The sequence below is a fragment of the Thalia democratica genome, chromosome 1 (assembly GCF_965202585.1).
Source record: "Thalia democratica chromosome 1, ktThaDemo2.hap1.1, whole genome shotgun sequence".
In the NCBI taxonomy this organism is placed as follows: Eukaryota; Metazoa; Chordata; class Thaliacea; order Salpida; family Salpidae; genus Thalia; species Thalia democratica.
In genome coordinates, this window is record NC_139165.1 from 52499033 (window position 1) to 52571121 (window position 72089).

Here is a 72089-nt window from a genome sequence, read left to right on the forward strand (position 1 = left end):
TAGATCTAATGTTTTATACCTATCTTTTTTAGTTATTGCTAATTTTCCATAACTATTTTGAATTCAAATTAAATTGCTAGCTTATAAAGTTAATCTTTTACAGAAAAGCTGCGCAATGTTCAAGTAATGGGAGGTCACGTGATTCCAAGAACATCTGGATCTTTGAGACTCACGTGTTTTGCTGATGCGCGCCCTATGCCAAAATTCCAGTGGACAAAAGATGGCAAACTAATGAGTGAAGGCGGTGAGTTAATTATCAAGAGTAAACACAAAATAATAGTTTATTTTGTGTTAAAGTTTTTCGGTTTCGAAGTTAAGAAACTGTAACAAAATTAAAGAAATCAAAACAGGATTATTACTATTTTTAGCTTTAAGGCTATTAAACTTATAGGAGTAATATATTTATAACCTTACAGCTCAAATGGAAGTGAATGAGCCTGGTTCTTATCAGTGCGTCGCTTCTAACTCCTTTGGAATGATCTACAGTGCGAATCACGAGGTCAGAGACGTTTTACCACCGAGCGTTTGGGTGACCACGGAAAACGACAGGGTTGAAGAAGGTGATGACGTTGTCATGAACTGCTGGTTTAACTATGATGGTGGTAAGTTTAGTATATTTTTATTAATTCTTAGTTTTACTTTGTATAAGAAGTTTGTTTTCTATGTTAGTATGAGAAAAAATGTTATGTTGTACAGTTTCTTTAAAAGTATTTAAACAAAAGACAACTGACTATATAGTGTGTTTATTTTTATGCTAAAATCCAATTAAAAAAATCTATGGATGATCAATAACTTCGAATTAACTGAAATTTTAAATCATTTTTTAGATAAAAAATAGTGCAAAAGACTAGTTAAAAAATCTAAATTAGATAAAAAACTTTAACAAAAGCATAAACCAAGTATGTATATTAGAACTATACTATAGAGATTGTTTTAAAACGGTTAAAAATGTATATATAATGAACTTTAAAGAAAACAAATATCTATCATATTTATGGTGAATAAAAAAAACAGATGATCAAGACTACCATGTCAGATGGTTAGTAGTTAATGAAATATACGATGAACAGCAAATAATTTTTGATTTTGGTGTACGTGGAAACACTAGTTTGTATGAAAACGATTTCAATGGAAAATATTCAACTAATGACGGAAGAGATCTTAAGGTTAGTAAAGCTTAAAGTGTTAAAATGTATTTAAAAAAAGTTTTAATAGATAAGATGGTTATATATAATAATAAATGTCTGTTTTCCTAAAAATAATTGATAAATAAGTATCATTAATCCATAACTTATTTAGTAACTATCAATTAGAGTTGTATTTGCTAACATTTTATATAGAACTCTAACGTTAGTCCTGTTCATTATTTTAAAAACAAGTTATACTCACTAAATTTAACATTTTTTGTAAATATATTAATATTTTTAAGATTTTTAATTTGTTTAGCTGATAGTGCAAAATACTTTTTTTGTTTGCATTTTGAATTTATAAGTAACAAAACACTTGTAAAAGTCAAATGAAGTATAAAATCAAATTTTTGATATCAAACTCAATGATGTCCTTAAATAAATACAGTAGACTACCGCTTAAGTACGCAAATTGAACCAGACCAAAAAGTGCGTACTTAGCACGGGTAGTGCGTACTTTTTGACGACATAGTATAATATGAAATTTAGTTGTTTGTTTTCTTTTTTACAACTAGCCACCAAATAATTAAGCCAAATAAACAAGTCTTTTTATTTAAATAACATTTAATACATTATTTTAATCTGCAAAATTTTTAATTGTTTTTATGTGGTTTACTTTTTCTATAAAAAGTTTCTACATAATTGTTACATACATTTAATATAGAAAGTCAATGTCAGTCAATGATATAAAAAGCTCTATAACAAAATCTCTAGTGAAGCAGCACTTGGTATGGCTCCTGAGCTCTATCACAAGCTTAAAAGCACCCATGTAAAATATCAACGTTTGCTAAACAAAGCAGCCTAATCTGAGCAGGAAGAAAACCAAACAGCTCACACTTTTTGACATGATGAAGTAGAGCCAAGATTTTTTTTATTCTGAATAGATTGCTATTCAAGCTAATTTTAGTTTATTTATTACTTCAAACCATTTTTCTGGTATTTGCTAAATTGTTTCGGTTTAGAATAAACCAATTTTTTCATTTTCTATTAGTTTTTTTTTAATGCTTTTTTTTTGTCTTCTGGGTAAGTGCGTACTTAAGGCGAGGTGCGTACCAAAAAAAGTGCGTACTTAAGCGGTAGTCTACTGTAAAAGTAAACATAAGTTATTTACTGTGAAAAAAAAACTTCTAAACTATTCAAAAAAAGCTTCATTACAGATTCACAATGTTCAAAGAAGTTCAAATGAAACGTACTATTGCAATTTAATAACTTTAGATGGTATCGCTTACAACAGTACAGAATTTTATGTTTTCGGTTAGATTTTTTTCAAAGCATTAAATTTATAAATTGTATATCAATATTAATAGTAATAAAAATAATCAGAATCAAATGAAGAAGAAGCCTACGAAGAAGAGGATTTTAATAACGATAACAACCAAATGCAATATTTTACAACCCAAGAATCTTACACACAAAATAAAGAAAACGTGAACAATGATGATGAAGAAAACATGAACAATGATGATCAAGAAAACATGAATAATGAAGATGAAGAAAACAGAAATAATGATGATCAACAAAGCATGAACAACCAAGATCAAGGAAACAAAAACGACCAAGATCAAGAAAACATAAACAATGACGATAAAGAAAACATGAACGATGAAGATCAAGAAAAAATGAACAATGACAATGAAGAAAACATGAGCGACCAAGATCAAGAAGTCATGAACAATGAAAATCAAGAAGATATTTGTATCAAGAGCAATGAAAATGAAAAAAACACGAGCGACCAAGATCAGGAAGACATGAACAATGAAGATCAAGAAAGCATGAACAATGAAGATCAAGAAAACATGAACACTAGTACATTAGAAAATCAAACAACAGACAGCCAAGAAGACTACACTAACATGAATAAACAAAACGAAACTGTAGAAACAACAACCTCTTATATGTATACAGATAATCAGTTTACTACAAATGTAGACGACTATGAAACGACTTATTCTGACAACAGTAACATAAACATAGAAGAAAAAGAGTATATTGAATATGTATATGAAGAAGAAATGTACGATGAAGGACTTTATGACGAAGCTCCATATGACGGAGAAGTGTATGAAATGAATTATGAAGACATGTACGACAATGAAGATGAAAACAATAACGACAGTACCTTTTTTAATACACCAGAAGTCACTACTGACACAAGCGTATTAGAAGATGAGATCGTAATAGAATCAGAAAGCAAAACACCTTCTGAGGGATTTTTTAAAAATATGAAAGATCAAGTCATAGAAATAGCCTCGGAAATGTTTACGCCTAATGAAGACAACAACGATATAAATGAAAATGTTCAGACAACTTCTGCAGAATACTTAACAAGTACAGAAGAATTTAAAGAAATGCAGACGACAATGGAAACTACAACCGACAAAACGTCAAAAACTGAAATGCCAAAATTTAACAAAACAGATGGTAAGTAGAAAATAGTAACATTAAAAAATGTAAGGGACATTATTATTAACACAACTCATTGTTTTAGAATTTTCAAGCTGTTACTTTGATGTAAACGAAGATGATTTTTATTCAATGGGATCAAACAATCAAGATTTTGAAATTTACTTTATGAGAGAGAAAAATACCATTAAAGACTATTCATTCTACAACCCTGATGACGACTATTCAGGTATTTTTAGTACTAGATGTTAACTACGTTTGAAAACAACAAAGATGAAAATATAAGAAACGTTTGTTATAATTTAGTTAAATATAAAAACATTGTTTATTTTTTGTTTACTTTTAAAAATGTTACTTTTGTTTTAATCTAGCATTTACTTCTAACTATTAAAACGTTAAACGGTGAATAAATCAACAGTTTATTTGTTTTTATAAAAATCATATTAGTACTAAAAATTTCTTTGCAAACTAGTCTAAATAAAAAAAATGTAAACTAAAAGCTACAGTTTTACTAAAAGAGCTCAAATTTTTTTTAGTTATGGTCAAGTCTGTGTCATTGAACGGTAAAAAACCTATGAAAATGACAAAAGTCGAAGTTTTCACTTTTAACTTGTTCCAAGATGATTCGTGCTTTGTAACACAAGATCAAACAGATATTTCAAATTGTGAACATCAAGTAATCGAAGCAAACCGACCGAAGCGTCGTTTGAAAGGCTCTATCATAATTGAAAATGAGTTCAAACAATGTACCTTTGTTATGGGGTAAGTTTTTATAAATTTTTATGCGTATCAACTAGATTAAAAATATTGATATATATATTAAAGCATTTTTTAGGGAATGTTTTTGATTTTTAACATAAGAGTTGCTAGTACACATAACTTTAGCTAAAGACTTTTGACTTGGTTTAAAAAAATGTTTGCGTTTTATAATATACATTTTATTTTACAACTTTTTTTAAACTTTTGTACTTCTGTAATTATAAGACTTGTTTTTTAGATACTACCGAGTTAAGTTAAAGTTAAGTTTAAAACCATAACATTTTTCTTAGTGTATTTTCTTTAAGGGTAAAAGTATTCATGGAAGATGGAAACAACTTTTATCAAAAACTTCACCCGTATGATATGATAAACTCAGACGAAATTATGAACAAAAAAGCTTTTTTCATGATTAAACCAGCCGAAAATCACTAATACTGTATAAAATTCTTTTGTAGCTAAAATCTAGTTACTTTTATATATTTATATACCTCTTTTTTACTTATTCAAATTATCTAAGTAAACCTGTTTTGAATTTAGATAACGAGCATTGCTTTACATGAATAAAACTAATTTTACTGCTTCATATGTCTTTTTATTTTTAATAGTTGAATTTTTTTATAATAACTGACTAATTTTAATTTATTTTGTGTAATTTTTACTTAATGAACCACAATAAAAGGTCTCGACTTAATGATAAGGAGAATAATCAACTCAAGTTTTTGAATTTTATTAACAAAAGAATGTGTCGCTCGTTTGAAATAAATCAAACGAGGTCATCAGTTGAATAAAATCAATTTGTATTAACATATTATGTAAAGCTATAATTTTAAAAATCATTTAGTAACGTTATTTCAGAAATAACTATTTCTTTTGCAAACTAAAAAACGCTTATGTTTGTAAGACTACTAAATAAACATAAATTAAGAAAAGCTTAAATAGATTTTCAAGTAATAAGCTTAACCGATTAGATTGGAACCTATACTACTTTTCGGTTTTCTTTGTTATGTTAAATAAATAAACGATTGTTTTATTTTCGCAAATTTCCCTTAAGATTTTTTATAAAGTAAACAAAATTTTGTTTTACCACCATAAACTAGTCAAAAAGGTTTCATAAACAATTAAAACTAACTCTAAAAATTATGTAACAAATATTTAAAATGTTATGCAGCGGTTAAAGCTAAAAACAAATTGTTTGTAAAGTAAAGTTTATTAAATAAGTTAAATAAATTGAATAACGGAAGCAAAGTAAAAAGACCTGATTAAAAGAAAGACCTTTTGGGCATCGAGCTACACATAACTTATCTATTTTAGCTTTTTTGAGCAGTTTAAATGTTATTCTAATATTAGAAACTTAATTTTTACAAAACCAAGAAAAATGACAAAAACATACAAAAAAAAAGTCATGATACTTATATAATAAATTTAATTTAGTTAGTGGAAAAAGTTAAACGTATAAGTTAAAGCGTACTAATATGTTAAAACTTATAAATTTGTTAAAGTTAATCTCTATTTGATACCAATGGCGTCGCGTGGGATGGAACGCTGGAGCTGTTGCTCCACCCAGAAAAAAAATAAAAAGAAAGTGTATATAATGTTTCAGTTTTAGAGTTTAAGCTTTTAAAGACGCTGCTTTAAATGTGGCTCTGCTTGAACTGTACCGTCCTTAACTATATTAAAAGAACTATATTTGAAAACTGAAAAATTAAGCTTTAAATCAATATAATTTTTTTAAAGTTAGCTTTAAAAATAAGCAAGTTATTCAGTATTGAAGTTGTAGAAAAAATACTGCTAAATGCATACATGAAAGTAAGTCGTTAATTTCTCTACTAAATTAGTTTTTTTACAAAATTTTATATTTGATATTCGAAGTGTTCGTATAATTAGAGCTGCAAGCTAAATCTGTGTCAGTTGCATTTTAAACGTATACAAATTTCAATACAAAAATTTGTTGACTGGCTTAATACTGGAGCTGCATAAGCTTTCAGCTCCATAAAAATTGAAAATCATAGTCCTTGTTTAAAACTTGCTACAACGCGAGAATAAAAAGACAGGTAATGACAAATTGAGCTCGAGAAGGAGCAACTTGAGCAAAGACAACTAGAGCAGGAGCAACTCGAGCACGAGCTACTCTAGCAATGTCAACTTGAACAAAACCAAAATAGTTTTTATTTGATAAAAAGTAGTTGAAATTTTTAAGAAGTTTTAATTTTTTGAATTTAATACTTTTATTTGATAAGAATACAAGAAGTACTTTCAAGTAGTGATGTACCGGACCCGGATGGACTTTTTTTTCAAATTAGGGTCCGGCCGGAACCGGATCCGGACTTTTTTCAAATTAGAATCCGGCCGGAACCGGGTCCGGACTTTTTTTCAAATTAGAATCCGGCCGGAACCGGATCCGGACTTTTTTTCAAATTAGAATCCGGCCGGATCCGGATATCAAACAAAAATTGCAATATCCGGCCGGATCCGCACCCGGATAGTGAGTCCGGTACATTACTACCTTCAAGTAGTTTTAGCTAAACAAAACTTTAAAATTTAGTTTTTGAATGAGTATATACTCATAAATCCTGACAAAATGTAATAAATTAAAAACTTAAAGCTGAACGAAAATTACGATAAGAAGAATTTTAAACTTTTTCTGATATAAAATTTTTTAAGTAAATAAATATGCATTAGAAAAAATAATAAGTACATTTATATTTTAACAAATTTTGTAAATAATATTTTTATATTGTTAATAAGTTTGGTTTATCATATAAACAACTTTTTCTTTTAACTACAATGCATTTATAAGTTTTATCTCAATTTAGTTTTATTTTTGCTGTTGTACAGCTTTAAAGTGAATACAATTTTTTTTTAAACAAAATAATTTTAATTATAAGTCTTTTGTAATTCACCTTAAAAAACAAATTCAAAGCTTTTTAAATTGTTTGTTAATATTTAACTATAGAACAGTGGTCTTGTTTAGAAAAAAAGTTCAAAAGACTGTTTATAGTCTATCAATTCACCAAACTTGATAAGGTTTGTTAACTTTTAGCCAGAAACTGCACAAAAGACTTTTTTGTTAAGTTGATGAATACTAGTAAAAAGGAAGGAAAATTAAATAAACAAAACTTTTAGTTTTTTTTTAAACCAAGACATTTTTAATAAGCTTTTAAAATTAAGGTAACTTTTAGATTGTTTATAATTCAATGTTATAAAAATTTTCTTGAGCATAAATATCTTGAATCATCAATTTTAGTTGTAGTTGTATTTTCAAATACCGCTTAAAGCTAAAGTCTTTTTGACCAAAATATATTTACTTTTTTAATTTACAGTTGCAGATCTGCTGTGTAACTGCATAAGTCTTAATAGTTATTAAGTTAAGTATATTAACTCAAACCTTGTCAAACGCTTATTCAAAATTGAAAATGAATAAAATAGAAAACTGTTTGAATAGGAACTGATCAAATAAGAAACAACATGAGGTTTTATACTGATGTACTTCGGGATACAGTTCTAAAAGTAGTTAGCCTGTGAAAATACTCGGATGAAAACTGTTTTGTATAGGAAGTAAGTATGTGGGAATAGATTCAAGAAGTAAACAAACTTAAAATAGTGTGTTCATGTGGGATTTTTTTTTGACATGAATTAATTACACAAGAAATAATTTAGATAAAACTCAAACCAATTTTGTACTGGTAATATACTGGTAAAACAACTATAAATTTAAAAAAAGTTTAATCTGTAAAAAGTAATTTTCTAGAAGGTTATCTTCAAATTTATCAATGTTTACTTAATGATACATTACACCTATGGTCTTTAACTTTTTCAAAAGTTATGCACTATAAACTATTTATGAATCCTGTGCAGACCAAACTATAAAAGTAACTTTTTTTTAGAACTTTAGTATTGTATTTTTTGAGTTTCTTAACAAATATCGTGCTAACAATTATCAATGTATATTAACTTTTTTATTAAAAAAAGAAAAGCAAACGTTATCAAAGATATCGTTTTTTAATTTAATTATTTGTTTTACAAAGTAAAAGAAAAAACTTCTATGTACTGTGCACAGGTTTACTGCACACCGTGAAGAAGACCACTGCATACTAAATAAAGTATACTAAATCATTTTCTAAAAATTTATAGATGAAATCAATTTAGTTCCAATTTGTTTGTTTATGTTTAAAAAAATACTTTTTTACTTAATATAATTTATTTTTCAACCACTTATAACACTTTTTTTTCCATTCTTTAAAGGAAACATAATTAGCAGATAAAGCGAACTTAATATCTTTTTTTTTGTGCTAAGGTTTTTGTAAAATTTTATTTTTTAAGAAAATAAGCAAAGTTTACTTATTCTTGTTAAAACGTTAATAAAATGATTTAAAATGATTTTTAAAGTGTCTCGGATTTTTTTTATTCGTTTTAAAATAGACATTGTGCTTTTTTTAATGTACCTGAAAACACAAGTTATAAAAACAATTTTATTATTGATATTACCAAATATTTACTTCATTATGATTTTAATTACATTATAGAATAGTTTGTTTTTGTTGCTGTAAAATTTTCAGTACGAGAAACCAAATCTTTTGACTGGTTGCTTAATTTCTTCTTTACAGTTTTACACTTTACAAAAACACTAAAACTAAACTTTTCAAATGAAACAAAAAGAGATACTATGTTTACACATAGCCCGAGATCAAATATAATTCCTGTGAAATCTCGAGGTGTTGTATCAGGAAGTATGATTGAAGTAAGGGCGAGAGCACACAGGTCTGAAAAAGAACACAAAACTAAGCTTCCAGTCGCTAATTTTGTTGCTCTCTTTAAGCGGTTGTTAATTTTTAACGAGCTTTTGTCACTGCTTCTAGCTTTATTTTTGTAGTGGTTCAGGGGATAAACAAAAAGAGCAAAAATAATTACCTGTGACATTACCATTATGGATATCGCGATATATCGCATTATTTCGTTAGTGTTTTCCTCAGAGTTTCTTATACACCCATAATCAGACATCAAGTAACTTTTCGGAACGACCAATAATACAATAATTACTATTCCTACTATAACCAGCAGGAAAATTGCGAAAGTACTCAGAAATTTTACCAGCTTTGTGTTAAGTGGTTTTAAGGAAGATTGAGAGTAAAGAATTCGTTGTCTGGTCCATAAAAACAAATATATTGGTAAATTTGACATGTAATAAAGTACTACTGTCAAGTCTGTGACAACTTCGCAAACATATTGACCATTTTTTTCATCATCAGCTAATGTTCTTCCAACTATTATAATTGCCTGAGTGCACAAAACTTTTAAGCAAGTAACGCATGGAGTCAGGACAGACAAAAATACCAATAAAAAACTTTTAAAGTTTTTGTTTGAGTTTTTCCAGTTACTGTATCCGAACCTATACAATGCAACTGTAGACCAAACACAAAAAACAAAATTAACTATAGTTAAAGCTTCTGATGGTATCCACATATACATAAAAATTGAAAACTGAGTTGTATTAGAAGTGGTATTATTCAAACTACTTTTTGACATTTTTGCCAAATAATTATTCTGTAATATTTTGAAAATATTTATAAAACTTGTAACTTCTTATGTATTAGTTTATGTTTTATGCAAAAAACTGCTTAAACAAACTTTTTCACAAACTATAATAAAAACCTAATAAAATAAACTATAACTAAATACTAGAGTATAAAAGTATTTAATCTAATAAATTAATTACTTTCTAGTATTGTAGTAAACATTTCGTCTGTAAACAACTAAAAAAAAACCTTTAAAAATCGATTAACTAAAACTTTTTTCTTATTGATGACGATCTATTTGTTATAGTGACGTAGTTAAACTTTAGTTTAGTTGCTACTCGTTGCACAACTTCTTTTTTAAACTTCCGTTACTTTCTTTTTTATTTCGAAATATTCTCGAGTGATTTATTTTTAAAATACCGATAGAAGAGTATCATAAAAATTAAAAATATATTTTTTGTACACATTGTTACTATAATATGTTACTTTTTGTTTATCTTTATTTTCACATTGTTACTTTACTGTCCATCTGAATGTATATACATTTATTACCACCTGTTAATTTAAAATTTTTAAGCTAACTTATTTAGAAATTTAATATTACAGTAGTGAAAATTAAAATATTACGGATCGAAATACTTATTAAAGCTTTAAAACGTCAATCTGAAAAAATGTATTTGAGTTTGAAGAAGTATTTAGTATGATTGCGCTAAAATATAAAAATATATATTATAAATAAAATCATAAACATAAAACACTTGAGATTTTTTTAAATTTTTTGTACAATCTTAAGTAAACAATTAAATTACGATCTGAAGTTTTTTTTAAGTTTTTTAAGTTTGATTGTAGTAAACCCTACATTTTTTAATATATGTTTAGTTAATGTTGTTGTACTGATAGCCTAAAAAATTGTTTGTCTTGATGAGGGCAGGTCAACGATTATACTCAGGCGCTAGGTATGAAAAAACAATAATTCTTGGTGTGCAACATAATTTCAATTTCATTTAAGACAAAGAAACTATTTAATTATCTAATTCATTTCAAAAAAAAAAACTGGTTTTATGCATTTTTTCTAAGGAAATTTCAAATCTAAGAATACCTATTGTAAGTTTAAAAACAAAGTTTTGCAGGTCAGCTTTAGATGGTCACAGGCCGCAGTAATATCTATAGCGGGTTAGATTCCACTTACAATATTCATAATACATGGTTTAATTCTACTTATCACTTTTATAACAACTTTATGGTATTATATTTTATTTTAAACTGAATAATAAAAAGCTCTCAACTTATGTACATATAAAAATACAATTTAGACTTTATTTTGCTGATTATTTAAAACATTACAATGTTTTACCTCTATAATAATTTAAATGAAATAATCAGTTGTAAAACAGTTCTAAAAAAAGAGTTTAAATAGTTTAGATTTTTCTTTTGTAAAGCTTCGTAAGCATAGTAATATTATGAACAAAAATTAGTACACTAAACTATAAAAAGAGTTATTAAATAAACTTTTTTACTAGAGTTATAACAATATAAATCAAAAAATAACAATCAAATATTCGGTCTATGTTTTTTTTTCTGTTGTTTTTCTTAAGTAAACTACTTTATAATGAAAGCTGAGATAGTAATTGTTACAAAAATTTTTATATTAGTTTATATTAACAATTAAACAATTAAAAGCTATTTGTATTTTAAAAGTATACAACAGTCTAGTGCAAGTCCATATAAATTTAAAAAAGGAAAAAAATCAAGAAAGAATGAAATTAAATTTAAAGCCGTTAGCCCATTTGAGAAGAATAAACTAGGTACTAAGAGATTTAAGACATATTCTCTTAGCTAAACAAAGCATTCAAGCGCAAACGTTGCTATAACAATGCAGTTTAAATTAAAAATAAACTAACCTAAAAGTAAAACTAAAATAAATGAGTGCAAGTAAGCAAACTATTTATTTTATTTATGAAAGATAATAAATATAAATCGGAATTAACGGATATTTTATATAAAACTTTACAACTTTTAAGTTTTAAACAAACTCTACTATTTTTTTTTGACTACTTATAAATTCTTTTTTACTAAGTTATAGCTTTTGATTTTACATTTTTTATCTGTATCATTAACTTTGAAAATTACTATGCAACAGTATGTAATGTTTTATATTTTTAATTTAAATTTCTTGTTGCAGATGCCTTATTATTTTTTGTTGATCAATAAAGATAAATTTTAGCATGTAAACTAGTATATAATTATTTTAAACTACTAATTAAAATATATTTAAAAGTATTAACCAAAAACTCTTCAAATTTTTTTCTTATTAAAAAATTTAAACTAACACAGTTTAGTAAGTATGATGAATTATACTTATAGTAGCTGTAAAATAACTTTAATAACAGGTAGCGAAATAATCACTTTGCATGATGCAATTAAAGCTGATGACATTGAAAAAATAACAAAGTTCATTAAAGAAGGAGCTGATATAAATGAAAAAGAGAAAAAAAATAATCCAGCTGGATTTAACACTGTTCAACTAGCTTGCTTTCATAATTCCTTGGAGGTAAAGTTAGCTTGTATTATTTTCTATGATTTAAAATTTAACCATTGTAATTATTTCTAGAAAGAAAATATTTTAAAGTATTTACATTCTAATTCATAGTTCAAAAATTAATAATGAAACTTAAAGCGTTAATAGTTACACCTATATATATTTAGTTCTATTGAGGTTTTGAAGATTTGCATTAAAACAAACTTTTATTTTGTAAATTTACAGCTAATGTTTCTTAGGTAGTATCAGAAATTGTTTAAATTTCGATATCTCTCAACAAGTCCAAGTATTTTAGAACTTAAATGCTGTATAATTAAAACCATATAAAAACAAACCAGACTTTTTTTTTAAACTATAAGCATCTTATTACTATAGCTCAATAACTATTAGTTGTAGTTTAATAAACTTACTTGTTTGGTTTTATAAACATTGTTTTTTTAATAATGGTATTCTACAATTTTTATCTGAAATAGATACGTTTTGATAGTTCGTAATTAGAGTTGTACAATTTTTTTTGTAAGTAATAAGTATAAACTATAATATTAAACTAATTTTGTACTTGTTAAAATTCTCCACTCTATGTGTACAGTTAATCAATAATATAAGCATCTTCAATGGTACATGTTGAATTTAAAACATTTTTTTTAATAAGTATCGTTTATTGATGTCTCATTTTACTTATTTACTGATTAATTAAAGATGATTTTGAGCTTATTGTAGTTAAAATTTGTTTTTTCTGGTTACAAGCTTTAAAAATTTCTAAAAACAATTTTATACTTTTAAAAAATGATAACTTTTATATCAGAGTCTTCATTGGTTGTTATGGCATGGAGCAGAATTGAATGATGTTACAAATAAGGGTTGGAGTGCAGTACATATTTGTGCAGTTAAGGGAAATAATTCTTGCTTGCAGGTTTAATTATTAAATTGGTAAATAAAAACAAGTTTGTAATTTTTTATCACTAAATAAACATAAAAAGTTAATGACAACATAACAATAAAATTACTTAATTAATTATTTACTAATTACAACTAAATTTTAATAGACACTAACAAACTACTTCATAATTATTAAAAAATTAAATTCAAAGCTTTATATGATAATCTAATAAAAGTTTTAGGTTCTATAAATTAGTAGCACAGTCTTAGGTATTTAAAGAGTATTTATTTATAAACATTATATCCATCATTTTATTATTAAAATGCTTGAAATTAACGTAAAGGTTTAAAGTTTTTAGAGATAAAGCTTACTTAAGTTTTACTTATGCTAATACATTTAAAAAAAAGTTAACAAATAAGTTATGCTACACTTGTTTAAAATAACTTTAGAAAATAAACTTTATATTGTGATTTATATTTTAAGTATTTGACATGTTGTAGTTGTTAATCACTTTCACCTACAGGCACTTATATCAAATAATGCAAGCTTAAATACAAAAGACAAACAAGGAGTTTCTCCATTACATCTTGCAAGTTCGCATGGAAACTCATTTTCACTTCAACTTCTTTTAAGAAGTGGATGCGTAAGTTATTTAAAAACTATATGAGCAAAAAGTGGTTATCAGTAAAAGTTTTTCTCAAACTTTTATTCTCCGCATAACTAATGATCCAACTAAGTTTCAGAAATTAGTGTTTTTGTTTTTATTTTGTAGATTTGATCATTGCTAAACACATGGACATAAAACCTGATAATGCACTGTGCAACTCGCGATTGGAATTAGGAAAAAATTATTTAAAAAACTACTATTTAAAATTAGTGAGCATAAAGTGAAGACTTTAGTTAATTTACAACTTAAAACAAAATTTAAAGCATAATATCTACAACAGAAGTTATGCCTGTTGGCGCAAAGCTACTTCAAGACTTTTTGCTTAAATCAAATGTAGATACCTAAACATATGAAATCCAATTTGAAAGAAAAAATACTTTTACTTAAGATATTTGATTTTTTTTTTCAAATTTTATACGATATTAAAAAAACTGTTTAAAAAAAATTTAAAATCATGATTAAATATATATTTCATAATATTTTTCTGCAAAACGAAAAGAAACTATAGCTATACATTATTAGAATTTTTCGATCAGTAATCTTGTCAAGTTTTAAAAGTTGTGAAAAAAACGACACACTCGGAGGGTATACGTGTATGTATCAACAAAAACTATAAGTATACGGTAGGACTTTTTATGGGTAGTTTTAAATATTGGGTACTTTAAATTGCAGCAATTTTGCAATAAAAAGTACCCAATATTTTGATGATGTCATTAACTTTACTTTGGGTACTTTTGAAGCTTAAACTTTCTTAACAAAACCAAACTGCTGTCCAGGCCTATGATAAATTCACTTTTTTTTTTTTCTAAATATGAAAACAACTATATCTGAAATAAAACAATAGAAGGTAACTAAATATTTCCCTATGTTAACAAAGTTATAGAAATATAATTTTCAACCTTGATATTTTTTGTATAAGTTACAATTTTAAATTCAAGCACATATTAAGCTATTGACTTTTTAAATTTTTCATTTATAGTTTATTGATGAATTTCAGTCATAGAAAAATTTGAACTAGTTGTACATTAGTTATGTACTTCTATAAAAGCTACCTTATTTTAGTTTGAAATAAAGCTAACAGGGTGGCCACCAAACCTAGATGCTTATGGAAATCTTGGAACCGTGTATAAAATCCTAGAATGACTTGAAATTCTGATCATTTGTTTATTTTAGAAAAGTAATTAAGAAAATTTTAAGCATTTAAAAAAATATAGTAAATTTAGAAAAATTTAATAAAATTTCAAAAAAACTTTAGGAGTCACCTTGGGTACAGGAAGGGTGTAGATCAATTTTATTACAAGTTGATGTCACTTTATAAATTTTAATCTAAACTACAAGTAGCTTTATACAGATTTTTTATACTAAAACAAACTTTTGATATGTAACATTAAAATAGGAGAGTACAGTAGGTTTTAATTGTCATCTTTTTTACTTTTTTTTTTATTAATAAATATTGAAAGGAATACTTCCTTAAAATTTGAGCAGAGTTGCCAACACACCTGGAATCCAGGAACTTGACAGTTTAAACAAAAACTGGAAAAACCTTGAACTTGTGAAATTAAAAAATTGAAAAAATTTGGTATTTAAAACAAAAATCACCTAAAATCTGTAATTCTTAAACTACTTCTACATGTAAAATAATGAAAATTTGATAAAATATAATAACTTAAAGTCATCAATAAACTATAAAAGAAAAAATTGAAAGGCAATAGCTTAATTTGTGCTTGAATTTAAAATTGTAACTTACACAAAAAATATCAAGGTTGAAAATTATATTTCTATATTTTGTTAACATAGGGAAATATTTAGTTACCTTCTATTGTTTTATTTCAGATATAGTTATTTTCATATTTAGAAAAAAAAAAAGTGAATTTATCATAGGCCTGGACAGCAGTTTTGTTTTGTTAAGAAAGTTTAAGCTTCAAAAGTACCCAAAGTAAAGTTAATGACATCATCAAAATATTGGGTACTTTTTATTGCAAAATTGCTGCAATTAAAAGTACCCAATATTTAAAACTACCCATAAAAAGTCCTACCCATAAGTATATTATAATTTAATCAACTAATCAGATATCTCATACCGTAATTTTGGAATAAATTTCTTATGATACAATAATAAGCAAAAATACCTTATAAAAATTAAAGTTGAATATTTTGTAAAAAATTTACTTTTGAAAATAAAAACTTGATAAATCACACCTACTAAACATCCATAAACTGTTACAACTAAAATAAATTATAATCTTAGCCTACCTTAGATTGAGTATAATTTTTCACTAAATTATACTTAGTTTACTTAATGTTTATAATTAAGCGCGATTTTAGCCCACTGTGTACAAAAAGTGTAAGTAAGCCGTAAGCTCTAATTAGAATAATAAGCATGTACTTATTAAACTTCAAAAACTCTCATAATAGATTTTAAAGTTACTGAAATAGTTATACTAACAAATTTTTTTATAGTTATTAAGTGGCTATTAAGTAGTTAAGATTTATATAACTTAACTACATCTTTTTTTTACATACTTATAAAAGTATATAAATTTATAGAAGCTTAAAAAAACATTTTTTTATTTTGTTTAAGTTGTATAGTTTTCACACTGTGCTGCAAACTATTAAGATGTACACAAAATATTTTTGTTCGTAACTATTTATTTCAAACAGTAGTACTACATAAGTATAAACGAATATACTAAACTTAAACAAAAGTAGCATAAATGTTTTTTATTTTACTCTAGGGACTCTAGATTTTTTCATTTTACTCAGTAATTTCTCGTCGTTTTAATATACAGTAACCTCTCGCTTATTTACACACATTGTGTCCACAGAAAAAGTGCGTAAGGATATGAGAGATCGTAAAGAAACGAGAGGTACCAAATATATTCACTATAATGGCTGTTTTTTAATACTGCTTATAGTTAAAAGCAGACTGGGCACTTTCCCACTTTTAACTATTTGATTACTCCATTTATAAATATGAAAACAACAGATAAAACAATACATATATTAAAAAAAGGATTTGAATTTCTATAAAATGATAATAATACGAGTAGAAATAATTTTACTATTTTAATAATAAGTAGAAATTATCTTTATCTTTATTTATATGTGACATTTATATTCTATTCTACTTAGCTAATTCAACTTATAATCAAGCATTTCTTTACAATTATAAAATGCTGTTTATTAATATATAGGGCAAGACTGCTGTATTATTTCTTTGTGTTTTAAACTCTCATTATATCATTATACTTTCATTATTAAACACAGTCATGTTTATTTCAGAATTTTGATTTATTCTCTTATTGTTAACAAAATTTCTGATATACTGCAGTATAACTAAATGTTTATCAATTAGTCAAGGAACATAAATTTACAAAGTCTAAAGATATAGAGAGGTGTGTTAGCATTGAAAAACATATTTTAATTAGAAAATATACATTAAACCTAATTTGTGCAATATCAAAAAAAAAAATTTTTTTTTCTGAATTTTATAGAATTCTGAAATGCGTAACTAAACGAGAGTGCGTAAAGGTCCGAGAGGTTACTGTATACTTTTTTTATGTTGTACTTATGAATAATATTTTTTTGATTACCTTTGTTTCACTTTTGCTGCAAAAGAGACAAAAAAGTACCGAAAGTATAATATTTTTTATAATTTTGAAAGTTAAAATATCTTTTTTTTTTTTAATTTTGCGTCATTGAGTATAAAAGTTATAATAAGTAATTAGAACCATGTTTATGTTAAATACAGTTTGAAAAGCAACTGGTATTATACTGTATTTATCATTGCAACAATTTCAAATTAAAAATATCATTACAAACCTAGTATAAGTAGAGGTATTACAATGTAAACATAAACCATTTGAAAAAGTTGTACAAAATCTTAGCTTCTATAACTTCATGATTGGAAAATAGTGGTAAAATATTCTCCTTAATTCAATTGAATTTTTATAAAAGTTAATTTAACACATTGTGATAAGTAACTATCTAAAATAACCTAGTAGTTATATTAAAAGTATTTTTTGCAAAATTAAATGTAATCTGTTAACACTTTTATAATTAGTTTATTTGATGAATTGTTTACTAGACCGTAACGATATCCGACAACAACGGCTGGTTAGGAACACACTATGCAAGCTATCAGGGAAGGTTGGGTTGTTTACAGTTGCTGCATAAATGGGGTTGCCCCCTTACTGAAGTTGATAATAACGGTAAGTAAAGATCAACAACTAAGCTTTGATATGAAATAAAAGTTTTTAGACTGTGAAACTTGAAAACTTTGAAACCTACATTCTTGTTTGATAAACTTTTTATTTCAACTTTTTTTTACAAATCACTTTACATGCTTTCGTTTCAAACATTAATGTATTTAAGTAAAAGTAATATATGTGTTGTTCTATAGTTTTGGTCTAAAGTAAATAACAAAATCAAGCCTTTATAGTATTTTATATTAGAAATTTTCATTTGTCCAGTAACTAATAGCTTATAAAATGACACTCGTAATCGTTCTTATTTGTAACAATTTCGTATTTTTTCAGGCAACACTCCAGCTCATTTAGCTGCTCAAGAAGGCAACTTACCATGCTTAAAATACATTGTTTCTCAATTTAGTTTTCCTAAAGAACAAGTACTGAACTGTCGAAACGACGCAGGAGAAACTATTAAAGACGTCGCTACAAGGTTTTACAAAAATAACATTGTCGAGTTTTTGCAAAACTTTGACCAAAACAATCTTGAAAACTTTGTAGAAGACGACATTTATGGCGAAAGTTTTTAATTTTATACTACTATTTTTATAATCATTTAACTTTTATTTTATCCGTAAGTATTAAAAGAAAGCATAGTTGAAGTACGTTTTAAATGTTAAGGTTCATACTACTTTAATATTGTAAGACTACTATTGACGATTAGTTAGTTGTAAAGTTTGTTTTTATAAACTTTTATTATCATAGAAATTAAATTAGTTTCAATAAAAAATATTAATTTTTAGCTTTTTTAAACTCCAAAATTAAATAAAAATATATTTAGATTAAAAATTAAACTTTTATTATTTCTTAAAACTTAGTTGTAAACGTTTGATAAGTATAAACAGTAAAATGTTATTAAAAGTTTAGTAGTTTTTATAAAAACGTGTTGATACACATTTTTGTATATTAAATGAAAACATTTTTTAGACCATCAGTCAAATCAGCTTAAAATTGTAAATATTTTTATACAAAAGATGGCTTTAATCAAACTTTTAAAAAACAAATAGTTAAAACCGTTAATTAAACTATGTTTAATTCTTGTTAGAAACTACTACACTTTTGAAAGGTTTTGTATTTTTACTTTAAATAACTTTAATAAATTTAAATAATCAAAGGCATTAAGTTTATATGTATTTGATGAAAATTAAAGTTTTTAATAATACATTTTGTTTATACTAATACTTCATATTATGTGCGATTTTTATTTAATAATATTTTAGAGTAAAAGTTTTTTTTGTATAAAAATTATATTTCTAGTTTGAGTTTTGAGCTTTTAGTTTTTAGTTTGAGTTTTTACTTCAGTTTCAATTAATAGTGCAAACTCCATTTAGTATTGGAAAAATAGGTAAATAATCACAAATTTTAGAATTAAAAACAGGAAAGTAGTAAGTATAAGAATTATCTTTTTATAGATTTCAAACATTTTTTATGTTTACCTTGAAACTAAATTCACCTCTAATGTCTTTAAAATTTAATAACATTACATTGTTTCAGCCAGGTTACTTATTGTTTCAAATATCTTGTTTTTGTATAAGAACCGATATTAAATAAGAACTAGTATACAAATACAAACTGTTCTTAGTTCCTACATAATTTATATTGTTGCAATTTAAAAATAGATTTAGCTTTTCCTGCTCATGTTGCAGCATCCAAGGGTAATGTTAGCAGCTTGAAGTATCTGGTAGAACAAGGCATCATAGACATCAACGAGCGAGATGAAAAGGGTTCTACTCCTGCTCACAAGGCTGCTGGTAACAACCAAGCGGAAGTTTTACAGTATCTTATCCACACTGGGGCTGATAGTTAGTTTAACATTTTATTTAGATATAAAAACCATAAAAGAATTGTGTTTGTTAGTTTTATTCGAAAACATTAAAAAAAAACTATTAAAAAATAACAATTTAAAACAGTACAACTACTTTTAAAACTATTGGAAGTGAGACTGTGAATTTATCACTAAAGACTGATAAATTTTGATCAAAAGGAATTTTTACAATTAGTTTGAAAGAATACTTTTAATCTAAACATTTTAAGCTAACTAATCCTTATTTATATTTTATTGCAATTTAGACTCACTATGTAAAGTAGCCTTGTATTTAAGTACAGACTTTAGGGCAGTAAAAAATCAAATTAGCAATAAGGTGAAAACTTTACGAGTTCAGTATCACAAAAAAAATAAAATGCACGACTATCAAGTTTCTGAGACAATCTACGACCAGTTTTACCGTATAAGAACTAATTAGGTAGACACAATCGCAAGAGGCTGCTATCTGGGTCTAAATAAGTTGGTTTAAATACACCAGCACTGTGGTATTCCTAGTGTATACTTTAATGATAAATTAAGAGAAAACCGCTCGTAGAAATTCGAACACTGTTGTTTATGGTCATGCGGTCCAGTTTCGTTACGAAAGCATCTCAGCTTTGCTGAAGATAGCCAAAACATTGCTACCAGTCAAAGCAATAGTGTTTTGATAAAAAAAAATATTATTAAGTATACTTATTAATAATGTTCGTATAAAAAATCATAGAATGTTTAATAAATAAAAAATATAGTACAGTACATGAATTTACCACCACTTATTAAAAAACATTAAAGTTTAAAAATTATATAACACAAAAGTTTTTAAATTATTTTGTAACTTTAAATTTTACATTAGATTTGAATTTGAAAATTTTCATTGTTTACAAAAATGTTTTTAACTGCTTATTGCTTTTATTTTTTAGAAGTTGGATGAGACTGTTTTAATGTAAATTTTGTTTAAACTTTATAACTTTATAAATTCAAACTATTTTTAAACTTAAGCTTTAATTTTTTAGAAAAAAAAATTAGATATTTAAAGTTTAAATAAAAAAGAAAGCATTTCGATCTATATTAGCTTAAAAATTTCAAAACTTAACATTACTACTATTTTACATTATGTTAAGATCGGAAAAATACTACAAAAAAAACAATTTATTTTTAAACTTTACCAACAATACTTTTACTAAATGAAACTTTTTTGTAGTGGAAATTCGGAACTTGGCATTGGAAAGACCACTTGATGTCGCTGTTAGATTCGCACAGTTCACTGCAATCAAGCTTCTGGGTGGTTCAGTTGATGATGATGATGAAGACAAGTTGTCGTCTTCAAGCAAAAGTGACTGTGAATTTTCCATGATAAACAACAACTTTGGTACAAAAAAAGCGCAATCTTTAGGTTAATTTACTATTATTGTTGTTATAGCTGATTATTTATTGATGTTATTGTTATTTTTTATTTTTTATTTTCTTGTATTACTCAGTTTCTCTTTTATAAGTTGTTTGTAAAACTTTCAAACGTAAACGTTAGATGAACTTAGTGTTGTAAAGCTAGCTCACACTGGTTTTTAATTAGTAGTGTAACAAAAAGTTTTGATTTCATATAAGTTTAATTAAATCAGTAATTTTGAAATTAAAAAGAGATATTATACAAGAAAAAAACTTAAAAATCATAATAAACTTATTCAAATGGGGGCCACTAAGGTATTTTTTAGAAAATAATAAACTTTTGAATGGCAAAAAATAAAGTTATTTATTCATCGCTACATAAAATATTGAATACATTAATATTCCTGTTGAGCATCTACTTTTTACGTACTCACCTCGTGTTTGAAACGCACTTTTAAGGCAAAAATTTTGTGAACAAAATAAATTTTTACAACTAGTAGACTGATAAAATAAGCATTTTCTGTTGAGTATGCTTTTTTAGGCTGTGTTCAGAGTCCGTACTAATGAAGAACATTATTGTAAAATTTTGTAGAAGTGAAATTAAAAAAAAAAAAAATTTAAAATTGTAAAGGTAAATATGTTCTAAAAAGTATTTTGAATCTAACTACTATATATCGCGCTTAGTTTTAAAAGGTTTGTAGACACATAAAGAAATTTAAAAGTACTTATTTTAGAGTTTATTTGTTTATTTCAAACCCTTACTAAATGTTAAGTAAAAGTTTACTTAGTAATAGCTATATGACTAGTTAGTAAAAAAAAATTTAGTATGATTAATCTGATTTATTTATCTAAACAAACTATACTGGTAAATTTAAAAATAAAAACACTAATATTAAAATTAAAGATCTTAAGAATAACTAATATACATTATATGTATGTCTATATTTATATAAAATTTAAATTGTTTTGTACTAACTGTATGCATTGTACTTCAAATAAACTTCCGTTACATTAAGTTGTTTTGAAAAGTTTAGTTTTAAGTTTAGAAATGTTTATTAAACGATAAAAGAAAAGCGTTAAAAAAGTTTGGTTTAAGGACCTGGTGTATAAAAAAACTTTTTTACGAAAGGTCCAAGGTGTAATTATTTTTATGGTAGATTTTAAAGTTCAACAAGTATTGTTTAATTACTAATTACACCTAAAATTAACAGTATTCTTAAACAATGATAAAAATTTGCATACTTTTGTATGTTAAAGTTTAAAAACTTCATAAAAATTTTAATAATTACATTTCATTAAGTTTTAGTTTGTACTACCTTCCTTTTACTATTTTAAATGTATGTTTCAAGCTTAATATATAAATTATAAACCCTATTGGGTAAAGCATTGCTATAATAAATCCAATTTCAAAAGCAAGATTGAAGTACAGTTGTTTGGTATAACTAAAAGTAAAAACATAATATTATCCATTACACAGAACTATACATTTTATTTTTTTAGTTTTTAACTTTCTCAGTTTTTACAAAAGTGCTCTCAAGAAAAACAATTAAATTATCACTTTTGTTATAACTTCATTTTTGATATAAATTATGGTTATATTAATTTTAACTTGATAAATAACATGTGTTTCTTTGTCAGTGAAGTTTTTCTGGGAAAATTTATTACAGATTATCAAGTAAATTTAGAAAAAGTTGATCACTTAATCCTTTTACTTAAGTATTGTATCAAAATTAAGAGTCTTATGTAAATAAAACTTCTTTCATAATTTTTAAGTGTACTGATTCTACTTTATTTTGAACAACCAAAAACTATCAAACACTTTTATTAATCTTAGTACATTCGAAATCAATTTAGAAAACCTATATTTATGCGATTTAAAACATTTAGTTTATGTAAACAATGTTTTTTTAAGGTTAAATAATGCAATAAATATTAATTCAGTTAATATTTAATAAAAAATGGTATATTGTAAAATGTATAAGTTATAGTTTTTATATTTTATATTTTAGAAAGTAAAACTATTAGTTATCTTTATAGTATATAATAAATTTTATTGACTTTATTTTGTATAAACACAAGTATTACAATTAAACATTAAATCCAGAACAAGACAATAAACTTTATCTGTGGTGTACGACTCGATAACTGAAATTTTTGGGATACACCAACTTCTTAGACTAAAATTTTTAAGCGCTTTATTTGTTGTTCAACAATAAATAATAATAATTTTATTTTATAAGCTTTCTTATAGTATCATCAGCAGTAGACAAGTACATATTTGCTTCAATAACTTTAATTTTACAAAACAATAGTTCATTATCAACGAAATTTTGTAAAACGAAAGTTTTTCGTTGGTAAAGACTGCACACCTAAATTAGAAAAATTATAAATGAAAGTTACTACATTTGATTTTTTGACAGAGCGTGGTAGATTAAAAATTGAAGAATTTGAAGTGAAATTAGAAATAGCTAGAGAAAATTTTCGACAGCTAGGTGGTGTTCTTGACTCCGATTTAAAGAAAATGCATGAAATAAACGAAGATAGAAAGTTCGTTAAAAAATATCGAAGTTGTTACTACATTGTTTTAAAAAACTAGTTTTTAAACAATTTTATACTATGATAATTGAAAACTTAGTAGTTTTACATATTTTCCTCAACTATTTAATCGTTTTATTATTTTCAAATTATTGTGTGTTTGAAAATTTTTTATGATCTTTACAACTAGTTAAAAATTAGTAATGTTATATTGACCTAAACACAAAAACTATTTTTTTTAAATAATAGAACTTTAATATATCAAAAAGTTATAAAACTTTTTTAATATACTGTTTTTGCTTATAAAAACATTCTTTTTATTTTTTAATGTAATTTTGACATTTTAACGCATTAAATAGTTTGAAAATATTTATTGTCTAAATATTTTTAGTAACTTAGACTCCATTTTAGGTTGTATGTAGAGATAAGTTTACTAAAAATACTAAAAAGGCTGACTACTTTAAATATAATCACCCTTTCAGTTGTTTTTCGACTAAATTTTTTTGATACTTTTAAGAATGTACCACCATATTTTTCAGCTTACTGTGTATATATTAAATTTTTATCAAATTGAATAAAAGCACTATCAAATTCCTCATAAGTTAAAAAAAAAGTATTCGTAATGATACTGAACAAGTTTTATAAAAACAATTTAAAAATTTATACTTTAGATGACACAATTATATTGTAGCATATCTTGTAAGTGTTTAAATATTTTTTTAAACAGCTTTAACTGAAATATATATATTTTTTAAAATTTACCTAAAACATTATAATCAATTAAGATATTTTAAGAAGCGTACTTTATAGACTTATCGAAAATTTAAAAGCTGAATTAAGTTTTGAACGATTAAAAAAAGAGAACTTGGAAGTAAATCTAGACGAATTGAAGTCAGAAAATTTGGAGCTTAACTGCAAAATAGAAGAATTGTCTGATGAAGTAAATGAGAAAAATCAGGTGGTTATTTTAATCAATATATATAAAATATGAATTAAATTGAAACTCCCCTTCATTTCGATAACGTAATTCAAAACTTGCAATTAACAACTAAAAAAAATTAGAATTATTTATTTTTTATAACAAAAAGAACCAATATTTATCGATATTAAACAAAATTTGATGTAAAATATTTTCAAATTATGAGTACAGAATAGAGATTAAAGCATGTAAATTTTCGTGAAGTACAATATTTTTCAATGTTTTTTGAGAAAGTGTATGTATAACAATTTCTTGGCATGTTTTTAAATATAAGTAATAATAAGGGGCAGTATCATGTATTCAAAGAACGTAGTCTCTACTTTTTAACTAGCTAAGCCTATTTGGATTTTAGGGAAATTTTCTACAAAAAGTAGTTGTCTCTAAATTTATGTGTTAGTTAGTTCAAATTTATCAAAAAAAAAGTTAGATACGTGACTTTACTGATACAGAATACACAGTTAAAGCTATAATTTTAAAGAAATGAACAAAAATTCTCTTAAAGTAAATGTTTACTAATATAAGCATATGCTTTTATATTGGACTCGATGGAAAATTTCAAACAATGTTATATTTGACATATGCCAAATTGAAAGTTGAAGAAATTATCTTATGTAAATTTAAGTCATCTTTTTCTTAAATAAATAGTATATTTAAAATAGTAATATTGAAAAACTTTATTCACAGACATTTTAACTACAAAACCTTAAAAAAACTACTTAAACAAAACGTTGATTTTGTTTTTGTCGAAATGTTATGTCTTTTTCTTTAAGAAAACTTCATACTATAGTTAAAAACAATTATTGTAAAATAAACTATATATTAGCTATTCAGAAAAAACTAAAAAAAAAACAATAGTCAGTTTGTGATGAAAAAAATTAAAATGAAGTTTTGTTTTAATAGATTTTTATTGAAGACTTAGTTGTAAGAACACTTTTCAAAACTTTAATTTAAACGTAATTTAATCTGAAAAAGATTATTTGAAAATATATTTTATTAGTTTATTTTTAAAACTATTTTTAATTTGGATTTTAAAAGTAAATATTTAATTAAATGACTAAAGAAACTCAAATATTAAAGTTTAATATTAAAAACGTTTAAGTTCTAATTAATAAACAATTATTTTCTAAAATAGTTTTGAACAATTTTAAGAAATAGTAAATTTAGTTTTAAACTTTTTTTTAAGTATAATTACCCTAAAAACTGTCAAGTAACAAAAAAAAAAATTTTTTTAAATTAAAATTTTCAAAAATAGTTAGAATAGTTTATGATAAAATAATAATAAAACATTGATTAAATAATGATAAATTAAACAAAAATAGTTATGGTATGTAGTAGTATCAAATAAGTTTGAGATAAATTACTTTTTGATAAAAACTTGAAAAAATAAGAGGTTTACAAAAAAAAGACTTTTTTTTCCTCTAAATCTAAAAACATAATAGTTTCTAAGTACAAAAATACCTTTGTTACTTTAAGAACTTAAATTTAGTCATGATAAATCTTTATTTCGTCTAAGAATTAATCTTTCTCTAAAAATAACTAATTAACTTCTTTAAAAAACTTTTTGTACAAATATGAACATCAATATGAAAAGGCTATACGGTTATTTATTTTACTTTTTTTAATCGCTCAGTTATATATACAGTATTCTTTCATTTGAGTACGAAATTTTTAGGTAAGCAATAACTAACAACTTTGTTTTCAAAATTGAATTTACGACATAAAGTGGTATTTCTTAGGTACGCACTCTGTGTAAATAATACGTACTCAAGAGTAAATTTACTGTACATACAATATCAACACAGTTACAAAGTATGACAAAATTGTAATTTAATTTATGTTTTTACAAAATTGTAATGCTTTTAAGATTTTCTTTGTAGTTGTTACATCATTACATAATAACTAGAAAATTTTGTATTATACTACAAAATTTTGAAACATAATGAAAATTTATACTAAAATTATGCAATATTCATTTTATTAAATACGCTAAACAAAACAAAAGTTTTAAAGTATTTCTAACCGATTTGCTAAGGTAAGAGTATGATACAAATTCTACGAGAATTATATTAGTTAAAAGTATATTTACATGCAAAATATTATTTTATCGAGAGTAGAGATAATTATAAAAGTTTAAAACTCAAGAGTTTAAATAACAGTTAGAAACTAACTAAAGCATTGCAATTATTTGGTGTTCTTTATTAAAAATACTGTTATTTTCATAACTTAAAACTTTTTATAAGAAGAAAAAATAATTTATTATTCCTTAACAAGCTAAAATCTGTTAAACATAACAAGACATAGTCTAGTTAATTATTATTTTTTGAAACTTTTTCTACAAGTTACTCTTTAAAAGATTATTTTTTTATCTTTATGACATTGGTTTTCGTCTATGATGCACGTATAAACTTTTAACACAAAACTAACTTTTATAGGTAAAAAAAGTTGTTACTCGGTAACGTTTTACCTATAGTTGTAAGTAATCGATTTAATACTTACTTTAAACTATGATAGGAAGGTTAGAAGAACTTTTTCAAGTCTTTTGGGAAAACCTTAATTTTTTTACAATTAGCTGTAAATTTTTAGTTGTTTTCAATCTCACATTATAATTAACAGTAATAGATAGTTAATAACTAACTTTTAATAAACATTTATGTAAGTAAGATTACACTGTTTATTTTATTCTCTTAAAGCTTATAGAGCGTTTAAAACTTAATCTAGCTTTGATTTCTAAAGTATTTTCTTTAGTAGAAGCTTAGTTACACCTATAAAGTTACAATATGTTTTAATGCATAAACTGAACTTATTTATTAGTTTAAGATAATGCACAATTACAGTACTTAACATAAAAAGATACAATTTTTTTGCAAAAACTTTAAAACTTTTTCAAAAACTAAAAAGTTTGACTAGATTTTAGTGTAAAATCAAAGTGTTATAATTTTTAAAACTTTTGATTCATAAAAGTGAAAATTTCTAATCTATGTTATAGAATTCAAATCAAAAGGTTTCACTATATATGTAAATCTTGTTTTATGAACATTGTTAAATGCGTTTATGCACCACTATTGACCGAAAAATATTAAGATTAGCTCACCTTAGCTAACTTTTTGCTATAGCTTAGAGTAAATACTTTGTTTGACCCGTCCAATACAAAATCGATTTGTGTTGGGCACGTAACTAATAGTATGGCAAGAAACTATTAAAGTTTAAGAAGCTTGTCATCTTACGACTTGGTTAACTTAATCATAATTTTGTTATAATCTTGTTTTACTTAGAATTACAAATAAGATTTAGGGAAATGAGGAGTTTTCAGCTTTTTACAGAATACAACATAGCTGACTAGGCACTAAAGTAAAAAACTTGCAGTTAATTCTATAATTAAATTTTGCCAAAAAGTGTGAGTGGTATAAAATAATTTCAAAAAATACAAACTACAAACTTTATTTTTACTTTAATAAAATATATCAGTAAAATTTTTATTTAATTAAACCTATATAAATTTAATAAATAAAAAACTAAAAAACGTTATTAGAAGTTAAACTGTGCTTTAAAATTATCAAAGGTTTATTCTAAAATTGTAAAAACTTAAACTATTGTATAAAAAACACTCTTTTAAATTTATAGATCTTGTACGAAATCAGAATGACGCAGAAAAATAAAAGAAAAAACAAAAAGAAAACTAATAAAAGAGCGTCATCAGCTAGAGAACCTGGGGTTTTTATTAGAAGAACTTTTGATTAGAGAAAAAATAAATAAACAAAAAAAAAAAAATTGACCAAGCGAATATCTGTCAAACATGTTTTTAAAAAGGTAAAAAAGTTTGTAATATCTAAATCAAACTTGTGCAGTCCCACCGTTTTCCACTTGAGACTGGGGGCTCGAGAAACCCGTACTGAGTGCTTGGACAATATACGAGTCATTTTTCGAGCCTTCCCTGAACTCTTCTTTTGATAATTTCCCATCATTGTTCTAGTAAGTAATTTATAATAAGATTTTATGTGTAGTTTTAAACTATTTTTTTAAATAAGTGCATTAAAAACTTCAAAATCTCGTTACAAACAGCAAATATTTAAGTTCGGCAAAAAAGTTTTATTAAAGTTTTAAACTCATATTGCCTACTACAATTTACTTTTAAAGTAAAGTGGTTGGTATTGAACACTACTCAATGTTTTTTAAAGTAAAGAAAAATTTCAAAATTGTTTACAGCTGAGTTTATATTTTTACCATGTGTTTTTGTTGTTGTAATTTATTGTTACTATGTATGGATATGTTTGTGTGCATTTTAGTTATAAACGAGTTTTCTATATCTAAATATTTAAGCAATTATTTTCCATATATATTTAACCTTGTCCATCATTGTGAATATCTTTTTAACTCTTTTGTCGGGTGTGTTTTCATCTTCGGGAAGGTCTATTGAGTTTCCCTGTAAATTTTTTTTTAATAATGAAAAATTTTTTTTTGTGTTATGTAAATAACATTTGAAAACTTTTTATTTACAAAACAGTTTTTAAGTCTTTGATCAACCTTATTATTTATATTTTTTTAAACTTTTTGCAAAAACGCAAATTTTTAATGCTTTAGAAGTAGAGATGAAAATAACAACCAAAATTGTCAAGATTTTTTATTATAAAACATTCCAAGTAAGAGAAAATTATCGATTATAGTTTTCAACTACAAGAGTTTAGCAAATTTAGAAACTTATTTTTTAAGAATACTTTTGATATTTAATTGTTATATTTCATTTCAACGTTTTCATAGTTTTCAAAAATCTATTTTTTATTAAAACATTGAGTTAAATTTTAAAACTGTACATTTTTATTTTTCTACAAAAATAGACTTCTTTTTAGTCAATTTTCAAACATATTTTATCACCAATGTTATAAATCTGAGCTATTTTTTTTTACAAAAAAGAGTTTCATTTCTAAAACTTACCACCATATCATAAATTGCTTCTACAATATCTAACATTTCCGTTTGCGTAATATAACCATCGTTGTCCAAATCATATAAGTTAAAAGCCCCTGTTCAAATGTTGATAAAGGTATAAAACAGAGTACATCAAATAGTTGTTAAGTATTGTAAAGATATTTTAGCAAAAAAAATGTTTATAATCAATTAAAAATATTTGCAAAATTTTATTCTTATTGGTTTTTGATGTTTTTAAATAACTATATAGTTATGATCATTAAAAAAAGAGTATAAGTCTAATATTTAGTTTGTAAAAAAATTCTAAAAAAGTGTGTAAATTCATATGAAAGTTCTAAGATTAATCTTTATCTGAACGTAAGTAAACAAGTCAATCTGTGTTTTTATTGTTGGTAAAAACATATAAAGTTTATTGAAAGTTAAACGCATAAGTTGTAAATATTAGTGTTTACACATGATTTTAAAGGGTAAATGTCAGTACATTGACAAAAAAGGTCATTGGTGACGAATCAAATAACAACCTAAAAAACAAAATGTTTAGAAAATTTTTCCTGTACATTTAATTATGGATACAAATGTTGTTTTAAGTAAAAAGTATTTAGGTTATTTACTGTATAACACAGTCTATTTTAACAAGTACATTTGATTTTTATAGTTTTTGAACTTTTTTTTTTGGAGTAGCAAAATATTCTTTAGGATAATTTTACTATCAACTTACTAAAAACTGATATTTTTACAATTTACGAAATACTAAACTACAAAATAGATTTGTTTATTATCTTTTTATATAAAACTCAAAAAATTAGTGGTAAATCCATATTAAAATAAAGTTTAAAGTGATTGAAAGTTTGATTTATCACATAAATAAAATACAGTTGGACTCTAGATCGGAGTTGATTGGTAAGCTTTAGCTTTACGCTAATTACTAATAAAATATTTATTAAAAGTTATACCAAATGTGTATTTTTATTTTAACTCTTTGCTTTATTACTACTATTAATAATTTATTACTGTAGTATGCTCTTTTTGTTTATTTTTCATAACTTAGTTACTTAAAAGTAAAAACTATGTTACTTAAGTTAAACTTCTATAGTGTGTTATACTGATGAAAAAAAAGAACTACTACAAAGTAGTAAACATCTCTTCGTTTAATTGGAGTGTTTATAAAACTGTTGATAACAAATACTTTTTTTATAAAAAAATGATGTGAAATACTTTATAAAGTTATATTTTTAAGCGTAATATCTATCTAAAGGACTACAATAACAAAGTAGTTTGAATACTGCGTAATATGCTTTGTAAGATTAATATTTATCAAAAATATTGTTTATTTTGTTTCTAAGTTAAAAAAGCAAATCTTTTTAATATAAAATTTTTAAATATTATAAAGAAGTAGAGTTTTGCAAGCTGTGTTGTAACTAACTGTAAACTGTAAACTTTATGTACATATTCTTAATGTTTGTATATAAAAAAATTAATTTGAAAAAATCAAGTTATAATGTTTTTACTTATGACTATTTAAATTTACAGGAAACCTAATTTAAGTATATTTGATTAAATGAATTGTTTTTTAATAAACAAGCTAATATATTTTTGCTTTACGTATTATTTTTTAAAATTACTAAGTTTTTTACTAAACACTCATAACGACATCTAAAAATAGTTTTTTATGGTAGACAATTTTACACTAAGTATTTTTTTGGACTTTTGTATAACATTAAAATCTTTATAAACACAAATTGTCAATTTTAAAGTAAAGTATAATTTTTGTTACGCTAAACTAGCCAAAAAAGTTATAATCTATAATAATAAAGAAACGAATGATTAAAGTATTTAAAAGAATAAACTTTAGTTTTGACTTAATTATAAAAATAAGTATTTAGATGAAAAACAATTTTAATTTATCTTTAAGACATAATATTTATAATGAGTTTTAAACGTCTGAAAATGGCACAATAGAGTATTGACAAAGGAGACTGAAAAGACTAAAAACCATTTTTTAATGTAATGTGTAAAACACATTCAAACATAATTTCATTACTAATATTAAAAGAAATCAGTTACTGAGATTCGTTTTAAAACTCTACAACTAAATTTATATGATTGAATATTGATTAAAAAATTAAACAATAGTGTTCTGTTTTCTCATTAGATCTGAAAAGTCACAGAGAAATAAAATTTTAAAATTTAGTAATTTAAAAGTTATCACATAAAAATACAAGTTAAAAGAAATCTCTTAGTGCTGTATTTTTAGGGTTTTCGCAAAAATTACTGTAAATACTTCAGTTACATAACTATTAATTGTTAAACTTTCATATCTATAGGTAAAAGATTTAAACTTAAATTGAATAACAATTAAAAATAGATACTAATTGCTTAAGCTTAGATACATGCTTAACTTCGATAAATGTTTAGAGAACTAAAAAGTATTTTCAAGAATTTTTTATTGGGTTGTTTTCATTAAAGTATTTGTCAAACATATATAATTTTTACATTGTTTTACATTTATATGTTTTACTATTTATGAGATTTTAACAAAAAATTGTTTTATTATTTTTCAAGTTTTATTAGACTAAATTGAATTTAATCAATGACGTCAAGTTAAATTTTGAACAAATATCTTTTTATACCAAATGTAAGTCTTGACTACTTTATATATATGTATACCTTGATAAAAAACATTTTTTAGTTTATACTAAAAAATTAAAGATAAGTATGAGTTAATATTAAAAGCATGTTAAGTAGAATTTTGCTTATAAGTTTCATAAATTGTTTGTTGTAAGTTTTTCATGTTGTTTTTAGATCAAAAACAAAACTTTAAGAACTAAAAAGATTAATTGATGTCAATACCAACTTTGTTTGGTGTTTTTACTTTTTACAGAAGTATAAATAAAAGATGTTGTGCACAGTAATAAACATTTAAGAAGAACTAATAAAAGTATAGTTATTATCTCAATAAAGTTCTTGTTAAAAATAAACATAGTCTGTTCCGCTTAATCACCGTAAAGAAAAACATTGTCGTAAGGCTTTGTTGAAAAATTGTTAACAAAAACAGTTCGATACTGTAACTATACGTTTAAGATATTCAAACATGCAACACTAATAGCATATATCACAACTAGCTGAGATGCTATTTCAATTCAACACTCTCTATCTCTTCACTATAGTAAAAAAACTCGCACAGCAATATAACAGTGCGCGCTCGGATCAACAAAAAAGTATGCGGTGTTTATGGCACATGCCGTTGATGTTCGGCGCGTTGTTTTTGTGCGAGACGAAGCGAGGAGTCGCGAAATTTGAGCGATTTCAGCCTCTGCCGCGCATTACTGTGCTTTCAGTAGTCACCGTGCTGGAATGGAGCTGTGTGGTGCGGAAAAAGTGTCATGAATATTTAATGCGTCACCGAAACCCCTCTAAGGCCAAACATTTTCAATACCTTGCAACTGCCACGCCGACTTTAAACGTTTGTTATTTTACACGCGTTTTCAGTGACTATATAGCGACCTGCGCCTTTTGTTTTTGCTAATGAAAATTAACTAATTCATCAAATGTGCTTGTTGCCATTTAAATAATTTAAGAACATTTTCTTAATGATAGGTTTAAAATTAAACTAAAACCTTGAAAATTTTTAAGTAAACATTTATAAGTTGGTAACAGAAATATTTTTTTCGAGTTTGGAAGGCAATTAATTATTTATTGTTAAACAATAAACAATGAAAAACTGTCTTTTTTTCTCTTGAAACTAAAGTTTACAAATAAAAAGCTAAAATTGTAAACAAACATAAACAATGTCAGTCTTAAGAATAGCTCTAATTAAACAGTAAGTTTTAATGTTTAACAAACTCATATAGTATACCAAATTTGTAATTTTTATTTTAATGTAATCTGTAAAGTTAAATAGGCTAGAAAAACTAACAATCAAGTTTTTCTTCTATGTTTCCGCGAGATGTAACACTTAATGCAGCTATAAACTCCTTGAAAGTTATGTACCCATCCTAACAAAAAATATGTTAAAGAAAATATAGAGTTAGTTGAAACAAAATTTTATAAGTTTGTGTAGTTTTGTTTTGTTTATATAGTAAAAAAGTTGTATTTTAATATTTTCTTAACATTTACTTTTTAATTTATTTACATTTTACATTGCTTTAAAAAACGAAAAAGTATATTTTTTTAATAAAACTTTGTATTACTGCTGGAAATAACATAATAAGTTAGATACAAGTCTTAAATTTTGTTCAAGCCTTTTTAAACAATACAAACTATAAATTAAAATTTTCAAGTTTGTAACCTAAAGCAAACACCATTCCATGAAGCGATTTTTTTGTTTTTAATAACTTTTAGTTTTAGATCATTTTCTTATAAAACTTTTTTAGAATATACTGTTTTGTAAATAGTTTAGAAATTTTAGAACAACTTTTTCTAAAACGGGTGTTTGTTTATCACGGAATTTAAATGAAAAAATAGGTGCTATTATAGTAGTATTTAATGTTTTTAAATTTAATAATTAATAAAATAAAGAATGTTACGTTAAATAAAAAAATAGTGATATATATGATATTTAAAAAAAAAGCTAAGATAATTGCTAATAAAAACGCAAGAATTTTCATGAAAAATTTTTGGTCTAAAGTATTTTTGGTAATGAAATTACAAAAAACCTATTAACTTATTGAATAGTTTACTACTTTTTTATTTTTCTAACTAACCTTATCAGAGTCAAAAACATTAAAAACAAAAGTTGCAAATTTACTAGGATCTCCTTCAGGAAAGAACTGCTGGTATACTGTTTGAAACTCCTGTAATAAACATTAATGATCATTTACAAGTTTATTCATTTTTAATAAATTAAGTTGTACATTTGAATGAGACTTAAAGTTTATATACCATTTATGTTCACAATTAAATAACTCGTCTCGTAGTAATATAAAACATCAGACATGTTTAGCTTTTAGATTAAATAAAAACATATAAAGGTTACAGATAGTTATATAGGTTGTGAATGTTTAATAGATAGTTAAAAAGATTATAACTAGAAATTAATAAAAAATCTTTTAAAACTAATTTTATTGTTAAATTAAAGTCTTTTTATGATTTTTTTGTTAATTAACTAGTCGTTAGATTAAAGTGTGAGTGCATCAAAGGTTTAAAAGAATTATATTGCTGTTGTTTTGAAAGCGGTTTAAAAAGTTCAAAACTATGACTTTAATTTTTACAGCTTTAGTAAAAATTAAATACTTTGAATAATCTTAATATAGTTTAAGTCGCAAAAATTATAGTTGAATTATATTACTGTTTATTGTTGCCACTTTATTTTAATTATACCAAAGAGTAAATGATGATCAACTACAAACACTAAATATTGAGTATAGTTTTGCTTTAAAAAAGTAGAACAAATTTAATATTTGTTTTATTATTCAAAATTGTTTTTAAATGTCTGATATATCATAAAATGTGCTTATAATTATTATTTTTTCTCCAAGAACATTAATTTTGTACCTATAAGAATCATAACTCAAAAAAACCTGAAATAATTTATAAGTTTATAATGTTAATGAGTTTCTTCTGTACACAAAAACATCTAAAAAACGTATTATAGAATAAATCATAAAGCTGTGAGCTCTTGTAACTTTTAAATCGCATTAAGGCAGCGTAGAAACAAAAGCTGTTGAAAAATTCATAACAAAAAGGAGTTGTATAGGATGTTAGACTAAAACAAAAAGTAAGCTAAAATGTATGTCAGTTGTAACATTGGCCGGTTAAAAACAAAACTATTATTGCTGTTTAGAAAATTGTAAAAATTTTAATGCCCAGTTTTTCGTCGCAGAACTTGTTTTTTGTAATGCTTTTTACCAAAGATAAGCTATTATTAATTTTCACTTGATTTCTTACTTTGTACTATATTAATATTTGCAACTTACATTTTTTACCCTCAATTACAACAAAAAATAAACGTTTTAAGACTAAACATTTATTAGATTTAAATACTCATTAAAAATTATTTTACCTCTTTTTTTAATCTACCGTTAGGACAATCAACCATAAAATCTTTGTACCACTTCTGAATTTCTTTCTTCGTAACTAAAAACAGTTGTTGATGTAATTTAGGCTATTAAATCTTACTTAGAATGTTTAAAGTAATTAAGAGCAATTACTGATGTATTTAAATTAATATCTTCACTATAAGTTTTAGTTGGAATTGCTACTACTTATTACTTATTTCAATATTTAATATATAAAAGTTTATACTTCTAAAAAATTCGCCAGCCAGTAAACGTTTTAATAAATTGTGAATTAAGTGTTTTTTAACTTAATTTACTTAGCATTTTTAATTAACAATTTTAATATATTTCAAGTTTTTTCATAAAATTTCTACGTAAAATGGTTTGTTATCATACCCATAGTGTTGTTAAAAATGGAACTGTAAAACTTATGAGTAAAAAGACTTAAAATCAGTTGAAGGAAGTTTTTAAAAACTTTTAGTATTCTTTTTTTTTTCTTAAAAAAAACATATATACTTACAATGAGTATTGTCTTGGAGCTCCTTGAGTTCTTCTGGCTTTAGTCGATTATAACAATTACCCATTTTTTTTGATAAATTCTTTGTTAGCTTTAATACAGCTTCAAGTATTGTTATAAAAATCTCACAAGATCTTTTGGATATCTATTTTTACACGTAAAAATATTTTTCTGTTATGCGATAAAATATTCTGGTTTTCAAATTAAGTATTAAATTAAGTCATAACAAGCTTTTTTTTATGTATATAACTAGTCAAAATAAACTAAATCTGCTAGTCATTATATTTTAACAAAAAGTTGTGGAATCATTTTATAATTACATCAGCAAAAAGAACTAAAATAGTCAACTTTTTCAACGTTAAGGTTAAGGTTAAATTTACACTTTTTTCAGAACTTTCTAAACTTATCTAGTAAATTAAAACTCAAAATTTCTAAAAGTTATCATTTAAGTCACTTATTAGGAATAATAACTACTTTACTGTCAGTGCAGCCATTTAGTAATAATTTTCTTATACTTTTTTGAAAACATCATTTAAGACCCATGATTATTCAAACAAAAACTTTAAGTAAGTAAAAATCTGCGTTAGCAAAATTTTAAGACTGAAAAATAATAGATTGACTTTTATTTTAAATAAACTGGCATGCATGACAAAGTAATACTTTTAAAAAAAAAAAAAAATAAAAATTATTAAAATTAAGTATTTTTTTATTTAAATCTACCGTTAAAAAAACTTAACTGGGTTTAGTTAAATTACCGATATTACATTCTTAAATATGATTTTATTTATTTTAGGTACAACACTTGCGACAAAATCTGCTTTTTTCATCTTGAGCTTTTTCCTTTTTTCTGTCTCATTTGCTTTTGTCTTTACAAATATCCATAATATTTAGATTTTAGAGTTGTAGTTTAAGTTTTTCAATACATTAAATTTTACATGGATATTTTTCAAAAACAGTACTGAAAGCCTGTACAACATTAACTTTACATTAATTAACTTTTTTTGATAAGAAATCCATATTTTTTATAAACTATAGATTAGTTGTTGAGTGAACAACTAAGTATTAAAAAGTGTTTGACAATAAAAATATTGCAATAGACAATTTCTGTGAGATTTTCAAATTTCATTTATTGGTTTTAGTTGAAACAGGTAATTTTTCAAATATTATTTAAATATTTTTTTTTTACAAAAATAACTAATAATTTTACAAGTAAAAAAAGCTTTAAATAAACTTACTGTTAATATTATATAGATTTACACTATGCTATTACAAATCATTTTATGCAAAGCATTCTCTAATAAAAAGTCGTTTTTGTCGTTAATGAAGCTAAAAGTTATTGCGACTTTTAGTTTTCTGCAAACTAAAAAATATCAACAACAAAGGACAATATGAAAAATTAAACAAATTTATTTAAAATAAATGTAGATTGTATAAGATAAAACTAAATGTTACTAAATTTCTTTAAATATAAACCAGTTTGTATCATAAACTATCAAAAAAAAATTAAGTTTTTGTTATACAAAATATTCGTGAAAAGTGCTTGAAAATACATTTATTTAAATTTTTATAGTTTAGTTCATTTTTTAATTTTTATCAGGTTTTTAACTAGCTTTTTATAACAGTTATCGCATAATTTTTAAATGTATACATTTGACAGAAATAAGCTATGTTTAAATATAATACTTTTAAAAGTTTTGTCAGTTTTCAATTTCTTATCCAAATTATAAAAAAAAACTTTTTATGATGGTTTTAACTTTGACTAAAAACTATTTAAAGTCAATTATTTGTTTTCTGTAATTTGAATTTTTTATTGTAGATTAAGAAATAAATAGTTTTATAATTATATTAATTGTTTTTAATAAAAGTACAATTTACTTTAAATTTAAATTGTCTCAAGCCATAATTTAGAACTTTTTCTAGTTAGCTAAATTCTGCAGTTTTATTTGATTTTATACTTTTTGAAAGTTTTCTATTATAAGCTTGTGCTGTTTTTTAACCAGTAGTCAGCGTAATCGAGCTAACTACTGAACTTCGTAATTTGTTGATACAATATAATAAATAAATATTTTTCCATTCAGTAAGTCTTGTTTTAGAATAAAACAAGCTTTAAATTATTGAAACAAAATAACTCTGTTTTTTTTTCGGTTTAAATACTAATTTTGTTTAACTATTTTGTCATAATCATTCGTACACAAGTGAAAAATTGTAATAAAAGGTTTACACTGTTTGCTGAAAAATATAAATTTTTAGGTAGATTCTAAATTATATTTATTAATTTAGATTAGTTTTAAAAAACTAGTACGTTCCTTTCCCTTTTCTATAAAAAATAGGAAAGCATTTCAAAATTTGACAATTCAAGTTTTTTTATTAGTTAGTCAATACTTTATTAATAATTTTTAGTGATTGTAAGATATCTTTTTTTAAGTATCTATTTTTCAGGATTTTTACTTTAATAAATTTAACAGCTTGCACTTCTGGTATATAATATTCTTAAATTCCAATTTATAACCTTTCTACATTTTTACAAAAGTTGCTAATGTGATGTTACTAGTATAATCTATTTTATATCAATTGAAATTATTTATTAAGCCAGTAGTGTTTAACCAATTTCTTCAATGGATCTAAATCAGGGTGTCCCAAACTTCTTTTTGATAAGGCTCTCATTGAACAAACCATAAAAACGTTAGCCCCTCTCTAAAAAAACTAGTGTTAAATATGCCGAAGACCTTTTTTTGCTTTTCACCATTAACTCCAAAATATCTAGTGTAATTTTCAAATTATTGTCTAATGTCCCCTTTGCTACTCACGCCATTACCCCTTTGCAGCTTATGGCCTACTTTATGAAACCCTGATCTAAACCGTGCTGTGCAAGTATTAAGGGTAAACTGAAGTATTTAAAACATTAACGCTCTGAAATGTTTTCAAGAAAAAAATTATCAAGTACCTAAGATTTTATCAAATTTGGTTCTTAAACTTAATTAAAAAAAAACTCCTGTAACAAAAGTTGTAATAATTGAAATGATAGCTTTCTAAAAATATTTTTGTTACATTGTTTTTTGTGTTTTTTTTGTCGTTTATTAAAAAATTAATTTGATTTTATTAATATTTTTGTTACTTCTTTGTCTTAATAGCTTGTAGATTCTTACAACTTCTACAAGATAAATTTTTAAAATAAAAATACATTTTTCTATTGATAAAAAAAAATTATAATTCATTCTTTTTTACGAAAACAAAAATATAATTTTTACATTAATAACTAATTAAATAAATTTAAGTTAATTAAATCACCAACATTTTGTTATAATTTAGATTCTTAATAGATCTAAGAGTAAATAGATAAAACAAATTATAAATGTTATTTGTGTATTTTCTTTAAATGCAAACTTAAAAGTAATGTTTCAGGTTAACGGAATAGTCACCGAATTTTTGTAAGATATACATTTAAAAAAAATATTTTAAAGCATTGTAATTAAAAACTTATAATAAGGGCTACCTTCGTTTTAAATAAAAACATTTATTTCTAAAGTGTTTCTCTTAATTTAAGAAAAAAAAGACACACTATTCAATAAACTAGATATATTTTCGATCAATTTTAATCAGTAGTATACTAAGATAAAATAAGATAATACTTTTTAAACTTGCATAGCAACAAAGTAATCATAAAGTAATAAATATGTACAAAAAGACAAAAACAATTGACAGAAACTAGAATTCATTGCACTTACTTACAAATAATTAAGTATAACAAAACTGCACATTTACCATTGACAATAATACGACTTATAAAACATAAGGTAGTACAAAAAAAGTATTAAAACATGTTTTCTTAGAAAAATATAAATAGCTTCCAATTTGTTTAAATCGAAAACATTACTACAACTTTTACTTATTTTAAATATATCTAAACTGCAACCATTTGCACACTTTGGGTCATTTACATACATTGTTTATTCAACGACAAAAAAGAGCCCACATTTTGTCCAAAGACCTAGTGTACAAAGAAACCTTTCGGTTATCGAGTTTTACACTAGTTAGATACAGTTTGACGTCATTGTCCAGGACTTACTAAATGTCCAGAAATTACTAAATGTTCTGCGATAGACAAACGTTTTAGATCATTTACAACTTTAACAAGTACAATATCCTGCTTTTCTGAGTAGCAAAAGTTATCTACAAACTTTAAAACATGCTTTTATAACCTTTTTCTTAGTTGTTTTGTTGTCAACCCGATAAAGCTTGCTTTATAAAAGCAGCTGATATGGTAAACATTCATACCTTTATTAAAGTTGTAAACCAGATATTTACCACCTGATGTTATTATTGGTATCGACGTGAAAATTGTCTTTAGATTTGCTGCATAACAAGTTGTTCTAATCAGTTTTTACTTTCTTATACAGAAATTCTGAGTTTTTATTTATTATGGGAGTTTTAAATGACAATGCAATTCTTAGGTCCTAATGTTTTTTTTATCCAATTTTTTTTAATATAAATCAATTTAATTTTAACCATCTCTTGTGATTACCCAGCCTTGTTTAAGAACATTTTATTTTGATTTAGTTCACTTGAAACAATTCTGGAGGACAAATTTAACTTGGCACGTTGACACATATTTCTGACCAATTTTTTATTTTTTTTAAACTACAATTAGGTTAAAAATTCGAATAACAACGAGTAAAAGTTTTTTTTTCGTAAGAAAATAGTTTAGAAAAAAATTTTAACCACTTCATCAGCTATATTTTAGTAAAATAATTAGTTTAAAAATAGGTTCACCATTGTTAGATTATTTTTAATTTTTATTGGCTTACACAGTTACAAAATCACAGTTTAGAACTGTCAATGATATATTACGATGTTAGCAAACTTGTGTTTAAAAATAATAAGGAACGAATTACTCTTATGAATCAAAAAAAATTCTAAACATTTATATAAGGTCAATACTTACTGTACACGTAAACTTTTAGAAATTAAAGTAAAACACACGGGTGAAAATAAGTCTATTAAAACAAATATTTAGTGCGGTTACATGACTATTGAAATTCCGACACCTCAAACTTACAAATTATTTATAAGCAATTTTTTTGCATAGATTTATATAGTTTTTGAAATATTTAAAAACTACTATATTTTAAAAACTGTTTTAGCCATATCTCAAAAAGTATTAGATACTTTGCAAAAACAAAAAATTAGCTAAAAGATATTAATATACCTATAATATGTTTAATATATGTATATATATAACATATGGTAGGTCTTATTAATATCTTTTAGCTAATTTATACACATCGATTTACAGTAACACTTTAGCATACAGATAGTTAAAAATAAATAAAAGTAAAAATTGAAACTATAAAAATGTTAGTATATATATAAATTTATATGTATAGTATATACTTACGCATCATACTACCTCTTTCTCAAATTAAGGAAAGTAAAGTTTCATAATATTAAAACCTTGTAACTGACAGGTATCACTAAGTTTTAAAATTCCCTTGATCATCAAATTACAATATTTTTTAAATATTTTGCTTTTTTTAAATAAATGTAGCTTAAATAAAAACTTAATCATATCTCAGTCTATTCAATTTTATATCCTCATCATTTAAAACATTAAGTAAAAATATAAAATTAAAAAACTTTTAGTTTTGCTTAACAAAGTTGAAAAAAATCTAGTCGATATCCATATTTGAGTTTTGATAAGGTTTTATTACTGAACATTTTAGGTGTATTTAAAAAATAAAGTGCTGAAAAAAACTAACATAGATTTTTAATTGCCAACACATTTAGTAAACTTATTTAGTTTATGTTGTGTGACAGTAATAACAAAAAAAAAACTATTAAAGCTTTTTTTTTTTGAATACTAGATACAAGTAGTAGTATAAGGTAGTCAGTAAAAAAAATGTTATATTATTTTCTAGATCATAAAGATACTTTACTTATATAATCTTGTTTTTCATAAAATGAAAAGAACTACATTTTCAAAGGTGTGCGTTTATTTTAATAAGATTCATGTCTTTACTGATTATATTTTCTTAATTTTTACCAGTTAATGTTTTTAGTTTTATTTAAAATAAACTGTTTTTAAGAAGTTTAATATTTTAATAAATTTATCTATAATTTGCTAGCAATATAGAAATAAAGTTTAAACTTTATCATAATGTTTCAAGAAAAGTAAGACATAGATTGTATAAGACTTTTTTTGATTTGTTTCAAAACCTAATTGATTTTTTTCTTTAAAAATTCTTCTAAACTATAATTAAACTTAAGCTAGTTTTAATTACTTTAAGGCTCTAGTTCAAAAACAAAAACCTAAAAAGGTATAATTTAAGTAATAGTCAAAAAATGTTTTAATAAAATTAATTATTTTAAGTATATACAAAAACTAATCTTTGAAAAAACCTCATTCGCAAAAATAAAAAGTTTTTTTGTGACTTAATGTAAAATAAAGCGATTTAAATTTACATATTAATCTTATGCCTTTTTTTTTAATAAAACTAATACACTAATTTTAATTATGAAGTAAGCTAATAATTAAACACGAAACAGCTTTTCAATTGAAATGTTAAAAAAACTTTTCTTGCAAAAAATAAAAACCAGCTTATTATTAAAAGTTAAGTAATGAAGGCTCAATAAAAACATGTGATTACAAAACAGAAATTTATGTAACTAAAACTTTCCATCAAAAATATTATTATAAAACTAAATTTATCTTAATTCATGTTAGAATACTTTTAACTGTCCTAATTTTTTATTGTAAGTAAATTACACGTAAAGCATTAATTAATTAAAAAGCAAAAATAAATTAATGACGGTTGAAAAAGCGAATTTTTAACGATTTATTGATCTATAATTACAAATGTGTATGTCCAAATTTGTTTTAAGGAGTTAAAATAACAATGTTTCCATAAGGTATAATAAAGAACTATTAATTTAAATTTAAATTGTACACTTTTTTTAAAAGACTTTACGTAAATCAGGTTACTACTAATAAACATATATTTCTAACTAGTTTATCTTATCACCAAAAGAAAGAAGTAGAGTTAAGTTCAAGCTATAATATTCTTTTTTAAATAAAAAGACAATTTGTTAAGTCATTAAGTTACTTTTATTTAACTATTCTTTTAATCAGTAAATCAAGCTATCTATTTTTGATCTAAATTATTTATTAATACACCTTCAGCTAATGTTTTGTATAAAAGTTTTAAGAATTCAGGAGAAAAACGCAAAAATTTAAGTAATTATTATGCAGTACTTCAACTTGCGAATTTAAAAACTATAACTACTCAATTTTTAAAATTTACAATTACCAGTTACAATTGTTTAAGCTACTAAAATAAGTTTAAAAAGCTAAATTTATAAAAATCATAACTGAGAATTTCAGTGTTAACCTGTTTCTGACCAAACTTTAATTTTGATTTTAATGATTAACTTTAAACTCACTACGGATTTTCTAGTTTAAATTTTGAAACTTTTATATAACAATGACAAAAAAAAAGTTCTAATCACTCTATGAATACACAGGTATTGTTTTTTAAAGTTTGCTTATGTCCAACAAATCAAGTTTAAACTTTGTTAAGAAAAAATTAACAATAAAAATAATTTTTTCCTATTATAAACAGTTTTTTGTCGTTTTGTAGTATTATATTTAATATAGTGTATTATAAAAGTTTCTCATAAATGAACTTTAATTTTACGTTAAAAAAACTGTTTAAAACATAAATGAATAGAAACATCACCATAATGTAATTATATATTAGTGTTAGTTCAAACTATCGCATTTAGTTATTTAGTACTTTAAAGTTGTTTCAACTTTATTGAAAATGTTATAGTTTTTACTTAGAATTTTAATTACCGTAGTTTGAAAATAAAAAACTGTTAAAACTTTAGAGTTTGAACTTTCTTAGTTATCAATTTAAGAGGTCGTTTTTGAAATGTTAAAGCTTAATTTATCAATATCTAGGTTTTGGTTTTGAGGTGTAAAAATTAATGGAAATTTTACTTCTTCTGCAACCTTTAGTTAGGTACTTTAAAACTTAATCTCACTTTACGTTTCTGCAGTTATGTTTTGAAACACTTAAAATTGAAAAATATGTATTAATATATAGTTAGTTTAATTTTTTATTACCTTTACTTTAAAGTATATGTAACTACTTCATACATTTAAATTATATATACAGACTTATTGTTATTAAAAAACTTGAACATTACACTAATAAAGTTTTACAGTTGTATGGTTTAAAATTTTTAAGAGCAATAAAAATCTATCAAAAAAAAACAAATATTTTATAGCGCTTCAATTTCTTAACAAAATATTTTTAACTCGATACTGTTGGAAAAAAACTGAACAAAGGTACAAATAATTAAAAAATTGTCCGAAAATATAGTATTATTCTAAATTGTAATTTTAGATTTTATAAACTTTATAAATTTTTTTAAATCTCATTTGACCCATTAAATAATATCATTCAGCTAGTTTTTAAGTATTAGTAAAAAATATTAACACCTTTTAAACTCGTGGTAAAATTGTATGATTAAATAAATAATTAAACGTTATTTAGTATTCTGCTTCGTTTAGAAAAACGTTTATATCTTTCATTACTCTAACGAAAATGTGTTTGCATAAACAAAATTCAGCCCTTGAAAAGTTTTATTAATAGCTAAGTATTGAATGTTTTTAACTATCTAGTTTAATACTTTTTTTTCACTAAAGATAATTAATGAAGTTTTCTTATTGTTCCGCACGGTATGAAGTACACATTTAAAGTTTGAGTTGAAACTATCAAAAAACAAAAACAATAAAAAGTACTGCTTCTAAAGGCTAAACTTAAATTAATTAATACTTTTTGCTTTATAATAAGTGTCTAAGGTGTATGAGTTTTAGCAACTTTAACATTTGACCAAACAATGGTACAAGTTTAATTTATCATTTATTTTGTAGGTAGGAAGAACTAACTTTTAATTTTGGTCATTTGGTTACTTTTTAATATATATATTTTCAAGTAGTAAGTTGAGTTACTATTTACAGAAAATTAAAAAATTAAAAAGTAAAAAGTTAATTTTTACAAGTGCTCTCTTCTCTTTTATGTATATATCGCACTATTCTAAAAATTTCAAAGCTTAAGCAAACAAAATGAACAAGCTGTTAGTTTTTACGACTTGCTATTTAGTATATCTTGTTTTTGGGGCAGCAATATTTTATTTTATCGAAACTGAATCAAACGACAGTTTGTGTGAAGAAGCTAAGCAGTTTTACGAAAGCAATAAAAATCTAACTATAAATATTAACAGTATACATGACGTTCCGGAAGTAATAAAGGTTAGTTATACAGAGCTTTAAAAAACAAATTATATAGTATTTTTTTAACTTGTTTTTATTTATACATTTATTTTTTTTTAACTTTAAAAAGTTATTTTACTGATAATTTTTATAGATTTTAATTTTAATAAATACTAAACTAAAAATAAACAATCGTTTTTTTATACAAAAAGTTAACTAAAAACACAAAAAATCAAAGTTAGTACGTTTAAATGCTTATTAACTTATAAAAAATAAACTTTATTCTTTTAAAAAATGACGAAGCTGAAGAAAATTCTAGTAAAATTAAAATAAACAATGATTACTTTAACCAACTTAACTTTCTTATAGTATTTTTCTAACGTTCTTGACAGCTTTAGTGTTACAATAATGAAAACTTCTTTGTAAGTTATAAACTTATAAGAAAAAGGTTATACATATATAATAAAACTGTTAAAAAGTTTTAATCTTGCATTTTTTAATCGCGTTTAATATTAGATCAACTATTAGATTTAGGTAGTATGTAGTCAACTAAATAATTATTCAATGGGACTTAAAGAGTCCATTAAACACTTTATTACGTAGTTTAGGAAAAAATTACAAACTAAAAAAGTTATTTTTTATTTTTTATCTATTACTTAACTATTTCAAGTAAGATAGATATTTTTTTTAAATTAAGTGCAATCATAACACTGATGAACCTTATTGGCTACATCAATAAAATATTTAAATCACATAACGCTATTATAATTATAACAAATGTAAATATGATTTAAAAACAATAAAAACACACTTTTTTTAAAGAAAAATACAACTATGTTAATTTGTTTAGAATAGTTAAGAAAATATAATTAAAATGAATTTAATCTATATACTAAGGAAAAACTGTTCAAAATATAGATTTAAGTGTTTGCTAACAAAAGATCCTAGTGAAACAAGTTCACTGGAGTATAAATAAAAACAAATTATACAGTAATCTTCCTTTATTGTACTAGCATATGTTTCTGTGTGTTAACGAATCAACACACTTAAACTGGGTTCTGTAAAAAAATAAATACTGTAATGAAAGAGTCGAAGCTAAAGTAGGTGTGTACATGAATTCATTAAAATTAAAATGAAACAATTTATACATATTTTTAGAGGTTAATAGGTAAGATACTTAATGTTAAATCCGACTGTTATAAAACTATATAATATTTGTAATTAAGTCTAAATTAAGTAAAGTAAACTAAAATACACAAACAACAAATCATAATATAAACAAACCACTTACTTTAATGGAAAGAACAACTAATTCAAGTTTATTTAACCGTTGGCAATTTATATATTTTTAGAATTTGTTTATATACTAAGGAAATTAATATATAACTTACAAAATAGATTATTGTTTGATGTTACGAATTAAAAACAATTTTTATCAAATGAGCTACTACTTTGAGAATTATGTTTTTGAATTCAAGTTTAAAAAACTTAACAGTTTTTATTTATAAGATGTAACGTTAAAAGGCGTTAAATCCTGGAGATCCTGATAAGCTAAGCTTATCGGAATAAATACCACAGATGTTCTTGTGCTAAAACTTTATTTCAACTAACGGCGTTTCACTGCTCTCAAACAAATTTAAGAACAGATCTACGGAGTCTATAAAATATTAACACACATTAGAAAAAAAGCAGAAAAAGCATGTAAAATTATGTATAGTGTTTATGTAGGTAGTAACTATAAATGAACTTTATGGTTTTAAAACAAAGTTTGTGATAAAAACATAAAATTATTAAATTGTCTACAAAAAATTTCAAATTTAATAAAAGTAGGCACTAACCTCAAAAAGCTCTAAGAATAGGCTAGTTTTTAAAATGAAAATTAAATTGAGTTGTGCAGAAATATTACATCATAATAAATTTAACAAGTTGGTCAATAATTTATACAGTTAAAAACATGAAGTATTAAGCTTGCAAGTGTATGTAATTGTAATGTGAGTGTTGTGAAATAAATTAGTACATAAGTAGACAGAGTTATTTAAAATAGAATCGTCGGTTGTGGGGACAAATAATCGATAAATCTTGCCGCTTATTCAGAAGTAGGTCTTTATCTTCTGCTGCAATTACTGCTTTTTCTGTATTGCAAGCTGGGAAAATTCTACTTACTCCGTTGGATGCATGTTTGATCTTTGAAACAATACTCCACTCCATGTTTGGCCTTTTACCGTACCTGTGAAAACAGCTCCAGACATAATCCGATAAACGCGTGCTTTGCTTTTTATTTATATTTTTAAAAGTATGTTTATGGTTAGCATATCTATCCTTGAAACTACCTGCTGTACTTCAGATATAAATTTTATCTGGGCCCTTACTTTCAACTGCCCATTAAAAGGTAATTGTTTAATTAAAAATGTAATTTATAACGTTAAAGTTGAAAGTAAGGGCCCAGATAAAATTTATATCGGAAGTACAGCAGGTAGTTTCAAGGATAGATATGCTAACCATAAACATACTTTTAAAAATATAAATAAAAAACAAAGCACGCGTTTATCGTATTATGTCTGGAGCTTTTTTCACAGGTACGGTAAAAGGCCAAACATGGAGTGGAGTATTGTTTCAAAGATCAAACATGCATCCAACGGAGTAAGTAGAATTTGCCCAGCTTGCAATACAGAAAGAGCAGTAATTGCAGCAGAAGATAAAGACCTACTTCTGAATAAGCGGCAAGATTTGTCGAATATTTGTCCCCACAACCGACGATTCTACTTTAAATAACTCTGTCTACTTATGTACTAATTTATTTCACAACACTCACATTACAATTACATACACTTGCAAGCTTAATACTTCATGTTTTTAAGCTGTATAATTATTGACCAGTTTGTTAAATTTATTATGACGTAATATTTCTGCACAACTCAATTTAATTTTCATTTTAAAAACTTGCCTATTCTTAGAGCTTTTTGAGGTTAGTGCCTACTTTTATTAAGTTTGAATTTTTTGTAGACAATTTAATAATTTTACGTTTTTATCCCAAACTTTGTTTTTAAACCATAAAGTTCATATATAGTTACTACCTACATAAACACTATACATAATTTTACATGCTTTTTCTGCTTTTTTTCTAATGTGTGTTAATATTTTATGCACTCCGTAGATCTGTTCTTAAATTTGTTTGAGAGCAGTGAAACGCCGTTAGTTGAAATAAAGTTTTAGCACAAGAACATCTGTGGCAGTTTTTATTTATTAATTATTTATTACTTTAAAAAAAAATAACAGTAATACCTTAATAATTGTCTTTAGTTAGTTGTTTTCTTTATTAGTCTGTATGTCCTTATTATTTACTATATGTAAAAGAATTACTGCAGAAAGTATTGTTGATTTTTTCAAAGTACATTTTTGTATATGGTTAAAATAAGTAAGAGTTAGATGCTTTGTAGTCATTCTCAACCATAAAACATCTTTTGTAGACCGTTTAGATTTTTAACTCTGAGCCAACAACGCCTAATTATAAAACAAGTTTTTCCTTTTTTAAATTAATTTTAATTAAAAAAAAAACTGTTGTAAAACTTTTTTGTTTAATTTTATGAACGGTACAAACAAATAAAATAAATTTTTCAAGTTTTACAGTTTTCTAAATACTTTGTTTTGTTTCTTTGAATATCTTATAGTGTATCTTATAATAAAGTCCATAAGAATCTTTCTCATAAAGTATTAATTTCATTTAAAATTGTTTTGAAATTTAAGAAAGTTAAAACTAGTTATCTACTGGTTTGGTATTTTATTTTCAAGATTTGTTCCGGCCAGATCCGAATTATTTTCAAATTAAGATCAAGCAAGACTTTAAACCAAATCGAGATAATTTAAAATTTCCTACCATTTTTTTAACGTAAACTAGAAGTAAATTACTTTTATAATTGATGGTCCAAATTTACTAGACAATAGACGTACTGAAAAATAAATCTGAAGGGCCGTTTATTACTATTTTTTATTGTACGACTTTTTTGTAGTCTAAAGTGAAAGTTGTATTGAATTAATCATTTTTAAGTATTTCTATCTATAAATATCAAATTTATAGCACATTTGGTTTATAAAACTTTACGTTAGTAACTTTGCACCAATTGTGTTTAAGATATAAAAAAAGAAACAAAGTTACTATGAATCACTGAGCATACTTTTATTGATCTAAATAAGATAATGATTTAAGTAAAAAATTGGCTCAGCAATTTTAATTTTTTTAAATTTAAATAGCAACGATACAGTTGTTTATAAATGTTTTTAAACCTTCAATATACATCGGTTTCAATTTGTAAAACGACTAATTCTTTGGATTTGTTCATGCTTAATGGTTTACTTCTATCTTTTCAGGGATTATTTTGTTACAAAATTAGTGTGATTATTTGGTAAAGTATAAACATTTTGTTTCAATAAAATGAATGAATACTGATTTATAAAATTGACTGTATCAAGACCCGATTTAGCTAAGACTTAGAGGCCAGAATTTTGATGCATTTTTGAAATCGAGATTCTGCCGAATTCGGATCTTGGCAAAAAAAAAGGAGGATACGGTAGATCAAAATTTATAAGTTGACAAAACTAAATTTTTCTAATTCTAATGACAAATAGTAATCAGCTCATTCTATTGGTATTTTTTATTTATATTTTTAGAAAACCTTCGAATACCAAAAATCTGGAATAAAGTTCTTTAATCAAACAGTTATATGCCAAAAGGCATGGGATTTTCAAGCATGTCTCTTTTTTGCTGGTACAATAATAACTACAATTGGTTTGTTAAGTTTTTATTTGCAAAACTCACAAAATAACTTTATTTATATCAATAAAACTCAACATATTTTAGTGTTGCAAAGTATTTTTGTTCAAAATCTACAGTTTCAGCTAAAACTTTTACCTTTTTGTCGTTTTAATTTAATAGTAAAAAAATATTAATAATAAAGAAAACAATAAAGAAAAATATAAATAGTTAATAAACCAAAATCGTTTTTATTTTGTTTTAATATATATTAAGTATTTTGCATTTTTAATATAAGTTATATGTGTTCAGGTTACGGCCACATTATTCCTTCGAACAGTGCTAGTAGAACATTTACTGTAATTTATGCCCTTGTCGGTATTCCAATTTTTACAATTATGTTTGGAGCTATCGGAGATTTGTTTAGCAAATATATGGACAGATTTATGAAGTACTTAGATATAAAAGTAATTTGTTTTTTATTGTATACGATTATTTTTAGACTTTAGCCGTTTTTTTTCACGATAATTAAGAAGCTGCAAAAACCATTTTTTACATTAAAAAAAAAAGAAAGTTTAATTATAAAATTATGTTTAGTTATTTAAAAACTCTCCAACCTAAAAACATAATATATCTAGAATAGATAGGGAAAAGTTTTCTATTCTTTAGGTCAGATTTACCATATAAACTCTTTTGCAGGTCGAAGTTATAAAACTTTTTTTTATTTAATATGCAATCTATGTAACTTTAATCAAGATCAGATCTTTAAGTTTACAGGCCGGATTCAACCCACGGGTCGCACGTTGCCAACCCCTAACTTAGAACGCACCTTTCTCTATAAAGCAAAAAAAGTCAGTATATACTACGAATTGAAGCATACCCCCTTTAAATAGTGCAATGTTTTGGCTACCTCTAAATGTAGCTATCGTTCTTTACAAAATCTATCTATTCATTAGAGTTAAAAGTAACTAAGTTTATATTTTCTATCTCGTTATTTTTTCAACTTCATTTTTGTTTTAAAATGCGGTAAAGTTATGTTTTATTTGTTTGTTCACTTTGGACACCAAGTAAGTAACCTAAACATTTAAACTGTTAGATGTGTGTCTTATACTTATCTTTTTTTTTCTTTTTGACTATTTTACTTAGAGTGTTCAAAACTTTTTCAAGCTTAATTTTTTAGATACCACACTTTATGATTACGTTATTAATGAATTTTTTTAAATTTATCTACAGTCTCGATAAAACTTTCAAAAACCAAAACATTTGTACACTAAATAAAACATTTAAAATAAAAAAAAATTTAAAGGAGGTATCTACTAAATTTAACTGAAATTAATAAAACATAACGAGAAAGAAAAAACAAATTAAGTTTATATTATAGGGAAAAATAAAACTACTTCTTATAGAACTTTAGAACTACATTTAAAACGAGATAAGATTTACCACTTTTTAAAGAGTCGGTGCTTTTAAAACAAATCCAAATATGTGATGAATTTTGTTTTGTTACGAAGTCAAACGGTTATAAAACTAAAACTTCTATTGTATTAGCTAAAATAATAAAATCAACGAAAAAGTAAAAAAAAATGTTTAATATAAAGATATTTTTCCTAGCTTCTTTATTATCAATTTTTATTTATTTACAAAGTTAACAAATTATCTGCAGTGGACTCTAAAAGTTTTAAAAACTTGATATAAAAAAATGTTGAAAAATCTGAGCACAAATAAACATATTCAAATATTTGTAGTCCAGAAATTTCAAATCGTTAAATCTAACAAACGATTTATATTATGTTTTCAACTCTTTAAAAACCGTTATTTAATGAAAGTTTTGCACATTTAATTCTTTTTATGTCTTTACTTTTGTTACTGCAGAAATATCTTTAAAAATTTTAATAAAAATCTTAATTTCAACAAACCTATTTAAAAACTCATCAAGTTTGTAATTAAAACTATGGTAACAAAAATTTTTGTTGTTTATTTTTTATATATTACGAAATTAGGTACGTAAATAAAAAGTTAATATTAAAAAAATTACAGTTTAAAATTTATAAAAGTAAAACTAAAATAAACTTATTACTATAAAATTATTATAAAAATATATAAAAAAAAGAGTTACTCTTATTTTAAAATTAAACTTTAATCAAACTTTTTTAACTTTTTGAATGCAAAGTTGACCGAAAGAGTATTTGTAAAACTGTGTTTAAAGTAGTGATGTACCGGAACCACAATTTCGGGTCCGGCCGGACCCGGATCCGGACTTATTTTTCAAATAAGAATCCGGCCGGAACCGGATCCGGACTTATTTTTCAAATTAGAATCCGGCCGGAACCGGACCCGGACTTTTTTTTCAAATTAGAGTCCGGCCGGAACCGGATCCGGACTTTTTTTTCAAATTAGAATCCGGCCGGAATCCGGATATCAGACAAAAATGGCGATATCCGGCCGGACCCGGACAGTGAGTCCGGTACATCACTAGAATAAACTAGCCTGAGTCAAAATAAGGTTTTTAAACACTGAAAAAAAAACTTTAATATAATAATAAGTAGAACAGCTAGCCACAAGGTTTACAAATTTAGTCGTTATTTACAATTAAAAATCTAAAATTTAGATCTTGGACAAAATACACTAGAAAATTTCAAAATATTGAAAACTTGATCAGCTCAAACTCATTCAAAATCTAAAAGAAAACTAGCCTGAATTTTTATAAAAAACTAAACTAGTCTGAGGCAGTCCAAGAATTTCTAAAATTCTTAAAAATTTTTGAACTTGCAGGGTTGCCACTGTTTAAGTCAATAAAACTAGCTAGAGTGAGTATAATCAAGCCTGTGTCAGAATGAGGTTTTTAAAAACTAAAAAAATTACTTTAATCTAATAATCAGTAGAACAGCTAGCAAAGGTTGACAATTTGGTAGTAAAGTTGTGGACTGATTGTGGTACACTTAACTTAATAGTACTACCCATCATAATTAAATCCTACCTTGTTTAATTAATATCTAACAAATACTAAATTCTAACTGAGACTACTTTCTATAATCAGCCACAACAGTTTTGAAAGATGAATCTTTTATATAAAACACAACAAGAAATACTGGCATATACAAAATTAATAATTACTTTAGTAACATTTTAAAAACTGGAAGCTATTTAAATCTACATCAAAAGACTTAAAACATAAAACTTCAAATTAAATAAAACTTTTAGTAAACAAGAAACTGTAAAATTTTTAATAAATTATTAGACTATAAACGTAGCTTAAATATTTAAACAATTAAATACCTGTTGAAATATTCACTTTTAAAACAAAACACTACTTACCATAAGCATTCAAAAAAACGTTTAAGATATTTTGTTGCTTCAAGCTACACACCAAACTAACTAACTGCTTACATGTAAACTGCCTGTCATGTTCTGATGTTTTGTTGCATCAGTATTTAGTTTGAAACATTTCGTCATATGATTCTCATTGGCTCGTACATTCAACCGTATTAATTCTAAATATTCTCTGAGCTCAACTTTAAACAATAAATAATGCAAGTACTCATTCCAAAGTTTTCAATTTTACAACATATGTAAAGAGTTTTATTTCATGAAATGTTTATTTCATAGTTTAAATGTAAATTAGTCACGTGTACAAAATGAGCCAATCACGGTAGGTGTTTAATTTTAACTGACGAAAATGACTCAAAAATTTACACAGGGTTTGTTTTTTTAAAAATACTTTTCAGTATGCTCTTTTTTACTAACTAGATCCGGGTCCGGCCGGATCCTAACAAAGATCCGGCCGGACCCGGATCCGGACTTTGTTTTCAAATTAGAATCCGGCCGGAACCGGATCCGGACTTTTTTTTCAAACTAGAATCCGGCCGGATCCGGATATCAGACAAAAATGGCAATATCCGGCCGGACCCGGACCCGGATAGTGAGTCCGGTACATCACTAGTTTAAAGTAGTGATGTACCGGACCCACAATTTCGGGTCCGGCCGGACCCGGATCCGGACTTTTTTTTCAAGTTAGAATCCGGCCGGAACCGGACCCGGACTTTTTTTTCAAATTAGAATCCGGCCGGAACCGGACCCGGACTTTTTTTTTAAATTAGAATCCGGCCGGAACCGGATCCAGACTTTTTTTTTCAAATTAGAATCCGGCCGGATCCGGATATCAGACAAAAATGGCAATATCCGGCCGGACCCGGATAGTGAGTCCGGTACATCACTAGTATAAACTAGCCTGAGTCAGAATGAGGTTTTTAAAAACTAAAAAAAATGAACTTTAATCTAATAATAAGTAGAACAGCTAGCCACACAAGGTTTACAAATTTCGGTGTTTTTATAATTAAAAATCTGAAATAAAGTTCTTGAACAAAATACACTAGAAAATTACCAAATATTGAAAACTGGATCAGCTCAAACTCATTTAAAATTTAAAAGAAAACTAGCCCGAGTTTTTATAAAAAACTAAACTAGCCTGAGGCAGTCCAAGATTTTCTAAAATTCCCAAAAATTTTCAAACTAGCAGGGTTGCCACTGTTTAAGTCAATAAAACTAGCTAGAGTGAGTATAAACAAGCCTGAGTCAGAATGAGGTTTTTAAAAACTGAAAAAATTACTTTAATCTAATAATCAGTAGAACAGCTAGCAAAGGTTGACAATTTGGTAGTAAAGTTGTGGACTGATTGTGGTACACTTAAATTATTAGTACTACCCATCATAATTAAATCCTACCTTATTTAATTAATATCTAACAAACACTAAATTATAACTGAGACTACTTTCTATAATCAGACACGACAGTTTTGAGTGATGAATCTTTTATATAAAACACAACAAGAAATACTAGCATATACAAAATTATTAATTACTTTGGTAACACTTTAAAAACTGGAAGCTATTTAAATCTATATCAAAAGACTTAAAACAATAAACTAAAAGTTAAATAAAACTTTTAGTAAAGAAGAAACTGTAAAATTTTTGATAAACTATTAAATTATAAACCTAGCTTAAATATTTAAACAATTAAACACCAGTTGAAATATTCACTTTTAAAACAAAACACAATACTTACAATAAGCATTCACAAAAAAGTTCAAGATATTTTGTTGCTTCAAGCTGCACAGCAAACTAACTAACTGCTTACATATAAACTGTCTATCATGTTCTGATGTTTTGTTGCATCAGTATTTAGTTTGAAACATTTCGTCATATGATTCTCATTGGCTCGTACATTCAACCGTAAAACTCTAAATATTCTCTGAGCTCAATTTTAAACAATAAATAATGCAAGTATTCATTCCAAAGTTTTCAATTTTACAACACATGTAAAGAGTTGCATTTCTGAAATGTTTATTTCATAGTTTAAATGTAAACAAATATAAATTAGTCACGTGTACAAAATGAGCCAATCACAGTAGGCGTTTAATTTAACTGACGAAAATGACTCTTATTAATTTACACAGGGTTTGTTTTTGAAAAAATACTTTTCAGTATGCTCTTTTTTTTTACTAACTAGATCCGGGTCCGGACTTTTTTTTCTAATTAGAATCCGGCCGGAACCGGACCCGGACTTTTTTTTTCAAATTAGAATCCGGCCGGAACCGGATCCGGATTTTTTTTTTCAAATTAGAATCCGGCCGGATCCGGATATCAGACAAAAATGGCAATATCCGGCCGGACCCGGACCCGGATAGTGAGTCCAATACATCACTACTTTAAACTAGTGATGTATTGGACTCACTATCCGGGTCCGGGTCCGGCCGGATATTGCCATTTTTGTCTGATATCCGGATCCGGCCGGATTCTAATTTGAAAAAAAAGTCCGGATCCGGTTCCGGCCGGATTATAATTTGAAAAAAAAGTCCGGATCCGGGTCCGGCCGGATCCTAACAGAGATCCGGCCGGACCCGGATCTAGTTAGTAAAAAAAAACATACTGAAAAGTATTTTTTCAAAAACAAAATCTGTGTAAATTGATAAGAGTCATTTTCGTCAGTTAAAATTAAACACCTACCGTGATTAGCTCATTTTGTACACGTGACTAATTTACATTTGTTTACATTTAAACTATGAAATAAACATTTCATGAAATGTAACTCTTTACATATGTTGTAAAATTGAAAACTTTGGAATGAATACTTGCATTATTTATTGTTTAAAGTTAAGCTCATAGAATATTTAGAGTTAATACGTTTGAATGTACGAGCCAATGAGAATCATATGACGAAATGTTTTAAACTAAATACTGATGCAACAAAACATCAGAACATGACAGGCAGTTTATATGTAACCAGTTAGTTAGTTTGGTGTGTAGCTTAAAGCAACAAAATATATTGAACGTTTTTGTGAATGCTTATTGTAAGTAGTGTTTTGTTTTAAAAGTGAATATTTCAACAGGTGTTTAATTGTTTAAATATTTAATCCAGGTTTATAGTTTAATAGTTTATTAAAAATTTTACAGTTTCTTCTTTACTAATAGTTTAATTTAATTTTTAGTTTTTTGTTTTAAGTCTTTTGATATAGATTTAAATAGCTTCCAGTTTTTAAAGTGTTACCAAAGTAATTAATAATTTTGTATATGCTAGTATTTCTTGTTGTGTTTTATATAAAAGATTCCTCACTCAAAACTGTCGTGTCTGATTATAGAAAGTAGTCTCAGTTAGAATTTAGTGTTTGTTAGATATTAGTTAAATAAGGTAGGATTTAACTATGATGGGTAGTACTAATAAGTTAAGTGTACCACAATCAGTCCACGACTTTACTACCAAATTGTCAACCTTTGCTAGCTGTTCTACTGATTATTAGATTAAAGTAATTTTTTAAGTTTTTGAAAACCTCATTCTGACTCAGGCTTGTTTATACTCACTCTAGCTAGTTTTATTGACTTAAACAGTGGCAACCCTGCAAGTTTGAAAATTTTTGGGAATTTTAGAAAATCTTGGACTGCCTCAGGCTAGTTTAGTTTTATATAAAAACTCAGGCTAGTTTTCTTTTAGATTTTGAATGAGTTTGAGCTGATCCAGTTTTAAATATTTTGTAATTTTTTAGTGTATTTTGTTTAAGAACTTGATTTCAGATTTTTAATTGTAAATAACACCTAAGTTTGTAAACCTTGTGGCTAGCTGTTCTACTTATTATTAGATTAAAGTTCTTTTTTTTTCAGTTTTTAAAAACCTCATTCTGACTCAGGCTAGTTTATTCTAATGATGTACCGCACTCACTATCCGGGTCCGGCCGGATATTGCCATTTTTGTCTGATATCCGGATCCGGCCGAATTCTAATTTGAAAAAAAAGTCCGGATCCGGTTCCGGCCGGACTCTATTTTGAAAAAAAAGTCCGGATCCGGTTCCGGCCGGATTCTAATTTGAAAAAAAAGTCCGGATCCGGTTCCGGCCGGATTCCAATTTGAAAAAAAAGTCCGGATCCGGGTCCGGTACATCACTAGTTTAAAGTTTGTAAAAAATAAAAAATAACAGTTTTACCATACCATGCCTACTTTATAGTGTTTTGCTTTTTTGTGTTAATTTAAGTTTAAATAACAATTTGAAATTAACATTAATTAACAGTTTACTTTATTACCAAGCTTCGATAGTTGTAATTATTAAAAAACTTAGAAAAAAAAACTTGCCGTAACATCTTTTATGTGAATTTTAGCTACTTGCACTCATATTGTTAAAACTTATCATTCCAATGTGTTACTACTGACCGGTCATTTTTAACACCAACTAGTAACCAATAGTATTTCTAATAACAATTATTTAAAGTTTAAATCTTAAGGACTAATTAAGACGCTTAATATAGGTGAAATCACCAAAACTTCGTGGTAAGAAATTAAACAAGCAAAAATTTCATGCATGGACGTTAGCTTTTGTATTTGGTTCTATCGGTTTCCTTCTTTTGTCATTAATTCCTGCTATCATATTTACTAAAGTTGAAGGTTGGCACATCAGTGAAAGCTTGTACTTTACAATCATAACACTCACCACAATAGGATTTGGAGACTACGTACCAGGTTCTTTAAAAATTTTTGACTGTATGTATTTTTTCTTGTTTGGGAAAAAAAAAGTTGCTTATAATTTTCTTTTATTTTGAAATATAGCAGCTAATTTTTGCAATATTTACTGTTTTAAGTTTTGTAAATAACAAAAAAAATACATAAAAACTTTCAAGCTAACAACTTAATTTAAAAACTACTTCTTAACTTAACTTAGTTTTCTTTAAAATAACCTACATGTTATTAACAGGAAGTGACATTAGTAGAGAATACTTTGTTGTTTATAGAACAATGGTTTTCTTTTGGATCCTGTTTGGCTTAGCATACACAGCAACCTTTCTGAAAGTTCTTTCAAACTATTTAGTTTTAAGAGGTAATAAAATGTTTAGCTACATTTAATGTGAAAAAGTATCTTCAGTTTTTAATTATGTCTACTTAATAAGTTTTTAAATACTTATAGTTAAAATTTTAATTTGTTTAAATTAACAATTTTTGTTGTTAAAAATAAACAATAAAGTATATTTGAAACACGTACGTTAATTTATTTTCAGATATAATAAAGTTCATAAAATTTCTCTTTAAATATAAGACTATTTTCTAAAATTGCTTATCTAATGTATATAATTTCTTAAGAATTTTGTAAATTAAGAAATATTTTTAATAAAATTTGGTTAGGTCACTCAGTAAAAAAAAATTAATTGGATAGTTATCGCTTTAAATCAACAAAAATTTTTTTTTAATTCTACAGGCAAAGATAAAAAAAAGTTTGCTTTAAGAAATTTGCACAAACTTTTTCAAAAAAGTACTGGAAGACTAATTTCTTTAGCTGACACATAGTGGTATTTTGGCACTACATACTACAATTTAAGACTTTTTGTATAAAAAACGCATAAAACTATATATTTATGTTGTGAACACATTCACAAACAAAGTGATTAACATAAATTACTGGAAGTTTTTAGAACGTCTTTATCAAGACGATATCTCAGGGCATGGTTTAATGTAAAAGGATAAGATCAAAAATACGCTTTTAAGAACCCGAAAAAAATAAACTAACCAAAAAATAATAAAATACTAATATAAATTATAAACATTTATCAACTAAAAACTAAAAATTTTCTGGCTTAAATTTTGTATACTAAGTATAAAGCCTTGTATCTCGGAGCATCATTTTATTTGTAATGATGTGTTCTAAACTCATGACGTAGAAATTAAAATTTGTTAGAAAACAAAAATTTAATTTTTCTTTATTATTTTTCTTGTTTTTACTTTCATTTCGTCTGTTTTAGGATTTTTTTAAGTTTCATAACACACACTTTTCACTTTAAAATAGTTATGCGAATTGTTAATATAATAAAATTCTTTTTTTTTTGTATTTAAATACTTTGTTTTAGTTATAAAAACTTTTGCAAAACAACCTAAACTAAAAACAAAACTTTATTAGAACTTAAAAATCATACTGAGTAAACTATTACTTGCTAATTTTACTGTAAATTCTTTTTTAACCAAACAAAGGTTTTTTGTTTAAAAAGATTAAAAACTTAAGATGACCCGCGAACTACTTTATCTTTAAAACTTGACTCATTTAGACTGTCGATCTCTGCTATATAATCAGAACATAACTTTGATTGACAAAGGAATTAATGTAACATATAACAATTTCAGCGGAATCATTTTTTTCTTCACCACGTAACTCAAAAAGAAAAAAAATTGGAGAAAATGCAAATATTGAACTACAAGTATGTACAAATGTGGAAAATGAAAATGTCCGACACTCCTTAAATAACAATGTTAATGAGCTTGACACAGTTAATGACAGTAAAAATAGCTTGTTACCATAGTTATCTAAAGTTGACATATAATCATTAATCAAAATAAAGTTTCTTTTAGTAAAACTAATAACTCAGTTATACAAAGTTATAAGTTTGTATTTCTTACGTTATTTTCTTTTTTTCTACTTTTATTATTTTTTTACTTTTAGAATTATACTATTGCTTAGACAATTAACTAAAAAGTATAACTTTTAATTCACATAAACGCACCTAAAGACTTAAACAATTTGAATCATTCTAATGTTTCACTTTTTAGAGTGTTTCAGCAATTTTTTAACGAATTATATTTAGTTAATTTGATTTTTAATTTTAATCTTCTATTTTTCATACATAGTTAGTGTATTCGTTTTCTGTTTCAACTAACATTTTTATGAAATAGTTTTTCTAGTATTATTTTAAACAATAGTAAAAGCTATTGTTGAAAGAACGATACGATCTTTCATTTAATTGGTTTTTGATTAAAAATAATATTATGTACTAGTAATATTGTACGTTATTATGAAAACTTATGTAAGATAACTGTATTATGTAACTTAATAAATCAAAATAATTTAAAGCTACTTTAACAAGTATATATTAACATATCCATTGCTTTAAAGAATTTTTTTTCAAGATAAACTCAACAATCGTTTTGGAAAAATTACGAAAAAATATTAATAAAATAATCAACCTTACATTACGATTAAACACGAAATATCTTGCGTTAAAGATTAGTTTACGAGTTAAACTATTATTTTTTAATTTTTTCGTAAAATAAATGACAGTCAAATAAATTACTTAACATAAAATCCATAAGTTCAAGTTATCGTCATTTAAATTTTAATCTTTTTAGATAAGTAATACTATTTTTAAGCAGGAAAACGTTGTTAAAATTTACTTATAAGGGATAAGCTATCCTTTTGTTGTTATTCAAAAACAAAATAAAAAACTTAAAATTTACAACAAGCTTTTTTATCTAAAAAAAGTAAGACTTTATTGACAATAAATAAAAGTTTACTCACTTTTAAATTATTTTTTACTGAGATAAAGATGTTTTGTTTTTCAGGTAAAAAAGTATACAAAAATATTTTTTTACGAAGAATAACAAAAACAACGTGTTAGCAATAAAGTTAAATAGTATCTTTAATTTTTTTCTGCATATATTTTAAAATATAAAATGTTTTAAGTGATAGTAAATGGTCTAAATGTAAAACTTTTTTAATAAACTGTAATATTTTTGTTCGATTTACAACTATTAGCAACAACAAACTTGCCTAAAGTTTTTTTCTGAATAGGTTTTCAATGTAAATATTTTAAATTTTTATGGGTTACTGTAATTTTAAAATAATCTATTAAGGAAAAATATACAACTTTTTTAGAAAATTTCTAAAGTTTTATCAATTAAATTTCACATTAGTCTTGCCATGTGTTTTGACCGTTGGATGTTTTTAGTATTCACGATATTTAAAGTTGTAACAAATCAGTCAAAAACACTAGTCTATATTTTGTTGTTTAGCTCGTATAAAAGTTAACTTAACTTAAATTTATATTAAATGCATCAACAGTTCGAAATAAATCTATTTTTGAAAAATTTCAACAATGTTTTCTTTATACCGAAAGCTGCTAAAACTTATTTCAATGTTAAAGGAAATGAGAAAATTGCATCATGACCAAAAAATTTAAAATAAAATATATATATTATTGATTTTTTTTCTAAAAATAATTTTGGAGACTTTATTTTAAAGCTTTTTTATTTAGACAACTATTTTCAACGAAATTTTCTATAATAACCGTTGCGTAATTTTTTTAAGATGTAATTATAGCACATATTGCTGAAGAAATTTCGACCAACTGTTTTAATAATTTTCTTATGTTATTTTTATTAATATAAAGTTAAGTAACTAAAAACATTAAAACAGCGTATTTGTAACATTTCTTATAAACAGAAGCTAAGTAAAAAAACTAAATTGCTTAAAAAAACTTTAACACATAAAAAAATTAAAACAAACAATAAATTATTTGACTTTTTATAGTTACTAGCATTTATTAAAAAGAAATTTTTTCAATCTAAACAAATCAATATAAGAGAATGTTTAGAATAAAGAAAGATTTTAGTCTTGATAAAATCGATAAAATTTTTATTAATTAGAAACCGTATTTCAATTAATTATATTGTTTCGTGTAATATCCGTCAACTCTATACATTTCTATTCAACGATTCACCAAATAAACAATTTTCATATAAAGTTGATAGTCAATTGCACCTACTTGTTTAACTTTCTTTTGTCTTATAGAAATAATAAATTATTTGAAGCTTTATTAAATTTTTAAAAATAATAAACGAAATTAAGCAATGTCATTTAACAAACTTTTTTTACACTTGATGTCATTAAAACATCGTAATCGTTTTAAAACCGCTATTAAAGAATATAAAATGCTGTTTTTGTTTTGAGATAGTTGAATTTATTTTTGCTAAAAAGCTTCATGATAGGTCAACAATAACTGTTGCTTAAAATACTTATTGTATTTAGAATAATAAGGACAAGCTTTTTTTCTAGTTTTATGAATGATTGATTATATTTCTTTCGAATATTTCGACACGTATTTCTTTGTTTTTTTATTTTTTAATGTAAGGATGTTGTTTATATATTGAGTACAAACGTAACTTAAATTCCTATTTATACCGTTATTTATCAAAAATTTGTTCTACTTTGTACTGCATTAAAATTCTTTGTACGCTGAAATAACTAGTATTGTCTATATTTTGAAAAATGATCGAGATTATTTATTTCATAATTTATTGTATAATAATTTGTTAATATACAAACTATATTACAGAATGTAGATGCAAAGCATTAAAAATATTTGAACAGAAACGTTTATAAATGTTTAAATAAATAAAAAACTGTAAAGTTTTTAGCTTTTTTACTGTTTTAAGTATAATTGTCGCACAAAATTTTTAATTTTATTAAACAAATTAAAAAACAAAATTACATATAAACTAATCGGCATTTTATAAATTTAAAAATGAAGAAATGTTTATAAAACTACTTTGTCACTTTTTAACCTTCATTTATTTTTTTAAACTTTATAAGCTCATAAATCAAGAACAGTAAGTCTGCCAACTTAATAAATGCAGTTGTACAAACTAAAAAATTGTGATTATTTAAAGTATTTTTTACAAACTTATGACATTCGTTCAATTGTTATTAAATTTTGTTTTTGGAATTAAATGTCCCAAGTGACATTAAGCCAAAGCATAACTTCTTATTGGAGAAGCAAAAACTTTTCTTCAGCAAAAATAAGTATTTGTTTTGGTTAAATTCATAAATATACAGTAAGCGACCATTGTGTGTTTACTATTATTTGCGAAGAAAAAAATTTGGTAAAACGAAGTATAAACTATACAATGAATTTTGAATATATTAAGTATCGTGATAAAACAATAACAAAAGTCTTAAAAACAATTTAAAAAAGTTAATAAAGTTTTGAAAATATCATTTAAGTATGTTAAGTTTTTTTATTATTTTAAGTTAGATGTTATATCCTCATGTTTTAAATAAGTATAACAAACACTTTATTAACGTTATTACGTATTGGTAAGATAAAAATATATGTATATTAGAATAAAATAACATAGTTTTAATATTTAGTCTAGTTAATTTAAATTAAAAGATGAGAAGTATTACCAACTTCTATCTATTTACACAATAAAAAAATAACTAAAAAATAGGTATTAGTAATGAATGAATAATATTCAAAAATTTATGATTTACCAAATATTATAAAAACTAAGACTTAGTACATTTATTATAAAAAAGTAGTAAGTCCGGTCGTAGGTTGTCTCGGATTCTGTTGTTGTTGGTCGTGTAGTGAAGTTTTTTTTTCATTATTTATTATTTAAAAAAATGATATAAAATATTCATCTCAAATAGTAACAACTTATATTCATTAAAATACGATTGCATTAGATTTAAATGGCTAATATAAATAATAAGCGAACAAGATTAGAGGCGATATAGGTATAAACTAAAGTATAATTTATAACATAATATAAGTTTAATTTATGATACTTTGTAGTACGTTTGTGAGAAAATGGGTCAGATATTAAAAATTTTAGCAAATGGATACACAGTTAAGACTTCAACTTTAACGTTTTTATAATTCATGTTTAAATTCAAGATATAAAGAAAGCTCACGGAGGTAGTTAAATAAGAAAGGTAAAAGTCTAGATAGGCTTTAGGGAATGAGCTTTAGAAGTTATTTGTGGAGATATGGTGTTAGGAATTACATGTAAAAGCTTAAAGTTATGGTTAATTTTTTAGTTCTGAGATCTATGAATGAGAGTAATTATAATAGAAAATCATGCTTGTGCATTAATTAAGTACTTGATTTTTTTCTTTTTGATTGGTCTACATATGAGTTAAAGATACAAGAATTTAAACATTAAGCTAAAGATAAGGTTTAAATAAGCTTGCGTATATAATATAATTCTCTGTTATTTGTTGATTATAATTCATTAGAAAAAGACTTTTAAGATAATATTTTGATAAGTAGTATAATTGAATAATTGAACAAGAAACGAAAGTATACTTATCGTGATTCTAAACCGGCATCAACTTAAATATTTGCTGTGATTTTTTCAACCAAATTATTTTTCTGTTAAAGTAGTTTTTACTATTGTAGCTATTTAAAAAGTTACGTAATTTCTTAATTAAATTTACGAATCACAATTCAAGTGTAAAAATAAATAAATGTATTAAAATTGCTTGATTATTAAAAGCTTTATTTATGGCTGCTAATTTATTGGCTTTGTGATGTACTAACCTGACTCATGAATACTAGTTTCTGCAGCATTTAGTTCTTGTTAAACAACGTCAAAGCTTTATTTTTAGTAGTTTTATAACAACGGTTTTATTTTAACTCTATTTAAATATAATAAGGTTCAAACAATTGCACGAAGACACTTGTGCACAAAGGGTCAGTTTTAAACGAAGGCATTTTTGCACGAAGGGTCACTTTTACACAAAGACATATCCGCATAGGTTGAATTTTCTTTTTTAGTTTTTCCTTTCACTGTTACCCCTAACCTAATCCATTTCTTGGTTGGTTTTTTTTTTCTGTAAATATTTGTTTTTTAATTTAATTTTTATTTTTTCACTAATTTTTATTAATACTATTTTTTTAGTATCGTGCAAAAGTCTCTTCGTGCATATTTGACCTGTCCCACTTCGTTATTTTACTAAATAGTCATAAAGAATTTATCACGTTTTTAAACGTTTTGTACCTTATTTGGGACTTTACCCGAAAATACAATCTCTACATTCAAAAGAGAAAAATTACTCTAAGTATAAGTATTGGTCTATGTTTTGTAAGTACTGTTCTTTGTTTTGTAAGAACTGTTCAACATATTTGACGTACTATATAAATCCTATCATATTTCTGATTGATAATATTTTAAGTAAAATACCTATCTTGTAAATTTTTTATGCTTTGATAGTCAAAATGCATAGAAAATGTATTAACTGTTAATTTATGTTATAAGTAGCACTCCAGTAAAAGACAAAACAAATAAAAAAAGGTTTTTTTTTCATCAATTAGTTTCACCTATTATTAATAAGTGGAGCCATGAAGAACAAAGTTTTAATTGATATAATTATATACTTAATTTTACATTGAACTTTTTATTAAGTTTTAATGGGAACTTTATACTTTATTTAATATATTTTTAAACCATCAAGAAAATTGAAGTTTTATAACTGATGAAGTTTATTAAATAAGTTAAACTTAGTTTTTGTTTTTCAACACTGTTTTTTTTTTTGGGGAGCCCCGTAAATAAAGGTATATTAATATCAAAACATGTGTAATCTAATGAGTGTATTAGTTTCATGATTAATTTACTAAAAAAAGCGCAATAAATCTGTAAATCTTTTTGAACTAATCACTCAATGATAAAAACTATTAATTTTGCAAGATTTTTTAACTTAAATTCTTTTTAATAATTTTAACACAAAGTTTAAAAAAAAAAGAGAAATAATGGGAAACAAACAACTTAAAAAAATGACAAATAAATGTTTTCATGAGTTAAAATATTAGTTTTTTTTACGAGCATAAAGTTATTTTTATAGGCAAATTTATTAATTTTTCAAAAAACATAAAACTTTAATGTCAATTATTTTCCTTATCTTAAAAGCTATCTAAAAATTTTTATTTTATTTTAGAGAACCCACCTTTGTCTTTAATTAAAAAAAAAAAATTGGTTTGGGGTTTGAATTATTTCATGGGGTCCCTCCAAAAATAAAGGTTTTTTTTTTCATTATGATGGCCTTAGAACCAAAAATAAATATTATTTTATATATATATTTTTTTTAAACCTTACTTTGCATGTTATTTAAATTCCTAAATGTTTATTTTATAAATAATGTTAATATCTTTTATGATTTTCTAAAACTTAAAGTTTAAACTTATTACACTATCATTTGCCCTGGCCATTTCCTAGATAAAAAATTGATAAAAGGAAAAATAAATAATAAGAGTGTGAATTACAACAAATTTAATTAAACTAAAATAATTTAATTAACTTTTTTTTTTCTTTAATATCATGTTTTTAAGGATTTGCTAAAATAAAATTAAAAAAATAATGTTTATTTTTGGTTTTGGCCATAATAATAAAAAAAAAAAAACCTTTATTTTTGGAGGGACCCATGAGATAATTCAAACCCCAAATTTTTTTTTTAATTAAAGACAAAAGTGCGTTCTCTAAAGTAAAAAAAAAAAATTAGTTAGCTTTTAAGATAAGGAAAATAATTAACATTAAAGTTTTATGTTTTTTGAAAAATTACAAAATTTGCCTATAAAAATAACTTTATGCTTGTGTTTTTTTTTTGGTAAACCATTCAAGCTGTTAAACTTTGAGCCCTTATGTATAAAAAAGATATTTGAACTTATAAAGCATTGAAAACATATAAATTATTTTACTTTTTCAGAATTAAAACTTAAAGAAGTTTTACTTTTTCTACAAAAAAAAGTATTTCAAAAAACTATCTGTAAAAATTACATATTTTTTAAAATATTGAATAAAATAATTTATTTGTTTGTATAGTTTTTTAATTTTTTTTTTTTTTTAAGATATTGTTACAAAATTTAACTTACAGTTACTTAGATTTAACTTACTTTGATCAAAATAGATTGCAAAGGTCAGTAATATGAAAGTTAATTAAAAAAATTAAGGAGAAAATTGATTTTAGTAAATTAATCTTATTTTTGCCTTTTTACTTTGTCTCTTTTATTATGGACTCTATAATTTTAGTCTTCTATAATTTAATATTTACTTTTTTTTTACTTTTAGAAAGTGTCTGATAGCTGTGATAAAATTCTTAAAAATGAAATCAATTTATTAAAAACATGGTTGACCCTATAAGGTCTTAGTTTCATAGTAATTTTTAACTTAATGTACTATAAAAAATATGTTTTTGTTTTATTCCTTTTTTTCAATACAGTGCTTATTCACTTATCCGGACGCTCACTTATCTGGACAGTTTTGTTCAGAATAAAATTCAAAAAATTTTCAATAGTAAACACAAAAATTAATTCAAAAAGTTTCACAACTTTTTTAATTCCATGAGTTTTCTGCTGAAAAACGTGGAAAAACTATAAAACAAGCGTCTCTCATTTCTTACTTTAGTAAAACTCTCAATAAAAACTAGTTTGTTAGGAGTGATATGTTTCCCTTAAATTGACTTTAAACTTAGTCAAAGTTTCTCGTTTTCTTTTTGTCTTTTTTTTTTTTATGTTTTTTTTTTAAGAGATATGTCTACATTATTTTTTGTTTTTAAAGATAAATTTATTTATATTTTCTCTTCAACAAAAATAAATTAATATTTTTTTTTAATTAATATTTAGGGCAGGTGGAATTGCAAATAATGAATTTTACTTGCTTGACCCTCAAAAAATGTACATAGTTGCAGAGGGTTAGTAAGTTTGATGTTTTTCTATCTTGGAAAAAATAATTTAATAACCTTAAGTTTAGCTTTTATTATTTATCATTTTTTTTATATATTACTTATAATTACTATGTATTTGTTTTTACCATAACACTTTTATTATGCAGCAGTTATATTATTATATGAAAAAATTGATTTTTTGCACTTATCTGGAATTTTGGTTATCCGGACATGTTTACAGAAAATCTTGCCCAACGTGTTCGGATAAGTGAATAAGCACTGTATATCAAGTTTAATAAATCAAACTTAAGTATTTCAAATAATTTAATTTATGTACCCTAGGTATTTTCAATGATTTTTTTTTAAGTTTGATTAAGGTAAATAGTTTTCACTGTATGTTTTAAGCTAATGATATTTGTGAATTATCTGTTATCTTATATAGAAACTATCAAAAATTTTTGTTTTGAACAGTAAAAAAAATAATTTAGATAAGTTTTTTAATTATGAAACTTCAAGATGAAGAATCTTATATTAAAGATCACCCTATTGAAGGTATGTTCTTTGCTGAGTTTGATATAAAAATAGGACCCAAAATAACTTATCAATATCCTGAAAAGTGTATACCAATTGACAGTTTGCTTTGTAAAGCTGTTATACATTACATAATTCCCAAACCTGATCTTCAACAGAAAATGATAACTGTTAATACAATGGGAAAAAAAGTCATTGGATGTCCTGTTTGTATTGATGATCCTAAATATGAAAGGCATAAGTATATTTTCAATTTTGGTGTCATTTTAGACAACAAGCATAGAAGTTCACCATGCATCCCATTTGTCAGTAAGTTATCTACATATATGACTGAACTTGAAAAAAAATCTTACTTTGTATCAAATGAAACTACAAAGCAATGCATACCAACTATTTTGAAAAATATATTCAACTCACTAAATAAAAATGGAAGGTCTGTCACACCAATAAACCAATCTACCAGTCTTTATTTGAAAATATTTCCTCCAATAAGTAGTCCGACTTTCAATGTGTGTGATTATCATGTTCCTGTCTTACTTATCAATAAAAACCAAATTAACATGAATGATTGGGATTTGACTTCTCAACAAATTATGCCTTGGATTGATGGAATTTGTCATGTTAAAAAAATATCTAATCAAGCAGACGTTGACATTGAACTAACAAGAGTTTGTCTCCATGATATGTTAATGGCTGGTCTTGTTCAATTTATAACTGTTTTCCAATACTCAAACTATTATATAACAACTGCAAAGCTAGATCAGTTGCTTGAAAATAAAGTTCTCCAACAAGAATGTTTGACTTATGTATACAAACCAGGTAGAAAAAAGCCTAATATTCATGATATTGTTACTCTTTATTGTGGACTAAATCCTAGTATGAAAGTTAAAGATCTTTGTTCTAGATATCAACAACAAATAACAAAGGTAAATGAGCAAAAACTGATACAGTTTGGGCTTCTACACAACTGGATTGAGAGAATTCATTTGTACCCTATATTCAAAAATTCTACTATATCAAGAGAAGATAAAAACTGTGAAACTTTACAAATTAGACAGATACCAAATCAAATAAAGTGTTTGTTTAATGGACAAAACCATACAGATGAAATATGCTGCAAACTACAAATTTCAACAGATGAGCTTATGAAAGTAATTGAAAATGACCCTGAAGTTTTTATAGTTAGAAAATAGTATAGGTTAACCGTAAACAGTTTTATCTGCATAAAAATGTTTTCTGTAAAAGAAATAAAAACAACAAATATAGTAATTGTAAATAACTAGAAAATTTATTTTTACATATTTTTTCAACTACAATGGAAATAATAGTTATGTTTTTAAAAGTAGTGTTATGTATACTTTATATTTTTTGAGTAGTTTTTTATCATCTTTAAAGCATAAAGCTTTTTATTCCATACTAAATTTGAATAGATGCAAAATTAATAAATCTTTTCAGACTTCTATAAGACATTTCAAAATAATGAGCATATGTTTTACCTGTAAAAATGATTACAGACATATTCATTCAACTAGATTTTCAAAAAAGGATCAGTACTTAAAAGTGTTGTACAAAGTATTTAATTTGTTATTATCTCCTTATGTTCTTCTCGTTTTAAGCCTAATATATTCATCACAAGAATTATGGCTTCCAAAAGTATTTTGCCAGTTTTGGATGACTTGTTGCTGTCTAGCTTTATTATATACTTCTCAAGATGCACTTTTATATATGCAACATGCTTCAGATGAGCTATGCTATTTTGTTCCAAAACCTGATATTTGGATTCCAGAAGAAGTTTATATTACTACTTCAGATAATGAAAAAATTCATGGCTATTTTTATAAAGTTAAGGATGCATTAGTTAGGACTGTACCAACGGTTTTGTTTTTACATGGGAATGCCGGTAAGAATTTTATTTATAATTTATCAACAGTATAAGTTTAAGTATGATTAACATTATATAAATCTTTTTAAACATTATATAGTACAGAAAATAACCAACAGGTAGCATTGGATTCCCTGCCTACCTTCTTGTTTCTTTGCAAACACCTGTCAATGTCCTAGCAATTGACTATCGAGGCTATGGAAAAAGTAGTGGTAAGCCCTCAGAAAAGGGTTTGTATCTTGATGCAGATGCAGCTTTGCAGTATTTACTTGATTGCAATGAAATTGATGTGAGTAAAATTGTTGTCTACGGTCACTCACTAGGCGGTGCTGTAGCCATACATATTGCTGCAGTTTCACACGCTGATGATGTGGCTGCTGTGATTGTAGAAAACTCTTTTACAAGTATTAAAGAAACGGCTTGCTCCATGTTTAGTTGTTTATCTTTGTTGCTTAGGTTTTTGCCTGAGCTCTGCTTCAAAAACAAGTTTAACTCTTTAAGCAAAGTAAAAAATCTAAGTAAGCCAATCTTGTTTGTATGTGGAGCTGATGATAAACTTTTACCTCCCAACATGACAAGTGATTTATATGATGCTTGCGGAAGTATTGACAAAAGAATGAAAATATGTGCCAATCATGGTCACAATGATACTTTGTTTTCTTTAGCATGTATTCAAAGTATTTCTTGTTTTCTTCACGATTATTTTGAATGTAAAATTAGTCAAAGTTACCAGCTACCTGTAAGTTAATTAAATAGATGTTTTTCAACTTGTATAAACTTTTAAAGCTTGTTATAGTTATACCTACTTGAACCATTTTCTATTTGTTTATTAGCTTTTAATGAAAAACTACATTGCAGTATAGTTTAAAATAAGTAGCATAAGAGGTTTTTACATAAAAATGAACCTTTTTATTTCTTAAGGAACTTATAGGAAATAACCAAGTATAGATTTTTGTAATTACATTTACCATAAAGTTTTTTAAAAGTTGCTTTACTTTTACATAATTACTTTGTTAGTTTGTGCTAATTCTTCTTTTGCAGCAAAGACACAAATCTCTGTCAACTAATTTTCTTTGTTATTTTTTAATTGTACTGTTACATTTTAAAATGTATAATCTACTTTTCAGTTTATGCATTTAGCCAGACGGTTTTGTGCCTTGAGTGTTTTTGCCAAGTTTGATTGCCTTGCTTCTTTAAATGTGTTTTTTAAATAATTATTAGTTTAATTTTATACAAGTAATTAAATTTATAAAGTTCTTTTTATGTTATCAAAATTTTTTTGGTAAACATACGTAAAGTTTCAATTGTATGTTTTCAATCATTAAAAAAAAAATAATATCTTAATTTTTTTTTATGATTTTCTAGCGCCTTAAAATAGTTTTTACTAGTTAAAATAAGAAATTTTAATTGTTTACTTTTTCACTGTAAGTAAAATTTTCGTACTAACTTTTTAATTACGCAAATGTCTATTTAGTATGGTAACGGGTCAAATATGCACGAAAACACTTTTGCACGAAGGGTCATTTTTGCACGAGAGTGAAAAAAGAAAGTTATGAAAAACATTATAAAACAAAAAATAAAATAAA

General features: G+C 24.8%; 5 protein-coding genes across 6 annotated transcripts; 3 read left to right on the forward strand and 2 right to left on the reverse strand.

Moving 5' to 3' along the window:
* Window positions 1-8752: 8752 nt before the first annotated feature.
* LOC145842712 (uncharacterized) lies at window positions 8753-9824 on the reverse strand. Its single transcript, XM_082950193.1, has one exon. It carries the CDS (start codon window positions 9813-9815, stop codon window positions 8862-8864), a length of 954 nt encoding a protein of 317 aa, XP_082806319.1. The 5' UTR covers window positions 9816-9824; the 3' UTR covers window positions 8753-8861.
* Window positions 9825-11769: 1945 nt separating this feature from the next.
* LOC145849105 (ankyrin repeat domain-containing protein 42-like) lies at window positions 11770-29629 on the forward strand. Its single transcript, XM_082954185.1, has 11 exons — window positions 11770-11794; window positions 12253-12413; window positions 13207-13314; window positions 13805-13924; window positions 18036-18159; window positions 18487-18717; window positions 19815-19997; window positions 21201-21392; window positions 23803-23929; window positions 24728-24875; window positions 28518-29629. The coding sequence occupies exons 1-11, from the start codon at window positions 11785-11787 to the stop codon at window positions 28632-28634; spliced, it is 1521 nt and encodes a 506-aa protein (XP_082810311.1). The 5' UTR covers window positions 11770-11784; the 3' UTR covers window positions 28635-29629.
* Window positions 28433-36492, reverse strand: LOC145849106 (neuronal calcium sensor 1-like). The gene is made up of 7 exons (XM_082954186.1): window positions 36336-36492; window positions 35821-35894; window positions 34523-34612; window positions 33736-33814; window positions 29826-29914; window positions 29239-29316; window positions 28433-28862 (listed from the first exon to the last, which is right to left on the reverse strand). The coding sequence occupies exons 1-7, from the start codon at window positions 36397-36399 to the stop codon at window positions 28728-28730; spliced, it is 609 nt and encodes a 202-aa protein (XP_082810312.1). The 5' UTR covers window positions 36400-36492; the 3' UTR covers window positions 28433-28727.
* An 8967-nt stretch (window positions 36493-45459) lies between these two features.
* Window positions 45460-60240, forward strand: LOC145837563 (potassium channel, subfamily K, member 16-like). The gene is made up of 6 exons (XM_082945124.1): window positions 45460-45645; window positions 50272-50389; window positions 50666-50820; window positions 58144-58354; window positions 58587-58709; window positions 60002-60240. Exons 1-6 carry the CDS (start codon window positions 45460-45462, stop codon window positions 60175-60177), a joined length of 969 nt encoding a protein of 322 aa, XP_082801250.1. The 3' UTR covers window positions 60178-60240.
* An 8344-nt stretch (window positions 60241-68584) lies between these two features.
* Window positions 68585-71967, forward strand: LOC145849249 (protein ABHD13-like). Of its 2 annotated transcripts, none has more exons than XM_082954389.1 (2): window positions 68585-68642; window positions 70623-71967. In XM_082954389.1, the coding sequence occupies exons 1-2, from the start codon at window positions 68594-68596 to the stop codon at window positions 71249-71251; spliced, it is 678 nt and encodes a 225-aa protein (XP_082810515.1). In that variant the 5' UTR covers window positions 68585-68593; the 3' UTR covers window positions 71252-71967. The 2 variants fall into 2 exon arrangements, with proteins under 2 accessions (XP_082810515.1, XP_082810514.1); XM_082954388.1 differs by lacking the exon at window positions 68585-68642 and adding an exon at window positions 69892-70521.
* The last annotated feature ends 122 nt before the right edge of the window (window positions 71968-72089 follow it).

Coding starts and splice junctions, on each gene's coding strand:
- LOC145849249 (XM_082954388.1), top strand. CDS start 69,972: ATGTATACTTTATATTTTTTGAGTAGTTTTTTATCATCTTTAAAGCAT. Junction 70,522..70,622: donor GTTTTTACATGGGAATGCCG/GTAAGAATTTTA, acceptor AATAACCAACAG/GTAGCATTGGATTCCCTGCC.
- LOC145842712 (XM_082950193.1), bottom strand. CDS start 9,815: ATGTATATGTGGATACCATCAGAAGCTTTAACTATAGTTAATTTTGTT.
- LOC145837563 (XM_082945124.1), top strand. CDS start 45,460: ATGAACAAGCTGTTAGTTTTTACGACTTGCTATTTAGTATATCTTGTT. Junction 45,646..50,271: donor ACGTTCCGGAAGTAATAAAG/GTTAGTTATACA, acceptor TTATATTTTTAG/AAAACCTTCGAATACCAAAA. Junction 58,710..60,001: donor AAACTATTTAGTTTTAAGAG/GTAATAAAATGT, acceptor TAACAATTTCAG/CGGAATCATTTTTTTCTTCA.
- LOC145849105 (XM_082954185.1), top strand. Junction 23,930..24,727: donor GAAATAAACGAAGATAGAAA/GTTCGTTAAAAA, acceptor CGTACTTTATAG/ACTTATCGAAAATTTAAAAG. Junction 24,876..28,517: donor AAGTAAATGAGAAAAATCAG/GTGGTTATTTTA, acceptor TTAAATTTATAG/ATCTTGTACGAAATCAGAAT.
- LOC145849106 (XM_082954186.1), bottom strand. CDS start 36,399: ATGGGTAATTGTTATAATCGACTAAAGCCAGAAGAACTCAAGGAGCTC. Junction 34,613..35,820: donor ACGGTAGATTAAAAAAAGAG/GTAAAATAATTT, acceptor TGTTTATTACAG/GAGTTTCAAACAGTATACCA. Junction 29,317..29,825: donor AAGCAATTTATGATATGGTG/GTAAGTTTTAGA, acceptor AAAAATTTACAG/GGAAACTCAATAGACCTTCC.